The 72,089-nt window shown below is 40.0% G+C and overlaps 1 protein-coding gene across 1 annotated transcript; it reads left to right on the forward strand.

Annotated features, from left to right (window-relative positions):
• Positions 1 to 22,317: 22,317 nt before the first annotated feature.
• TNFSF4 (TNF superfamily member 4) lies at positions 22,318 to 42,267 on the forward strand (the record flags this gene model as incomplete). Its single annotated transcript, XM_084250069.1, has 3 exons — positions 22,318 to 22,470; positions 23,485 to 23,572; positions 41,822 to 42,267. 3 exons carry the CDS (start codon positions 22,318 to 22,320, stop codon positions 42,166 to 42,168), a joined length of 588 nt encoding a protein of 195 aa, XP_084106195.1. The 3' UTR covers positions 42,169 to 42,267.
• Positions 42,268 to 72,089: the final 29,822 nt, after the last annotated feature.

Below are 72,089 nucleotides of genomic sequence, written 5' to 3' on the forward strand. Positions count from 1 at the left end.
ACTAAGAAGACAAGGAATAAGACCTGATGTTGGACTGAGAGGGGGTACTAATAAGGGACCCACACATAAATATGGAACACTAAAGATCTATGACCTCAGTTTTTAAACTCAAAATAAATTTGCCCTATAGAATGGGACAAGGAAATCAATCTGGTTTGACCTTGGTTTGAGTGGAGGGTGAAAAAAATCCTCCCCAGAGGACTTATAACCACAAGTCAGTCTTCTCTGAGGTTTGGGCATGAGTGGAAAATCTGAGTTGCAAAAAGAAATACTGAGTAGATATGTGAACAAACATGTGGTTAAATAAAAACAAACATTGGCTGTATAAAATAATAGTAGTATGAGAATTCCCAATTGGTGATATAAAGCAGATTAAGATAGAACTAACATATGAGCCAGCTATAGCATTTATGTTCAGGAGTAGTGCTGATTAGAGCTAAACCATTCTACATCCTTGTAGTGTGTAAGAGGAAGGCAAAAATATTTATGAAATTTTGAGTTTATTAAATATGTCTATTAAAATATTATATTAACCATGAATAGACCAATAGCTATTGCTTTCCTGAACACCTTTTGAACTTCTCATATATGATGATTTGGCACTTACCTAATCATCCCTACAGTTAGGTCATAAGGAGAAACAAAAGTTTTTATGACATAAAATATTCACGATGAATTGACAGATAATGAAATTAGTCCCCACAAAAATATCCTTCCCCATCTTTTCTAAGTCTAAGATTGTGAACATTTGGAGTGGTGAGTAAAACTGAACATCTTGCAAGAAGAGTTAAGATGTTAAAAAATCTGTGAAAGTATAACTGGAGAACCCCACTTAAAGCTTTTGAAAGGGGGGCTTTGGAAGATTCATACTAGTTAACAACTGAAGAAGTAATCAACAAAGATAATAAGATGACTCAAAAGAGAATGATTTTCATATGTAAACGTTAAGAGAGCTCTTGAAAAATCTGGTGAATTTAAATGTGTTAATTCTGAAAAAAACTATGATACTGAAAAAGGGACCTGAAATACAGTGACTTAAAAAAGATAGAAGTTGGGCCTCCCCTGGTGGCACAGCGGTTGAGCACTGGGCTGCGAAGCTGCCCGCAGCCTCTGCAGCGCTGGTTCAATCCCTGGCCACCGGGGAGGGTCCCAACCTCTCCTGCCACCCGCTGCTCCCCCCAGCAGTGACTGTGCCCAGTGCTTGCATAAATAAATAACAAATAAATAAATAAATAAATCTTTAAAAAAAAATAGAAGTTATGTCACTCTTTAGCTCGAATGAGGTCAATCAGGGGTTCTGGCCCTTCTACCTGTTGCTCTGTCTCTTCCTAGGGAGTCAGATTCATCTGCATACTGAAAGCTAAATCAAGTGGTAGGTCCATGTTTCTGTTAAAGGAAGGGACAGAGGAAGTCTAGGGCAGGGAATTTCCTTCAAGCAAGAGATAGAGCAGATACATGTGCATGTGTGTGTGTGTGTGTGTGTGCATGTGTGTGTGTGTGTGTGTATGTATAATTCCACTGGCAGAAACTAAATCATATGACCACAACTACCTGTAAAACTGGAAAATGTAGTCTCTACTGGGATGATGAAGAGTCTAAAAATAACAGAATAGGTTTTGGGGATCAACTAGCAATCTATCCCACAGATATTTGCGCAAAATTGACTGGAAAAAAAAAAGACAAGCTCTGGAAAAAAAACATGAAGTAAATGGTGATGTATCTGTAGTTAAGTCTGATGAAATTACACTCACCCAAATCAATACTGGATTCATTCTTTAACTTAAAAAAGATCATATACATGTTATTATGCATTTTAAAATTCAGATAAAATATGTTTATTTAAAAATAAATAAATGAGGGTTTAGTAGATATTAGGTGCTTAATAGTCTTTGTTTTATTCTTTTGTTTTCTAGTAAAATGACTAGGAAATTCTAATTTCTCCTATACATCTGTAGTTGCTATGCATTTTCCTCTACAATCTCTGTGTTCAACTACTGTAAACCACCTAATTTCTATTTTTTAATTTTGAACTTCTTTATATTTTGGTCCAGGGATAGTAATTTAATTCCAATTTATGTTTTTTTAAAATATTTATTTATTTATGCATATAAGAACTGGAGTACATGCCAGAGGCTTGGGGGGTGAGAGGATTCACCAGAGACAGAGGGGGTAACAGAACAGGCAGATAGACTGAAGTATACTGCTGAGGGGAGCAGCGGGTGAGGCAGGAGAGGTCTGCTGTACAATGGGGTATCTCCCTGGCTGGCGATCGAACTCATGCTGCAGTGTCTGTGGATAGCTTCATAGGTTGCGTCTTAACCTCTTCCGCCACCCAAGAGGCCTGGTTCTTCTTTTTACCCAGATTTTACCCAGATTTCTTGGGGCTTACATAGGCCCCAGAAATTTTTGAGTACTGTTTAACTTGGAACTTGTTGGAGCAGTTATTTATCTGGGTCTCATTCATCCAAAAAATATATAAAACACTAGCATGTGCCAGGCCCTGAGAAATGCTTCAGTCGCTTCCATAGGAGCATATCACCTAGTGAATTTTGGTGCCTTGCTACAAAATCTGGTTCAAGTGCAAGGCCAAGCATGCACATGTGTTAGAAGTCTATTCAAAGTGCTGGCTGAAGTGAGGAGGAAGAAAGTTAATAACCAGATGGAAATTTGGAGATTATTTATGATTTTTCACTTTCAATGAATTTTTTATGCCACCGAGAACTATGAAAATTGAGAGTTGGTGGTATTTTGAAGTCAGAAAAGACTTAGAGGAGATGTGTAGATATTATAAAGAGTACTTCTGTTTCTCCTGGGGAATTCTTCATTAGGTGTTGGTATTGGGGAAAGAAGACCTCTAAACATCCAACCTAAGGCAGTAGTGTTTAACCCATTTCTTATACATGCCCAGGACTTTCTAGTTGCCTTGGAATAACAAAAGGAGTACAAAGTCAGAGTTCTGAAAGTTGGTAAGTCTGTATGTCAAGAAAAATGACAGCAATGACAGGCTGGACAGAGAACTGTACTAATAAAGCACTGTGGCAGAAATGAAGTATAATCCTGATATTACAGGGCTCCCTCCATTTCACAACAGAATGTCCCTTAGACTAGAAATTTAGAAACAAGAAATTAATCACTGAATTGCACTCCTTGTGATTAACCTTTAACTGGCTCCAACTACATTCCTTGGAACTTGAAAAATTGGTCATATTACATTCTGATTAAATTCTCTGTGCCCTCTAAGGTTGATGGCAGCATCAGAAACAAATGTGCTGACTGCTGAAGAGACCATCCTTCTGGGAAAGCCAAACAGCTTGACTCCAGGATTGCCCTTCTGGATAAGCCAGAGGTGTGAGGATAGAGATGACTAATGTAGTTTTTAAAAATAGCTATGCAAATTTCACAAAGCCAGAAGACTAGTAGTTGGACCAGCTAACCCATCTAGCCCCAAAATGAGACATTCCAACTAAGAATAATATAAAAGGCCACACTGTTCTCTTAAAAATGCAGCCTTCACCTTCTTATGTCTATGCAGGTGTCTTTTTTCTTAATAAACTTGCTATGTGCCAGTTACAGGGACTTTGTTGAATTCATTCTCAAAAGATTCAAGAACTCCCATGTGTCCCACAACTTTGAGAAGAACAGTTTATAGATAGGCAGAGAGAATGAGATGATTATAAAGTGGGAGAAGAGTGTGGTCAATTAATTGCCAAGGGATTGTGGGCAGGAAAGGTAGATTTGGTTGGGGTCAAGGTTTAGGTGGGAGGGTGTTCTACAACCAAACCAGGCAAGATGGGTTCATCATTGGTTCAGGAAGCTTCAAAGAGAAACCTGGAGCCCCTGGCATCATCCCCACAGGTTTTTTAATAGTATGCAGGGGAAACACACCAGCAGGGAGAAAGCAACTTGTGCCACTCTCCCAACTCCCCAAAAATCTCATAAGCTCTTTCCTCTGGGCTTACTCTCCCAGCTTGCCCCCTCCTCACCACTGTCCATCACTCCAGCTCAGGTGTGCCCACCTATGCATGCCCACACCATATGCATCAGGCATGCGTACCCTGAACCCACATTTGCAAGCGCCTCCTGCACTCAGGGCCACAGATGATAGCCACAAAGGCCAATGATGCAAAAGCCTGACCATCACCTATCCTATGGAGAGTTTGCTTCTGTGTGCTCATGCTGCCCAGTGCAGGAGGCCCCTTCTGTGCACTCAGTTTAATGCCATTCTTCTTCTCTACAGCATAGTGAATGAAAATTTAAACTATCAACCCTGGCCTTTCCCTTATGCTCAGAAAGCCAAACTGCACATCATGAGAACTGTCTTGGTATAGGGTAAGGAAAAAGTATCAGGCTTTTCTGCCCTTCCGCTATTAGGATAGATGAGGGAACCCTGTGGTCCTGGATGCATGCCTGATGGCGGGCACCTGAAGTGGGTACACCTGGGCTGAGAGACTGAGTTTATAGGGGCAGTGTCGCAGGGACACCAGGAGAAACCAAGAACGAACAGAAGCCGAGAGAAGAGAAGCAGAGAGAATGCCAGAGAGTCCAGATATAGTGAAGACTTGCTGGGCACTGCGAGGCCTGCCAGCCTCCCGGCCCCCCTGCACCCCTGCCTGCCATGTGCCTGGTAAATCTAAATAAAAGACCTACAAAAGCCACTGAGGACTCTGACTCCTCCTTTACCTGGTCTGCTGGATCAGAAAACCTGCACTGTGTCCAGTCCTGCCCCTACAATTGGCGTAAGTCGGCAAGATGATCCATGCAGATGGGTATGGAGCCCTCCGAAGACCTGGAGGGACTGAGGAGTAACAGACTGTGTTTGCCTGTGACAGCGCTGGAGGCGCCATGATGGCACAGGAGAGGGACAAGGTCCGGGAGCTGCGGGACGAGACCTCGCGTGGAGGAGATGCCCCCGAGAGGACCAGCCAACGACCCCCGAGGCAGCAGAATCGTCGGGGAAGAGAGGATCACTGTAGGGTAAAGAAAAATGTCAGACTTTTCTGCCTCCCACCATCAGGATAGATGAGGGAACCCTGTGATCCTGAATGCATGCCTGATGGCGGGCACCTGGACTGGGTACACCTGGGCTAAGACTAGGCTTTTAAGGGCGGCGTCACAGGGACGCCAGCAGCAGCAGCCAAAAGAGAAGCCGAGCAGAAGTGGAGTGAGAAGCAAAAGAAGCAGAAGCAGAGAACTGCCCAGAGAGAGTGCGGATTTGCTGGGGGCTGGGAGGCTTGCCAGCTTCCCGGCCCCCCAGCACCCCTGCCTGCCGTGTACCTGGTAGTCCCAAAAAAAGCCTGCAAAACCACTGAGGACTCTGACTCCTCCTTTAACGGTCTACGTGGGATCCTAGAAAACCTGCACTGTGTCCATTCCTGCCCTTACAACCACGATCCGGAGCTTGCCAGTGCTGACGCAGGGAGAGGCCAACGAACTTGGACTAATGGACTGATGGACTTGGACTGACAATCCCTCCAGAAGGTGGAGGATCTTTGGCAAGTTAATGTTTTGGGACCCTGGGGGAGGATTGTTTGTACACCCCTGGAGATGGGAATCTGGGGGTGGCCAGTGGGCCTTGGTGGCCAAAAGCAGCCAGTGTATAGCCCAGCAACTAGGCAGGAAAAAAGCCAATTTTGAGAAGGCAAAAGCTGGTGCTAAGTTTGGGATGCCCTGAGTGGCTGTTACGCATGAAGTAAGCTGAGGAAGTCCAGTGAGTCTCGTAAAATCACCTGTGGGTGATGCCCTGCTCGTTGTCGAGTGAGGGTGAGGAGCTGAGGAACCCGTCCTTGGGGGACGGGTGGGGAATATGGCTTGGGGTGGAGCCCAAGCCAAATGTAGAGTTTGTATCCAAGGATCCCCGACCCATGTGCTTGTGCAGGGGTCTGCGAGTCACATTGGTGGCTAGGAAGGCCGGGTGCTGGAGTGACTTCAGACAGAAACCCTGAGGGTTGGCGATTACCCCCAACAGAATAGAATCGCCAATCCCAGAGCAAGTGCATCCTGGGGGTGGATGCTGTGTGTGGCTTGTAGCCGAGACTACAGCCAGAGAAGGCCAGGAAGCCTGACGGCGCCTGGTGTGTTACAGTAGATGCCCTGAGTGGTTTCCCTCCCTCGTATGAGCAGTGTCTTTGGCTGCAGATGTGGTGGCTGGTGCCAGTAATTGTCTTTTGCCACAAGGTTGGGGCCCCGCCTGGACTTATTTGTGTTCTGTTGTATTTTATGTATTTTGTTGTTCTAATGTGATGTATAGTATTTGTTTTTGTGGGCCATGGCTGCAGTGCTCTATTGCCAAGAGAAACGTATGTGACTTGTGCAGATTGTATGGCAGAAAACCCTGAAGGGGTGGACTGTAGGGTAAGGAAAAAGTATCAGGCTTTTCTGCCCTCCCGCCATTAGGATAGATGAGGGAACCCTGTGGTCCTGAATGCATGCCTGATGGCGGGCACCTGAAGTGGATACACCTGGGCTGAGACTGAGTTTATAGGGGCAGCGTCGCGGGGACACCAGGAGAAACCAAGAACGAACAGAAGCCGAGAGAAGAAGAGAAGCAGAGAGAACGCCAGAGAGCCCAGATAGAGTGAAGACTTGCTGGGGGCTGGGAGGCCTCCCGGCCCCCCAGCCTCTCTGCCTGCCATATGCCTGGTAAATCCCAATAAAAGACCTGCAAATGCCACTGAGGACTCTGACTCCTTTACCTCGTCTGCTGGATCAGAAAACCTGCACTATGGCCCAGTCCTGTCCCTACACTTGGTATGAAGTTTTATTTGAGATGGCCATCAAAGGAATTGGCGTGATCGCACACACCCCCACCCCGCCCCCAAACAACCGGCTTCTTGAATGGCAAGAGTGCTGGGACCTCATAATGGAGAAGGAATGTGAGGGAAGTCAGGGCTTCACATCTCCATGTTTGAGGAGGTCCCAGGCAGCTTAGGGGACAGGAGTCAAGGTGTGTGACTTTCTTAGGAGGGGGTTTTCTCAGCAATCAGCAGACATTTGTTTCTGATGCCACTATCAAGTCAGAGAGACTGAGAGAACTTTATTAGGAATGTAACACAACCGGTTTTCCAAGTTCCCAGGAAAGCAGATGAACCAGTTAGTGGTTAATCATAAGGAGGGAATGGGGGTGCAATTCAGTGAGTTAACAGTTAATCCTTGAGTATGAATTCAATTTGGTGAGTTAATCCTGAAGAGGGAGTGGAATTAAGTGGTTAGATTAATTCCACTTATTCTTAAATTTTAGTCTACAGGTGTTTTCTGTTGCAAAATGGAAGGTATCTGGCTATGAAAACACTGACTTTGCAGCCAGACACACTCTTTTTTGTTGTGTGACCTTGGGGGAAGTTACTTAACCTCCCTGAATCTCAGTTATCTCATTGCCCTGCAGGAATTTGATTGTCATAAGCACATAAAAAGTATTCAGCAGAGTTGTCAAAGTACTCAATAAACGTGCCTATGGTCATTACTGCTTACTAATCAGATGGTGAGTGCTGGGAACAGGCAGGAGCCCGGGGCAAAAAAAGATGAAGAGCTTCAGCTGCCAACAGTCCTGGGCTCACATTTCAGCTATATCACTCCCCCTATAATTCACTCTGCAGGAATTACCTTGGAACATGAATATTAAGTACTCCAGGGGCCTCCCTGGTGGCGAAGCAGGTTGAGTGCAGCTCTGTGAAGCTGTCCACAGCCTCTGCAGTGCAGGTTCAATCCTGGCCTGCCAGGGAGATACCCAAATGGTGCAGCAGACCTCTCCTGTCTCGCCTGCTGCTCCCCTCAGCAGTGTATTTTGGTCAGTCTGCCGGTTCTGCTTCCTACTCTGTCTCTGGTGAATCCTCTCACCCTCCCACATATCTGGCCTCTACATACATTTATTTGTACATACATACATACATATTTATAATACATATTTATACATCTTGTATGTATAAACAAATAAAAAGTATTCTGCACGACCTTGGTGTACCAGTAGTGCTTCAAAAAATGTCTCCTTTCCTTTGCTTCCTGACCTTTTCCTCCTTTGACTCCCCAGCATCATCTTCCAGTCTTCTAACTATATTTGTGCATATGTTAGGGGGAAAAGGATGTCCTAAAGCTAATTCCAAACAGGCTTTGTGGACTCCATCCCCCACCCCAGGCCAAAGCCAAAAGACACTGGAAACTCCAAATCCCATCACCACCAAAGGGAAGGTGGCTGGGACCTGAGGGTGGGGTTAAGCAGCCAGGTTGGTATAAAGCCAGACACATGGGCTTTGGAGGGGTTCCTCCATTTTTGGCTCCCCACCAGCTCGCAAGTTCAGCCAGCTCTGAGAGTGCCTTTGGGTTTCCAGGTCGGCGGATCGGGTAGGACGCATTAAAGACTTTATTTCCCTATTTTCTCCCTGAGTTGTACATTTCCTTAATTCCTTTCCCTTGTAAATAAACCTTTTATTAACCTTTTGTGTGTGCCAGTAGTGGAATATTAATAAGTCCCTTTCAAGCGCGTGGGTGAGGACCCACAGCCAGGCAACCTGTTTTATATCGGGGCTTCCCTATAATACATAGAGTAGGACAATGTACAGTGACTGGGGTGGTGTAGAGTAAATGAAAATTGTCAGGCATTTCCGCCCTCCGGCCATTAGTATTCATAATGGACCCCCGAGGTCCTACATGCATGCCTGATGGCGGGCACCTGGAGTGGGGTGGGGGCCTGCATAAGTGGGTGCACCTGGGCTGAGAGACTGGTCTAATAAGGGTGACATCACGGGGACACCAGCAGAAAGAGCAACAGCAGAACGAGAACAGAACTAGCAGAGCAGCAAAGGAGAAGTTGAGACTGTTGTAGAGCAACCCCGATACAAAACGGGGTGCCTGACTGTGGGTCCTCACCCGCGCGCTTAAAAGGACTTATTAATGCTCTACTGCAGGCACACGTGAAAAGTTCATAAAAGGTTTATTTACAAGGGGAAGGGGAAATGAGGAAATGTACAGCTCTGGGAGAAAAGTGGGAGACAAAGTTTTAAATGAGTCCTACCCGATCCGCCGATCAGGAATCCCAAAATGGCGCTCTGAGAGCTGGCCACCAGCCAGGAGCGGTGAAGCCAGGAGGCGAGCGATCGTGAGCCAGAGAGCGAGCAAGTCCCATGTGTTTGGTTTTCATATCCAACCTGGCTGCCCAACTCCACCCTCAGGTCCCAGCCACCCTCCCTTGGTGGTGATGGGATTTGTCTTTCCCAGAGTCTTGATGGCTTTAGTCTGGAGTGGGGGTGGAGTCCACAAAGCCTGTATAGGATTAACTCAGGACATCACTTCCCCCTAACAATTCCCCCCTTTCACTTTTTGCCACCATTTCCATGGTGATGAAGATCAAACATATGGATGTTGGGATACAGTCTCAGATGAAAGTTTTCCAGGGTTTCAGTCTGAAAGAAAACGAATCCCTCCAGGTAGTGTCCATTGTGGAAAGCAAAAGTCCTCCATTCCTGGAAAAACAGTTTATCAGTCCCAGCCGAAAGAAAACATCTGGAGGCATTAGCCAGAACAAGACAGCAGATATGTCAAAAATCACAGGAAAAAAAATTTTAAAGTGGTTTAACTTATGTAAAAACAAATTTTCTCAACCTTGATCCCAATTTTTTTAACAGCATAGCAAAAGTTTGCAAACCAAATTTACTTTTAAACCATATTGCCTATTTTTGCATAAAATCACAGGGCAGAATAACTAAGCAGCAATTTTTAGCTGGCTTCGTTGGAATACTCCATATAGGATTCAGAGCGAACTGTTGACATCTGGTCCGTGTAGGCTTCTGGAAGAAGTTGGTCTCATCAGACTCCACCTGGGCTTTCCTCTTCTCGAGGGTACCAGGGACTTTTCGTTGGCCGGGTTGTCCAGTCCTGCCAATGGAGGTAAGCTTCCTCACCTTCTTTGGAGGTCTCTGGAACCCTACAAACAAGGCAAACAGGTTCTCCTCTTCTTGGTTCGGTTCTGTTTCAACTTTTTGGAAGAGCTCCACACAAAGCCACACAATCAAACTCACGTCCAATTTTTTTTAGTTTAAACAAAATCCCTATGGAAGTTATGCAAAAACAGACTCTGAGATAAGTAGTAAAAGATTACTACCACTATTTTTATGCTGTGTTGGTATCAAGGGGAGAGAAAATGGAAACACAAGTTAGCTTTGTTGGAAAAAAAATTACAACCTTGCTGTAGATCCTGGTCACCAAAACAAGAAAACTGTGGATTTAGAGCAAAATGCAAAAAAATCATCAGTATTATTATGTCAAGGAAAACTTAGTAAATATGAGGTGTATGATGGCCAGAGAGCCCAGGAAGAGTGAAGATTCCCTGGGGGGCTGGGAGACCTGCCAGCCTGCTGCCCCCCTCCCTACCCCTGTTAGGGGGAAAAGGATGTCCTAAAGCTAATTCCATACAGGCTTTGTGGACTCCACACCCACCCCAGGCCAAAGCCAAAGACACTGGGAACTCCAAATCCCATCACCACCAAAGGGAAGGTGGCTGGGACCTGAGGGTGGGGTTAAGCAGCCAGGTTGTAATAAAAGGCAGACACATGGGCTTTGGGGGGTCCCCCATTTTGGCTCTCCACCAGCTAGCAGGGTCTGGCCAGCTCTGAGAGTGCCTTTGGGTTTCCAGGTCGGCGGATCGGATAGGACGCATTAAAGACTTTATTTCCCTATTTTCTTCCTGAGTTGTACATTTTCCTTATTTCCTTTTCCCTTGTAAATAAACCTTTTATTGACCTTTTGTGTGTGCCTGTAGTGTAGTATTAGTAAGTCCCTTTTAAGCGCGTGGGTGAGGACCTACAACCAGACAACCCGTTCAATATCGGGGCTGCCCTATAACACCCCCACCCCCCTGCCTCCTTGTACCTGGGTACCACACTACAAATGGTGTAAAAAGGTCAATAAAAGCTTGAGAAGCCACCGAGGGCTCAAGGACTCTCCTTTACCATCTGCCTGGATCAGAGAACTTGCTCTGTGCTTTGCTGGCATTACAGGTGGTCACAGTTTTGCCCAGTTTTATTTTAAAAATTCTTCCCTTTGACTCACAAAGTATCCGGGGTTTGGCACTAAATTACCCCTAGTACTTTTTATTTTCACTTGAGGTAACACTACAGTGCTATAGGTTTCAGGTGTATATTTTCTTACTGCCTAGGACTTTCTGCTCTCCAGTTTAGCATTCTAGCCAAGATCCCAGGGTGCCTTTTATGAGGAGGAAATCACCTGGGGGCTTTGGGCTCTGGCCCTTCCTTCCAGAGTAGCTGCTGATTGATAGGCATCCCCCCAGGCAACCCCCTTTTTTTGCATCTTCTTCATTGTCTGGAGGTCCCCAGGATTAACTGGTCTGCTCACTGCTTTTGGCCACCCCCTGGGGTTTCTCTCCTCCTGGCGCTCTTGCTGAAACAAGAGACAGCTGCAAGAGTTTTCCCCTTCCTTTTTTCCTGTCAGTTTCTAGACAACTAGGTTGTCTGGGTTCCCATGATTGGGGAAAGAAAAGAAAGAAGGGGGCTCAAAGTAATGCACAAGAGAAAATCAAACTCTGCAATAGATTAAAAATGATCCTGAAAGAAAAAGAAAAATACCAGATGGTCTCACTCACAGCAGGAATTACGAAAACCTAAATAAGGGACCAGGAAAAAGACTAATTGCAATAAAGTAAAAATCAAAATCAACAAGCAACTATAGACCGGAGACACACTACAGTGGGGGGCGGGGGGAGAAGAAGGATTAGGATCAGAAAAAGGGGGTGGGAATTGTATGGGGAATATAACCAAAGTGAAAATGCATACATTGTGCAAAAATGAAAAATGATGTAAGAATTATATAAAATAAAATAATTCATAAAAAAATGATCCTGACCTTCATGGACACGTGAAAATGGGTCCTTGTTGGCCTTCCACACTGACTCATCTCTCCTCCTGACCTTTGGAAGTCCACCTTTGTCTAATCTTCCTCTCTTTTGTCTTGAACTTTATGCAATGGGTTCCCTACTATGTTGTTGAGTAACTTTTTGGTGCTCTTGTTATAGAGCAGCCCCGATATTGAACGGGTTCCTGGCTGTGGGTCCTCACCCGCACGCTTGAAAGGCACTTATTAATACTCCACTACAGGCACACACAAAAGAAGCCTGTATGGAATTAGCTTTAGGACATCCTGTTGAGACAGGGCAAGCTAGGGTTATTAGGCAGTTTTAGGGATAGTGCAGGAGGGGACCTCTGAAAAATTTAGGGAGGCTTCAGAGATAAGGACAAGCAAGGGAAAGTAACCCATTCCATTAGGAAAAACAAACATGCCAGGACCAAGGACAACATTGTTAACGCTGGTCCTGGTTTCCTTCAGGTGGTAAAGGGAGGCGGAGATTGGAGAAATGGAGAGTGGTTTAATTTATGGTCACATTAGAAGGGCAGCTGTTTAACTTCAATGCAGGGATGCCCATCCAGAAGACTGGGCCATAAATTTAAAGATGCAACTAATGGGGAAAGAGAAAGCTGTTAGATAAGGAATGCGAAGATCCCCACTCAGTAGCAAATTAAGTGAGACAGGCGAAAACTAACCAATCACAAAGAGACTGGTGAAGTTTTAGAATAATGAGGGAAAAAAAGGTATATATTCCCTAAGACACGACTCTACTTTGGCTTCCTTGCCCCTCCCAGGCCTGATTCCCTGGCCTGGGAGTCCCACTTTATTTCTGCTCTTTTTCTCCTCAATAAACTTTTTCTTCTAAACGAACCTGCCTCTTCTCGCTTGCTTGCCTGAGCGTCTGCGAAGTTCCTGCTGCGGCTTCGTGAGACACCAACCCGTGGGGGTCTAGCGGCTGGGGCTCAGCGCTGCCCTGCAGCCTGGGATCCGTTCCTGGCTAGGAGACTAGGCCTGACAATTCCGGTATCACTGTTCCCCCTAACACTCTAAGTGCTGATCAATAAATATTCTTTTCTTGTCTAGTGGCAATGAAAATGGACCGAAAAAACAAATTTCTGAGAGTTTTTTTAAAGACTCATTCCCTTAGAGACAGCTTGGTCTAAATAGATTGTACTCCAGATATGACATGCTAAGTGTAAATGTTCGTTAAAAGTTATGTGCTGGGTATTTTTTGTGCATTATCTCACTGTCATCTCACTGCGACCCTCTGAGTTAGGTATGAGATATAATCATTATACTCGCTACCACACTTAGTAATGAGGAAACCAAGGCTTAATGAGTGTTAACCAAGGCTTAGTAATTTACCCAAATATTCCACTAATTCTTCCATGAATTATTACCCAAATATTACTTTCATTTATTACTTCCATGAATATTTACCCAAATGTTGCACTAATTCTTCCTGGAGGCAAATGGGTTCAGACTCAGGCAGCCTGTCCCCTGAGCTCTTGCTCCTATACTCAATGCTAGACCGGCTCACAGGTGCAGGAGCCAGGTGCCCCATCCCAAAACTGTAACTAGGATCAAACCTGGAAAAAGTCTGCCTGGGATGCAGAATTTCGGGGTGCGGTGGGTCCCCCTCTCTGAAGAAAGGCACAACCCCATTCCACTCCTCTCTCTGTTGTCTTGCTCTGGTAGCTTTTCATGCCAGCCCTAATGACTACAGCCTTATTTTACTTTCAAAAGTTATTGAAAAGTCACCATTTAGGCCATAATTTAAAAAAGCCTCATTTTCCCACTTGTTGGTATTCACTTTTCACTGCTGTTCATTCTGGCCAAAGGGCATATTGTGCTGGAGAGTGGCCAAGATCACCAGGGGTATTCTGATGTTAGGGTGGGGTTAGGGTGTGCACTAAGATGATGAAGGGTGCTGCTGTCTCTGAATGTACATAGAGCAGGAATTTTCCAGGCATTTAAGCTAAAACCTCTGAACCTTGCTAATTTTAGACTAGTTCTTCCTGTGAGGTCACCATGGGGAAATGCTCAAGAATATGCTTCACCTTGGCTTCTAGTGTCAAAATCTCAACTGCTTGATTGTATTGTGTGTGGTTATTTTTTTTTTTTTTTTCACCGATGAACTAACTTTCCCTGATTAAGGTTGGGAGTTTTTTTTATTGGTCATTTCAGCCTCTTTCAGTAGAGTTTTCAAATCTTGTCTTTTTCTTCTCATGTTTCCTTTTATTACTCAAGCTTTATTATTTCAGGTTCACTTAGTAGTCTTCTTCCCTCTACCATCCCTCTTCCAATTTTTAGATGTCCAAGTGTATCCATCATAAGCAACCAGGTTCTCACTCTGGTACACAGTCTTAACAGTGATATATAAAATGAGGACCAATGCTGAAGGCCTACTGGAGGGAGAAAATGTACTTTTTAGGTGGGTTCTCTTAGATAGAGTTAAATCTAGTTTCATCATGCTACAATAGTCCTACTTTTGGAGGTAACCGAATTTAATACAAACAGTTATCAAACATTTGTCATATTATTATATGTCATGTACATTTGTCCCTTTTGTCTCATTTAACTCTTACACAAACCCTAAGCAAGAAAATTTCTATTTACAAGAGGAGGAAACTCAAAGCTTAGAGAAATTAAGGGCCTTGCCAAGAGATCACACAGTCTTAAACTCTACACTGTTGTGTAAAGGAAATTCACCTGGAGTGAGTTTGTCAAATGACCTTGGCCAAGTTACTAAAACTCTCTGTGTATTAGTTTCCTCATGAATGAAACAGGGAAAATAAAATGACTCTTGGAATCACTTTAAGCACCTCTGTGGTGCTCAGATATGGAACTGTCCAAAACAGAGCTCTTGGTTTACGAACTATCTTCTCCATCTGCTCCTCCTTAGTCTTCCTCTTAATCTCAGTTAACAACATCACTGCAGCTATGTAGCCAAATGACCCAGAATTGATTCCCTTATCTACCATTTCTAATCTAGCAAGATTTGTTCTCTACCTGCAAAGTACATCTCAAATCTGATCATTTGTCCCCATCTTTGTGCCAGAACCCTAGTAGTCAGACACTTCATGTCTTGCTTGGATTACTTTTTCTTAGGACTTACAGAAGTTGTTAGTATTAATCAATCTCTTCTACAGGTAAAACACCAAATAAACTATTCTCCCTTTTCTTTTTTTCAAAATAGTAAACAATGAAAACTGATGAGATCAATGAAAAACATTATATTCACTGAACTTGCAGTAGTAGAATCCCATATTTAATACATTTTGAAGGAACTTTAATATACTATATGGGTTAGTGGTGGGGACAGCAAAGAAACATCAAAGGTGGTTTTATTGTATGTTAGGGGAATTTTATCCCTCATGTCTGGGCCCAGGACAGAAGACAAGGTGTTAGTAACTCAACAGAGTATAAAAGAAGAGGGGACGTCTGTGTATAGCAGCCTTAGGATGCTTTCTTTGGGGGGCAATGGGTGGCCCTTGCCTTGCCTCCTGGAAACCATGAGGAGGTAGATATGAACCCTTAAAATGGAAATATCAAACTTAGGGCTGTTGTGATGTTTCTAATAGCTATGGCGGGGGACCTAATCCACAGCAAATAGGAACAGGGCAATAGAGACCAGTCTGCAATGTCAAGGTGATTAGACCATGTGTGGGCCTGAGGACTCAAAGAGAACTGCTGACAAATGTGACGGACCTCAGCTTGGACTGCTTTGGAAACATGTGGGCAGGGACTACTGGATCAGTGTGGAACAGGAAGTTGAGATCTAAGTTCCATGTTTAATCAAGGCAAGTTCAAAACTTTGAACCAGGATAGGAAGGAAACGGGTAGGAACTGCAGAAAGCACCAAAGAACACAGAAGAAAACAGGAAGGAAGGCCAAGAGGAATTCCCTGAGTCAATTTGAATAAAGCTTCAGGGGAGTTTTGTGTGTGTGGTTTTTGCAGAAAGGATGTACCTCAAGGATGACTTAGTATGGTTCAGAGGTGGAAATGAGTGAAAAAAACCATCCACTGTGGTCTTGGGGGTAGGGAGATGGGGGAATGCTACCTTCAGAAAGTGAGAAAAAAAATCATGTAGTCATGATTCATTGTTCTGCTTCTCCTCATCCCACCTAATATCTTATTATAGGAACATTTTCATGTGGTTCCTTCTGTGCTAGAGCTATACTTTGGAATTAGTAATCTACTTTTTCCCCTCTGGCTGTTTTCTTTACTCCTTGGCCCCACCTAGTTAGCTTACCTATGTCCGTTATCTTGGGAAAGGAATGGGCCAACACAAAGCAGAGGAAATGTTTCTCTTGACTTGAGTTTTAAACACTCAGGCTCAGAGGGGAGCAGAAAATGTCTTATGAGTTAAGTCAAGACTTTCCTGACCCTGATTCAATTGGGGGAGGAGGGTGTGAATAAAGTTTTTCTGTATGTGCTGGTAGTTTCAAAGCTGTGAAAACTATTGAATTGTTTGAGGAGATAGAGTTTACTGTCTATAATTAGATTTCAGTCAAGTTGATTTTGAAAAAATTTTTTTATATTCTATTCTGAATGAAAGGATCTATTTAGAAATTTTTAAATATTAACACTGCATACATATTTGATATACACAAGTTAAAATGTAGTTTTGTGAGTGCCAAAAAATCTGCCTAGATATTTTCTTTCCTTAATGGTGCAGTGCTTCGTGGGCCTATTTCCATGGAGAGAAAAAAATTTGTGGCTGTTTGTGCCATTAGGTTTTAGAATCTCTCATCATGTCCTAAAATAACTGCCAGTGGTCAATTCATGATAAAGAAACGTAGCAAACATGAAAAATGAAAGGGAAAATCAGCACCGGAACAAAAGGGTAGACAATTGAGGGCTAGTGAGCCTGAAACTCTAACGGAATATCATTCTTTGGCTTCTCATTTGCATTTGAACTAATGGTGTACATCCGGTTTCAATGAAAAGTACACATTTCAGGTTTACTAATCTTTCATATCCAAGATCAAAGTGTAGCTATCAGGAGAACTTGTGTATTTAATCGTGCTATTTTAAGTTTTGTATAGCCTTTCATTCTTTTCTGATCCTTAAAATATTAATAGCATAGCACCTTCAGATCAACTGCAAGCAAATTTAATTTCATTTGGCAGATGAAATTGTGACCCTGTAAGTGAAATACAGGACTGATGAACATACTTGGGATACTGAAAATATCTTAAATGTTGTAAGATTATAAAACAAGACTGAAGATGATTAATGCTCTCAATACAGGAGTGGAAAAAACTATGTTCCTCTGGGAGGTTCAGAGAAGGCTCTTTATTATAAAAATGTAATGATGTAGGAGATCTTATGTGTGACACTTGGAAAGAGTCACAAATCTGATTCCTAAGGAAGATTTTTAGAAATACAGGTTCAGAAGACCTCACTCTAAACCCAATGACTCAGAATTTCTAAAATGAAGGGATCAGGACTCAGAATTTTTTAAAAGCTTGCCGAGTGATTCTGCTGATGAATTATTCCTTTGGGATCCATAGATCCTACAAATATATTCAATACTAAATTCCCTAAACAGTATCCCCTCAGGGTTTTTGTTTTACCTCTTCTGGAATATCACAGGTTCCCTGTCTCACAAGGCAGCCTACTCTTCAGGGGAAGTGTGTAGGGTTTTGATGATCAGAGAGGAAGGGTAAGGTTATTTGAGACAGAGTGAGATCAGAAATAATCAGGAATAGAGGAGACAACTCTGGAGAGGAAACTTGGCCCTCTGTCATGGAGTAACTTGTCTAGTTCTACTTTATCCTTTATGAGATGGGAGCCCTTGATAGAAGATCAAAGAGTATGGAAGTAGGGAGAACAGCTGGAAGTTTAATTCAAGAGTTAAGTGAGGAGAAATAAGAACTTGTATCAAAAACAGCAAGTTGGAAGGGCAAAGAGAAGTGAAGAATGAGCAGGGACAGCCCTACAAAACTTGACTGATTGGGGGCAAGGAAGAGTCAAAGCTGATTCTGGGGTTTGAGATCCTGGAGTGCTGAAAACACTACCCAGAATGGGGACATCAGGCTGGCATCAGATTGAAAAGGCAGGTGGCAAATCGGGATTTAACATTTAAAATGCTCTTATTTCCTTCACCTCCCACCTACTCTGTCTCCTGTTATAGGGCAAAGTTTAGATGTACTCAGAGGTGGGTGAAGAGAGCACCTTCAAAATGTTTGGCAAGTGAACAGCTACTATACATACCTTCTCTTTTTGTTCTCTTGGATAAGTTTAGGACATTATTCTTTTTCCTTAAAAAATTGCAAGTCCGAGGGCAGCCCCAGTTCATAGTACTCCTTTGGGTGAATCAGGATAAGGTTCCTTTGAGCTTATGATTTAGAAAAAGAATTCCCATCTGGGTGGATGTAATTCTTTGTTCACGTCTGGGGATGCAGCTTCTGTGGGAATATAGCATGTGACTTCCTGCTCCAGGATGAAGAGCGTGGAGAACTGAGGGCAGAGAGGAGACTTTTCCAAAACTATAATCATCTCATTTTCTGCTTCAAATCTTTTCATGTTTCTCCAATGTCATTTTATTTTAAAAGATTTATTTATTTTGTGCATACAAGAACTTGGGTGTTGGCCAGGGTGAAAGGATTCACCAGAGACAGAGTAGGGAGCAGAACAGGTGGATCTACTGAGATACACTGCTGAGGGGAGCAGTGGGTGAGACAGGAGAGGTCTGCTGCGCCATGTGGGTCAGCAGCCTGGCAGGGATTGAACTCATGCCGCATTGGCTGGTGACAGTTTGATAGTGCTATGTCTTTAACCCCTGTATTACCAGGGAGGTTCTCCCCAGTGTCTTTAGGACAAAGTTCAAAGTTCTTAGCTTATAAAAAAAAGTCATTCATGACAACTTCCCACTCTCTTCCCTGGGGACTCTTTCTTCACCTGGTCTCCCTGTCTTAGTTGCCCAAACAAGCAAAACACAGCAGACCTTTCTGAGACTGCATTTCCCTCTCTCCCTACTAGCAACCACCACCCCTCCCTTCTCTCCCTAGTGTGCACGTTGCTCTGGTTTCCCCAAGATTTACTTGACTCATCTCAAGGAAGCTGTGTCAGTTGTAACTCCAGAGTGAACAAAAACCTGCCCTTTGCACCCTTCACTTGACAGTCTTCCAGGAGTCAGCACTTTCCAGACGGTGAATGTGCCGCCTCCCTGTCTGTGTGTAAGCCCCTGGCTCAGGCTTGTGAAATCCACAAATGACCACTTGACTTAGAAACAAATGAAAAGTGAAGATTTTATCACCCCAAACCAAGCAAACAAACAAGACCAAACTAAAAACAAAACAAAAACAAAAGAAAAAAGCTTCCCCAAATAAGTAAGTTTTAAAAAAAGGTTTTTGCTGCTTTCTAAGTATGAGTTATTCCGACAGTTGTCAAAATCTTTTTATTTTCCATACTTTAGTTTAGGCTTGACGTGGGTATTCATCTAGACAGTAAGGATTGATGGGAAGATAATTGCTTGGAATAGAGTCTGAGACTTCATTACAAGGCTGGTTAGCTCTGCTGTGTCCATGTATCTGATCTTTAGATACTTAAGACAATTGTATACAGACTCCTGTAATATTCTTGACCTCTGTAAAATCATGTAGATGGGGGGATTTGCTCACCTGTCAGAGTTTGAACTCTCATCAGTGCTATCTCTGATGATGGTTTTATTTGTTCAAAATGCTAGATCAGCAGCGGCTCTCCTGCCCGCCTGTGACTATGCAGGCATCTCTTTACAAACCTGTTCCTTTCAGGAGAAGCTCTTTCTGCCTGCTTGTGTCTGTGCAAGTGTCCTCGACTTCCCTTCCCTTTTTATAATAAACCTGCCCTTTTGAATGTTAAAAAAAAAACCAACAAAACCAAATGCTAGACCAGCCCAATGATGAACTTTTAAATGATGAAATACTTCCATAATCTATCAAAAGTCTTCCCTAGAACTTCCAATCCAATATATATTTGCTTCTCTGTGTGTATTCTCCCCTTTCTACAAAGAATGTGAAGAAGCTCTGTGAATGTGTTCAATAAAAAAAAAAAAATTAAATGTAAAACATCATTTAAATTTCTACGAAGAATTTACAAATAGGAAAGATACGGTAGTAGGAGACCGGGACATGGGAGATGAGGTATGTGTCTTTGACGTGCAGGCCCAATATTTGCGTGTCTGATCCTGTGGCTTCTAGAACCACATAGAAATGAAAGTTCATACACAGTTCTTGTCTATAAGGAAAAGCAGCCATTATCCACTTTTCTTCATAAAACCATGAATTAGAAGAGATGCTACTCAGGCCATAAGTATTCACTCTGTAAATGTTTATTTTTCAATCTTTTTGGCAGTCATTTAAAAAATATTTTCTGAAATTTTTAGCATTTAAAGTAATTCACTATTTATTTTTTAGTTTCCCATAGTATTTTTTTTTTTTTTGCTGTGATTCTTTTAGTCAGTTTTTGAAAATGAAAATGAGTAACTACCAATGTTAATGTCTATGCATGTTATTATTACACAAGAATTGGGTCCTCCCCATTGATTTTTCTCCCATTTTTTTCACCACACCCTGCATGTTACATGTATTTCACTCATAGGAATAACTATTACTAACATTAATATTCAGAACCCTATTTAAATGAGGTTGGAAGACAAGAGAGTGCCACCATGTCTGTTTCAGCAAACTACAGGGTCCAAAATGCCTGGTATCGCCCATGGACAGGGATGCTGTGTCACACTCTGGTAGAACTAATGGGGAGGTCCTCCAGAGGCTGATCAGGGGGTTCTTAGCCGGGGCTATGAAGAAGCATGAGTCTCACCCTGAACACACTCTCAAGTTTACCCTCTTTTGTCTGTTTCTGAATAACGCCTATTAATTGTTGGAATTGCTGTTGCTTTTGTTTGAGGTCAACACTAGTTCTATGTAAGTTTACTTGCAACTTGGTTTCTAGTTTTGCTTGGAGTCTATGATATAGCATCTCAGTTACCTTATTTTTCTACAAAAATTTTTATTACTGAAGACCGAAGTATTTGCTAAATGCAAGGCATAATTATTATAAGGGTATTCATGTTTTTATTGATTAATAGTATAATAAAATATGTGTTTTTCATTTCCCACAGCTGTTTCTTTTTTGACTAAGCCTCATGTACACTTTCTTAAAACCATAGAGTTGAAGATGAAATATTTTTCCTTTCTTTCTTTACATGTTGAGTGGCTAATGGGGAGTTCAAGGAGTTCAGTTCTTTCCCACACAGAAGAGAACCAATTTCATCTTAAACAGACTCTCCCCAGCCAGCACAGCCCTGGGCTTACTAAGTGCTACACTGGGTCATTATTATGATTAATATTACAGTTTCCATCAACTAAAATATGAATTAATGATCTCATTATAACCATTGACTATATTTGTCGACTTGAACTTGACATTATAAATAATTTTATCATTTATTTCATTTTATCATTTATTTCAGTAGTAAAAGGGAAATAGTGTCTGCTAGCAAAATATTCTTACTTTACAAGTTCTGCAGCTATCCTTGATCTCAAATACAGGAACAACATTCAAAGCTTATTTGAATCTATTCATTTGTTCATTCATGACAAAATTATGTATAGGGAAATGTAAAGTGTAGGGGAGGGGAAGAAGTCAAGGTACTCAGCTTCCTTTCTGTAATGCTTAAATTAATCATCTTTAAGTGTTTACTCAATTTGCCTCAAACAGTAAATGAGAAAAAATGAGAAAAATGAGAAAAAATTATAAAGTTGTGTAGCACAGTGTGTAACATGGAGTTGTTGCTCATTAAATACTACTTAATTATAATATAATGGACTAAAAACTACAGGATGTCACTCCTCTACTTCTACATGGTCCACCATCCTATTTTCTTCTTTTTCACTTCAAGAATATTTGGGGTGTGCTTTTATTCTGAAACTGTGGAATTCGATCAAATGCTTAGTTACCCAGTAAAATGCATGCAAGAACTTTAGGTCAACATCTTCCTTAAATCTTTTCTATGATTTCATTTCTTGGAAGGGATAGATAAGCTATCTATCATCAACGGATAATCATCCTCATATCTAAAGAGTGACCTGCCATTTGGTTCCTGGTGCAATGAGAAATTAAAAAAATAGCATACGCTAATGAGTGTCACTTCGCAGTCACTCAAATCAGAACTGGAATGCCACAAAAACAACTCCCTGTTAGCCCAGAGGAAAAAAAAAAAGAAAGAAAGTAAAGGGGAAATTCAGATTAGTCACAAAGAAGTTCCCCCGCCTGCCTGAAGAGCTGCAGCATTAAAACTGAGAGAGTCCGTTCTGCTCTTTCAATTGCTTCTTATCTCTGGCGTTGGGGCTTACTGACTGTTTTCTGATTGATACACTTTGTTTTGCCCTCAGCTTCTCCTTTGCAGAGAAAGGTCAGTCCTTGCTCTTGCTCTCCTTTACCATCCTTTTCATCTTCCTCGCATGCAGCCTGTGAAGATGGAAGGGGGCCAGCCCCTGGATGAGAATCTGGAGAACGCACCCGGGAGGAGATTCCCAAGTAACAAGCTATGGCTGGTGGTCTCCGTGGTTCAGGGGCTGGGGCTGCTCCTGTGTCTCACGTACATCTGCCAGCACTTCCTTTCTTACCAGGTAAGATGTAACACTCAGCGCTTGGTTTTCTTCAACTCATGCTGTTCGCTGCTCCAACAACTGCAAACGGTCACATGGAAACGATCGGATGCCAAAATGGTTGAGTTTTTTTCCTGTTCCCTTCAGCGACTGTTAAGTATCAAGACCCTCCTGTCTCTTCCTTCCCTCTTTTCGGTACATTGTAGTGGTTGGGCTCAGTGGAACTCGACAAGGGCTTCGGGATGACTTTGCAATGTGAAAACGTTGTATGCCTTTAGGAGCTGTCACTTTGAAGCTCCGAGTTACTAATAGACTTGATTTATCTATTCTGCTAATGACCAGAGAATTAATAGAAAAAGGAAACGAGAGAGAGAATGGTTCTACTTTTCCCATCATATTCATAAACCCCATAGACACTCTAGATTTGCTTTGTGAAAAATGCTGAAGCTGTCAATATTATTAAGTTCTTTTAAATGCTAACTTATGCATTTTAAGGGCTAAGGTGTATGTGTGGCTGTCTGTATACACACATGTCTAAACATCTACCCCAACAAGTGAGTCAGGTATCGTTTCACACAATCTTTACCAATCAGAACTTACAGATATCTCTTGGTCTTTATTCACTTTGTCCAGTGCCTTATATAGTGGGTGATCACCTCTCTGGTATTTTCCCCAATTAATAAATACACTCTCTATTTTTTCCTTTTCTTTATTCTGGTCTCTTTGATATTATTTTTTGCTTGTTTACTTATTCATATCTATAAGCATTAACTCCCTAAGGACATTCTTGACTGTAGGAGACACCACTGAAAATAAAATATATAAGTGTTCTCCCTCTGTGACCTGTCCGGGTTAGTCTGATGATTCTTATTTCCCTGGCAGGTTCATTTTGGGTTAGAAAAATCTCTCCTTAGTAAAGAGGAGGCAATAGGAATTTTTATTTCTGATGGACATGTCAGAAAAGGGTCGCCCCAAGTTAAACCAGGATTAGAGGAGCACAGTCCTCATAATGTCTGGGCTTGTCTTTACCTACAGGAAATAGGGGTTTTTGGTGCACAGAGTGTGGTTGTGATCACGGTACCGCAGAGAGGTCTCGTGTCGCCAAATTCCAGAAGCGTAGCGGGTATGATGCTCAAGTCTGCAGACCAGTGGGAAGAACACACCTGTCCTCTCCACATCACAAGTTTCTTTTTGTGTGGAGCCATTTGGGTGACATTAGAACAGGCAATCTGGGGAGAGGAGCTGTGTGTCCATGGCAGGATGCCCAAGATATAGACCGGAATTAGGCTCTTCCGAGAAGAAAACAAAGAGAGTAACCAAAAATAGAACAGCTGAGTGCCTTCACCAGGTCTAGGAGCTCTGAGAGTTCTTTTTCAAAAAAAAAAAAAAAAAAAAAAAACCACAGTGATACATATTTCCTCACACTGTGGGATGATACAAAGACAGGGCAGATGGCTAGAGTCAAGGATAAACAATTGCACTAGGGCGCTCAGCAAGAAAGGGCAAAAGGTAAAACCACTTGGTGGTGGGGCTGCCTGAACTATCAATAACCAAATAACTAGAGGATGCTAAGAAGCGGAGGGGTCCTTTCTGGCAAGGCACCTTGCAATTCTGTGACAAAGCCTGGAAGGCAAGCGGACTGCTGTTTTCCAGAACATTAGAAATCACAATGAACCAATCGTTGGGACCAGCTTTCTCTGGTCCTGGAACAAATGGAAGTAAGACATGGCAGATATGTTAGAGTTGTTTGCTCAAGAAACATATTATCTGTATACTCTGGATACAGGTATTTTTGGACCTGGATACTTGAAATTCTTCACCCGACATTAATGTCTTTTTTAAAATTTTGAACTAGATTGTTTAGCTGTTAAGCTAATATAATTACTTCTATATTACATTCATATAATATAATGAGAGAACACACTAGGTCCTTTATTTAATCTCGTATACTTTATTAGGAAGGAGGACAGCACACACAGGAAGTGTGTGTTTTCCCTGAAAATGTGATAAAATAGTGATGGCAGCAGTGTGTCTGTGTGTGAGTGTGTGTGTGTGTGTGTATGTGTATGCATGTGCGCGCATGTGTGGTGAGGGTGAAAAAGAGAAAATATAAAAGAGAAGGTTGTAGAGTAGCTATTGAAAAAGGCACATAGACACAGTAACAGCTGATCTATAGACTAAACTCATCTATAGGAACTTTTGGAATTTTGGTTGAAAGATGGGTTGGTGGTGATGCAAGTCAAACCTCTACTTTCATTAGACAATATTATAATGAAGTGTACAGGCAGTAAAAATAGAGCTGAAATGTACATTATTTATCCAATTAAATTGGATCTATTCTGTTGTAGGAGAAAGGTATTTGGAGAAGAATCATGATTTTTCCCTTACTTCTTAGATTTAATTTTTTACCTTTAGAAAATAATTGCCTATACAGATGATCCTATAAAAATGAATATTTAAGTCTTAAACTCTATTTGGCGATCAGCTTTCCCACCTATCAAGTTAATTTAGTAATCTCAGCTTTATCACCATTGTGTTTAATTTTATTAACTTTATGAGAGGATGAAGTTTTCATTTTTGAAATATGCCAGAACAAGAGAGCCCTTATCCACTCTCCGTATAATTCACTTTTCTGTTTGGGCCTTGCTTTTTCTCATTTGTAACATGAGTCAGTTGGACCAATGATCAGAAAGAATTCTTACAATTCAGTGTCCTGTGTGGTTTTTTTGTATATATTCATAGGAAAGGACAGGAGGATTTGAGTGACACAAAACAAAAGTAAGTAAGATAAGTAAGATAAGAAGAATTTTAAAACTTGTGGATTTCCTAGTTCTTAAGAAGGGACAGGAAGAAGAAAAGTTTGCCCATATATTAGTTTTCTGTACTTATTTATGTATTATGTACATATCTAACCTATTTGGGGTTAGCAAAATATCTTATTTGGAAAGGGGGAAGAAGTGAATATACTATAACAATGGATATGAAACAAAGTTATGAAGCTGAGAGCTTCTGACACCAATACACACTGTTTGGAAATTAGTTGAAATTGCTGGTTAAAGGATCAGGCTTCTAGACTTAGCTGTGACTTCAGGAAAAACCTACAAGGTGAGAAGATTTTGTAAATTTATATTACATAGTATTTTATAGATATGTGGTCTTGAAGTCATCATTCTTGTCACTTTTGGTTATAGGGGGAAAACAGAAGTGAAGGGTTGTTGGAAAGTGAGCTGACCAGTTCCATGTTAATGATGGTTACAATTAGAATCAATTAAGGAAAATGCAAAGAATCACTGCATTTTTTTAGTGGGTATCAAAGACAGACTATTTAACACATGAGCAATAGAAGGTAGAACCTGGGGAAGGAGGTAATATTTCAGCTGTTATTAGAAGGAGGATTAGAAGTTCTTTAGATAGACAAGAGGGATGGGGTACTTGATTAGGGATAGGTTTTCCAGGCAGAATAGCAAGTTGTCCAGAATGGTTCAATTTTGGGTGTTTATGGGGAACATGGTGGAAGATGAGGATGAAAATCTAGGTGGAGGCAGATCACAAAGGGAATTGTAACTCATCTGAAGGGAACACACTTCATTCTATTTTAGGCAAAAGAAGACACAGGAAAAATAACCAGAACTGTTGCTTCTCCAAATTTCGCTTCTCCTATGTGGTCTACATATTGGCAAATATGGAAAGTGAATCTGAACTCACACAGCACTAGGGGGCACCATAGTAAAACTAACCATGATGTTATCTTTCAGAAGTGAACCTGCCCTCTTTTCCTGAGGATTAGAAAACTTTTCTCAGGAAGCCAAGTATTTATCCACTTAGAAGAGAATGAACCAAAAAAAAAAAAAAAAGAGAGAGAATGAACACTATCAGGCAACAATAATGGTTCACTGTTGATAGTAATGTACTTTCTAAATGAAAAAATCTAGATGTAAGTTCTCACCTCAAGTACTCAAATAAGACAGGGCAATAACTTGGATGGGGATCGTTCTGGAAAATGTCATAATAGGGCCTCCCTGGTGGCACAAGGGGTTAAGACACAGCACTATGAGGCTATTCGCAGCCACTGCAGCGTGAGTTTGATCCTGCGGCCCGCCAGAGAGCTACATTGTGCTCCAGACCTCTTCTGTCTTATCCTCTGCTCCCCTCAGCAGTGAATTTCAGTACATCTGCCTGTTCTGCTGCCTTCTCTGTCTCTGGTGAATCCTCTCACCTCCCACGCTTCTGGCCTGACCCCAATTCTTGTATGCATAAATAAATAAATCTTTAAAAAAAAGAAAATGTCATATTGTACACATGTATAGGAGCAAATAAGCCCATGCAGAGGAGACCTGAGAAGCACACAGGAAGGCTCTTGGCACAGACCTAGCAATATAACCTCCCTCTTCTTTTTTTCTGATTTCAGGCCCTCCTACTAGACCTCAGCAGAACTAGTCTTGCCTAGGGGTTCACCACTCTGGCCCCCTTTGGGTTATGTTTCTTTTAAGAGCAGTTACTCCTGTGCCCTTCATTCTCAGAGAACCTGCATCTCTCCCACCCATTCAATCATGAAAACTAATTTTAAAGTTCTGGAGTCATTTATGCTGGAGGAGCCAGACAACATGTTGTTATTATTTAGCTTGTGAAAAGAAACAAGTGAATTACATGGAGAAAGGCCTTCTCCTGTTCTCCAAACTGATGAAATATAGAGTGTCAGGATGAAATAGGATTCTGGGAAATCCTATGCTTTATTTATTGTTTGTAGCCATTCATACTTTTGATACTGTATTTTTTTTAAAGATTTATTTATTTATGCATACAAGAACCAGGGTACAGGCCAGAGGTGCAGGGGGTGAGAGGATTCACCAGAGACAGAATGGGGAGCAGAACAGGCAGATTGCCCGAAATGCACTACTGAGGGGAGCAGCAGGTAAGTCAGGAGTGTTCTGCTGCTGCCATGTGGGTCACCTCCGTGGCCGTTGATTGAACTTGTGTTGCAGTGGCTGCGGATTGCTTCATAGTGCTGCGTCTTAATCCCTTGGGCCACCAGGGAGGCCCTGATATATTTTTTCAAATGAAGGAATTAAAACACTTCTTTGTACATGAGTACAAAACCAAAAAATGGTTGGGGAAGTACCAAATAGGGTGCTCTGGGCCAGAAACTAGAATACTCTGGTGTAGTCCAATTATTAAGCATTATGATCCTGTATTAATTCCTTCAGGATTGTTTTAATCATTTCCAAGATTGGAATTTGGTGCTGTGAGGAGCAAGTGTTGTCCTATAGAACTTTATAAATGCTGAGATGATGATGATCAATGAAAGTGTTCCCATAAATGTACTACCAATAAAACATTTACCTTGGAGTATGTGCACACATGTATGCACACATACCCCATAACTCAGACAGCATACCCCAGTTAACCTTGACCTTAACTTCATTAACCTTGACTTCCCTACTGTAATTTTTAGGAATAAAAAAAGATCTTGAAATAAAAATAAATCTTATCCTTTTTGAACATTGATTTCTAAATAACAGTTCATGTCTACATTAGAGAACATAGGAAGAAAAAGGGGAGAATTTATGAGTATAGAAAGTTTTATTTGGTTTATGTCTGGAAGTAATTTGGAGTGCTAAAATTCTAGACTTTGAACACATGAGTCACTGGTTCCTTTCCCCTCCCTTTGATGTATTCCATCCAGTTTTCCAATGACTTGGCTGCTAAATGGGACAGAAAATTTTACAGTAGTCCCCACTTATCTGTTGTTTCACTTTCTCCATTTCAGTTAGCTGCACACAACTAAGGCCAGAAAATATCACATACAATGAGATATTTTGAGAGAAATTCCATATTCACATAACTTTAATGGAAGTCTGTTGTTATAATTGTTCTATTATTATTTTTTTCATCTCAATATGCCTAATTTATAAGTTAAATTCTATCATAGGTATGTATTTATAGGCAAACACAATGTATACACACACACGCACGCACACACACACATAGGGTTTGGTACTATCCATGATTTTGACACCAGAAAGGGAGAAGATCAGGGGGTCCCCTCAACCTGATCTCACCTTCCAGCATCACAGATGGATTAGAAGGGAGCAAACCAGCTGCTGCCCACTGTTCCACCTGCTGGGTGGGCCGAGGGGCCCTATTCCTGAGCCTGGGAAAGGGCTCTTGAGACACTCTGGTCAAGACAGAAGAGGACTCTATAGATACCAGTGAGGGCAGGCGAGGAGGCAGTGTTTATTGCTTAGAGTGGAAAAAGGAAAGAGAGCTGTGAGGAGACCTCTCTGGGCATGAGAGACTGAGGTGCCAGGGCTAGATGTCTATATTGGCATAAGGGCCAGGGCGTTGAGAACAAAGGAATGAAACTTTATTTGCTGAGGAGGCAAGGAGCATGGACTTGGCTAATGTCCATTTGTCTGTCTGACTGTGGTCTGTTTACTGTTGTTAACTGTGAGCACCAACCAGCTGCAGCTCAGAGCTCACAATAACAATCTCACAGGAGGCCATCTCATGGTGGCTGTGTGCCCACAGCTCCAATGAACTGGTCTGCTCTAAGGGTCTGTAACTCCTTTCTTTGGCAACAGGTAACTTGATAAGTTGTAAAGAGATACCTCATGAATGCACACGTTGGGGAAAAATAAATAATTAGAACAATTCACCAAGGAAATATATGACAGTAGGTATTGGGGCCTGGGGTCATTAAGTTTGGTACACATTATGTTTACCAACCTACGAGAACTGCGATATTCTGTCCTTAAATGCTGTCCTGTCCTTGTCCTGGGACCCTTCCTGTCTCACTTTTAGGCTTCCACTGGGGGTCTTGGAAGGCAGTATCCCCTATAGATGAGGGGGAACTATAATATTTTGTAGAGACATATGCTCTAGTTCATAATACTAGAAATATTGGGGCTATGACTGGCACAATTTTTTTCCCTGTTCATCAGCACTTTCATTCTGAAATATACCTTAAGTGGATTATTATCTTATATACGTTTGTTGTCTAACTTTGATAAAATATAAATGCTACTTAATGTACTCTGGCTGGTAGAAAAATAGACAAATAAATCCAAACCTTAGTTCTTCCAATACTAATTTAATAAGAGTATGTGGTTAGAAAACCTTCATCCCCCAAACAATGAATTGTGTAAGTGGGGGGGAGGGGAATGAGGGGTCCGGCAAGTTTAAATGATACACACACACACACACACACACACACACACTCAGGTGGAAGCCATAGCATGAAACTAAGAACGAGTTAAGCAGCATCAAAGATCAGGATGAATTGATAATTATTATTACAAAAATTATAAATGAGACTCAAAATAGCCCTCAAAGTGAAAAACCTTGTTGGGTTATGATATAAATTGTAAAACATACATTTTATAGTTTAATAATATCAGAATTACTTGAATTATTTATTGGGTGATTAATGTTTTTAGCTTCCAAGGTCCCTGGAAATCTTAACCTGGGCCTGCATAAGGCATGATGAAGACTGAAACGCCAAACTGTTTTGAGGGGGTTGGGGAAGGAGACAGACTGAAGGGTGTCACTCCTGGTGCTACTTGCAATAACAATCTCTTGCTTTTGCAGATCTTTTCACTACGTTTGTCCTCAATTCTTCACTATGATCTTGGGGGAAGATAGATTCCCATACACAGTTTGACAGTGAGGAAATCTGAGGCATTAGACTTAGGTTGACATAGAAAGGTTAAGTTTAGAAATGACTAGATTTGAATTCTTGTCTCAATTTCTTTCCATCATATTTGGCCCCGATTCCATGACTCTATACTGTTGAATTTTGACTGGATATTTTAAAAGTTTTCTTTTCTAATATTGGTAGCTTTTGAAGAAAATTTGTGGGAAAGATTTACAATCTGACAGAAAGAAAAAAAGTTTTTAAGAAAAGGTCTTTAAATCAATTTACACAAATGTCGAAAACATGGCCAGTGAAACTTTAAGGATCACACAACATTTTCTAGATTATGTTTATAAAAGAGAGCATTGCATGTGTGATATATTCATGGAACTAAAAATGGGACCTTGATTTGGGAACTTGCTTATCCTCATTCTCTCTGAATTTTCCTTTTTCCTCCTCCTCCTCCTCTCTCTCCCTCTGTGGCTGCATCACTCTAAGCTCTGCTTCTATCTTCACCTAAGTCCATCTTTGCTGTGTGTATCTCTGTATCTTCCCTTCTTCTAATGACACCAGCCATACTGGATTTAGGCCTCACCTTAATCTAGTTGACCTCAAGTCAACTAGATTAAGTACATCTGTAAAGACCAAAAAGATCACATACTAAAGTTCCAGGTGGACATAAACTTTGGAAGGACACTATTTAACTCACTATAAACCATTTATTATTTTACTTATACAAATATATGTAGAAAGCTTTAATTACCTGCCAGAAACTGAGGAATCAATGGTGAGCAAGACAAGAGTGCAGCCCTGTGGAGAAAGAAGACGGTTGAAGCAATAACATAGTCATTGATAAATATTGGATAAGCAAGCAGGGTACTGTTCTTTAGTAAGAAATTTCACAGAAAGCTATTTACAAATTCAATACTAGTTTCTTTTTTTTAAGGATATATTTATTTATGCATAAAAGAGCTGGGGTACAGGCCAGAGGTGTGGGGGGGGGAGAGGATTCACGAGACAGAGTGGGGAACAGAACAGGTGGATTGACTGAAATACACTGCTGAAGGAAGCAGCAGGTGAGTCAGGAGAGGTCTGCTGCACCATGTGGGTAGCTCCATGACTGGGGATCAAACCCATGCTGCAGTGGCTGTGGATTGCTTCATCTTAACCCCTTGCGCCACCAGGGAGTTTCTTTATTGGGATTATAAAGTAAGAATCCTTTTCTTCTGAGCTAGGTGCTTTGTTGCCCTTCCATTAACAGAAAGGCTTTAGTTTTGAATGAGCAATGTTTATTCCACCATCTTAATTGAGGTTGAACAGCAAGATGGGGGAATTAGAAACTGGGGAAGGGAAAAAGACTTGTTCTTGTCCAAGATCAGAATCTAGATTTTTCTATTCTCAATCCACGCCTTGTCCACACTACTAGATGACCTTCTTAAGGCAATAGTTCCTTTTTTATAGCAAATGAGATGGGGAATGAGTGACTTCAAATAGACACTGAATATAATAATTCTGTTACTTCCTTTGTACTCAAGAGTGAATGAGGCAATCTCAAAAATCTGAATAGTGTGTAGTGTTGGCTAGAGCTAGTGTGAGACGGGTGACCACACAGCCACTAACTAAGGATGAGGCATAGCAGAAGGGGTAAGTTTCAGCTTAGCTCAGCAAACATTCATTTACTGAATGTCAGTATGTTTGAGACATTGCAGACTTCATGGCAATGTGAGTACATTGTAAAGCTATCTTTCTGGCCTAATTCTGGCCTAAGTTGCTCTAAGGATATTATGGTGGAAATGTCTCCATAGTGGTGAGAAAGAGAGTTCTTTTTTTTTTTTTTTTAAGATTTATTTAAAAGAACCAGGGTACAGGCCAAATGCGCAGGAGGGCGAGAGGATTCACCAGAGGCAGAGGGTGAATAGAACAGGCAGACTGAAGAAATACACTGCTGAGGGGAGCAGTGGGCGAGACAGGAGAGGTCTGCTTTGCCATGTGGGACTCTCGCTGGCTGGCCAAGATCGAACCTGCACTGCAGAGGCTGCAGACAACTTCACAGTGCAGCGCTCAACTGCCTGCACCACCAGGGAGGCCAGTGAGAGTTCTTAGAAATGTTCTGGAGATGCTGTCAGTGGCTTTGAGAACCTTCCCAGTTAATGTGGAAAGGGAAACTCAGATATGCAAAAATCTTCTCCTTGAGGCTATCATAATTGGTTGCACTAGATCAATCACAAAATTTTGAAGGTCTTTTATGTCTCATGAATCCTTGGGGTACACTTTCTAAGACTGAGGAATCTATCAATTCTGATTTGAGAAAAGGACACTGCAATTCTTGTTCTCTGAGATAGAGAGGAGAGAGTAAGAAAATAGGGGGTCTGTCTGAGAAGTAGTCATTGCTAGATAAATATGACAAAAAAATTGGAGGTAGTTAGAGAAAGAAAGCTATATTTGGATATCACATGGGCTGCATAGAAGAGAATGAATGTTAAGGGAGAGATAGCAGAACAAACGTGTTGGTACGATGGTGAAGGGTGGAGATGGAGAAAGAGAAGGTTTGGGATGATAATTAAAACAGCCTTGCTTTATGTTGATTAAATCCCAATAGACTATTCAACAAGATTTACAAATCCACACACATTTATCTCAAAGAAATGTAACTTCTAGGCTAAGATTTTCTGAGTTAGGAAGATTTCTTGGCTAAAGAAACTTCTCCATTCTTCCTACTCCTTACTCTGAGTGGAGTTCTGAACTTCGCTGATCACAAGTGGGGACTATCTCTTTGTAAGGAAGTTCTCTACACTGAGGGCACATTAAATTCATTAGACTGGGAGTCTTCCTTTCCAGCCTGTTGTACTGGGTAAGTATGGAAATTTCCATTTTCCTCTTTGGAGGTTCCTTGAAACACAGCTGAGGAGCTTGTGAGATTATGCTTTCATGATCTCTCTGCTCTCCTTTGACTGACATGAGCCCCAAGGAGGGGAGAGGAGAGCTTCACATCTCAGTGAAGGTGGCATGGTGAGCCAGGGAGCCCCCATCACAGATCTCTTTCCCCACCATGGCTCACAGACTTAAACTCTACCCCACTTATACCCAGATCATGACATTGTGGCCTAGTAGCAAGTGAGGAAGGGCAAGGCCCACAAAGAGATGCAGAGATCACTTCCTGCTTTTATACTTGGTAAGTATATTTATCTGTTGCCAGATACTCCTTTTCAGGACAAATACTAAATGAGTATAAGGTTGCCACATTCCAGTGAGTCAGAATTAGAAACTCATACTTCCCAAAGCAAAGCATCACTTTGTTGGGAATATGATACAGGCTGCTGGTAAATGCTAGATACCAGACATCTCTCTTTTTTACTTTATTCCTTTTTTTAAGACTTAATTTTTTTAAAGATTTATTTATTTATGTGTAGAAGAACTCAGGTGTACGTGTGAGGAGGAGGGTGCATATGAGAGGATTCACCAGAGACAGAGTGGGGAGCAGTACCGGCAGAAAGATTGAAATACACTCTAAGGGGAGCAGTGGGTGAGACAGGAGAGGTCTGCTGTGCCCTATGTGGGTAGCTCCTTGGCTGGGGATCGAACTCAGGCTGCGGTGGTGAAACACTGAGACTAACCCCTAAGCCACCAGGGAGGCCCCCTTTATTCTTTTTTTTTTTTAATTAGTTTTCTTGCAACTTTGTTCATTTTTATACAGTAATTGGCTTCTCCCCTCAGGTATAGTTCTCTGCTACCATATCACCTATGAACCATCACCATATTCCCTTGTGTACTTCCCTTCTGTTTTGACCCCCCTCTCTTCTTTCTCTCTTCTTTTGACCCCCCTCTCTTCTTTGCCTCAGATCTATTGTCAGCTTTCTAATTTTCTACTTTTCTTGACCTTTTGTTTGGTTTCTCTGTATTCTTCAAATAAGTGAAACCAACTGACATTTATCTTTTTTACTCCTGACTTATTTTAGCTAGCATAATACCTTATAACTCCATCCATGTTGCTGCAATGGCATGAGTTTGTCTTTTTTGCTCACCAAGTAGTATTTCATTTCTTATCTATGTTCTTTGTCAGCTCAGCATTCAAGGTGCTGAGAGAGGCCTGTAAAGAATTTACTTCTGATTCTTCTTTGTAGCACCTGCTTGCTGCCTACTTTGTGTTTGTCCATGGACCTGCTGCCCCTTGCCAGTACAGTTGTACCTAATCAGACCCCAACTAAAGATTGTGCCAACCTGTTCTATGCAGACAATCATTGGGGTTGGTTAATGCACTTATTCCTGGAGAAGAATTATTTTGAGATATGTATGAATATTTTGACAATAATCTAAAGACTATATTTTAATCTTGTTTAGTATCATTAATGAAAATAATCCAAATTAATCTTAGACCCTCAGAGAGAGGGGTTCTTTACTCTTACGATAGGATTGGATAAAGGGAAGGTATATTATCATGATCCTGGAGTTCAATCAAACTCAAATTAGAACCTGTTTATTCCTAAGCAAATTTTTAATGGCATTGATTCTTATTTCCTATCTGTAAAACATGCCTAATTATTACCCCTATTTATAGGATTATTTTAAGCAACAAATAAGGTAATGCATTTGAAAAAGAGTAACAGTGCCTGACGTAAGTTCTCAATGTGTTTTTATTCTTTTCCAAGAACACATCAAGAATGTTCTCATTTCTAGACTTTTCCTGAATTGAATGTCTTTTGCTTATCTGGGTCCTCTCTCTTTTCAAGATCTAAGTGTAGATCTTTCCTCCTTGAACTGCCACAGCCTGCAAAAAATTTTCATTTCTCTCGTCTCTTATGGCACACATTTTTAATTGGTTTTTAACAAAGTTTTAATATACTAGGATTCCTCCTCAACTTTTGTCAAAAGTAAGGATTTTGTCTTCTATCCTTTTATGCTCCCAGAGTTGAATGTAATGCCTGCCACATATCAAGTACTTAATAATTGTTGATGCTGTTCCAAACCAGCAAATAATATGACAATCATATTAATGAACTGCTGGATGATATTTATGGTAGAACAAACATTTCTCAAGAACCAGTTTTGGACCAGACATGCATTTTGCCAAAGGCAAGGCTGAATATATGTTCTCTGGATTTAGACCTTCAGAGGTTCACACTTTAGTGCAGTAATTCTCAAATCCTGAAACTTGGATGCTTGTGAAAATTCAGATTCCTGTGACTATCTAGACCTTTTGAAACAGTCTTTGTTTTATTTTATTATTATTTAAAAATTTTTTTGCATAGAACTGGGGTGTAGGCCAGAGGTGAGGGGGTGAGAAGATTCACCAGAGACAGAGTGGGAAGCAGAACAGGCAGATTGCCCGAAATGCACTACTGAGGGGACCAGGGGATGAGGCAGGAGCAGTCTGCTGTGCCCTATGTGTGTTAGCTCACCAGCTGAGGATCAAACTCAGGCCATAGAGGTGATAGCACTAAGACTTAACACCTACCCACCAGGGAGGTCCAAATCAGAGTCTTTGAATAAGCCAGTTGTCTGTCCTTTCTTACAATATTTCTAGGTATGACTAATGCATATTAGAGTTTGGAAACCAGAACCATAGTTTGGGCTGGCAGGCTTCCTGTTGCATCTTTAGCTATTCCTAGATGTGGTGCACATGTATTATGGATCAGTTGGTTAAATAACCCATATATCCATTGCCTTTTGAATCCTGTGTTGATTTAGTTTTCTTGATTTCACTTACAACAACCCTCAAAGCCTGAACTCTGGGCTCTCCCTCCCTGTGTGCTCTCTTGACAAGGTCATTGTGAGACCATCTCCCTGCCTGTCTGCTGTATGTGGCAGTTTCTTTTATCCTTGAAACTTGAAATGGACTATTAATGAAATCTTCATAGCAGTTTCTCTTCACCTCAAATTTGTATTAGGAGAAAAATCTACTTGTGTGGTAGAGGAAAAATTGTACTGGATTGGAGGGGAGTGTTGAATCCCTTAACCTCCATGGGCCTCAGTTTCTTCATCTGTAAAAATAGGATTCAACTAGAAGATGATTTCTTTTAAATTACTGGCTCCCAAGGCCATTTCATTCAAAATATAGTTTCTGAGCTATACTTTGATCCTGGGGTGTAGACTTCCAGGGGTTTGTATTTCACTTTTGAGGATGCTTTGGGTTCCTCACATGTTCCAGATTGAAAAAGTTTTATTCTGCAACTTTCCTTACACGGAAGTCCTCCCACGCCTTTGATATTTTCCATTTACTTTTATTATCTGAGCAGATCAGGGAATTTTGTCTCTTGACATAGAAAAATCATGTTTTCTGATGTACCTTTTGATTGTTTTCTGGTAAACCCATAAAACTGAATCCTTTTATAATATTTTTCTGGGTTACAGAGACAAAGAGAGCTGATATGTTAGGGACTGTGGTTATTTTTATTGTTTCATTTATTCATTCCTTCATTCTGTAGTGATCTAAAGCTTAAAAAGTATTATGTAGAATAAATAAGGCAATGACATGGATCTTATTTGCTATGTGCAGTCAAGAGAAATAGCTGACATTTATATACCCCTTGCAATGTTCAAGCCAGGTGCTGAATATTCACACACATCACCTGATTCAGTATTCACAACAACCCCCTGAAATACAGATTTTCCTATCTCCAAGATACTGAGAAATCAGCTAGGTAAAAACGAAGAAACTGAAAATCAGCAAGGCAATGCATTATATACTTGCTATTGGAACACAGAACCCAACAATCAGAGATTTGATGTAAGCCTTGATGGTGGTAGTATTTTGACGGGCCAAGTCTCCATTCGTAGCAGAGAGAACAAAGGAACAAAGGATGCAAGCATTTTTCCATGAGTCAGGAAAAATACAGGTCGCTTTCATATATCTTATCTTACTTAAACTTCACAGTCATCTCCTAGAACATTCCGATAACAATAGTAAGTCATAGTTTTATAGATATGATAGTTAAATCTCAGAAATGGTGTATAATGTTTCCAAATTCACCAAACTGGAGAAGTCACAGTCTGAATGATATTGAACTTCTAAGCTTATGCCCTCAGTACTATTCTACCTGACTCTGTAAAAGGGAAAAGGAATTAGAGCCACTGGTTAGCTAGAGCATAAGACAGAGAAAGGATATGTGTGACGATAAAGCTTAACAAGATTATTAGAATCAGGTTATGGAGGGCCTTGAGTTGGGTATTGTGGAGGTATATTTGAATTGTAGGCTAGTTACAATGAGGTAATCAAGTAGGGTGAAGGGAAATATGTGGAAGGGCAGGGAACAAGAAGAAAGGCCATCTTATTTCATTTCACAGTATTGCCTAGACTTGATTGTATTGGTGGTAGTAAGAGATTTCTGAGAACATGAAATTTCCACCACTGGTGACTTCAGAAGGAACAGGAAGCCTGAGTCTGGAGTTTCAGTAGATGATTTCATGAGAGGAAGTCACGGATGCTTTCCTTGCTGTGTCTCAGTATCGTGGCCTCAGAGAATGTCCTCTTGGTCACCCCTACTTCATCAGGGCACTTGGAAACATTGGGGAACTTCTTTGATTTGCAGGAACCTTTTGGAGATTTTTGCATTGTCAGTCAAATAATCAAATCACGAGGGATTTTAGATCAGAGAGTTTGATGGAAATTTGGGGATGAAGTAGCTTCATGATTTTTTTCTTTATTAAAATTGATGTAAAGTTGCCTCTTAAATTTAAATTGTAAAGAGATACTTGTGATCTTTGAGTAGTCTTCAAAAATGAGAAAACTAGTGTCTAGAGAAATTATGGAACTTGCCTAAGACACACCGTATCTGCTGTCAGGTTGGTGCACACTCCTTGTGGTGCCCCACAGGCTGCTTCTGACTTTAATAAGTTGGCGATTCATACTCAGACCAACTGAGTCAGAGAGCACTGGGGGAATTTATTAACCCAGGGGGTTATGGTGGTTGGGCAGTATGTCTTTTCAGATGCTTTCTTCCAGAACACTGCTTAAATACAATTAAGGGCACCAATTCAGCTGTGCAAACAATTTACAAATGGGAAAGGTCAAAGACTCAAGTGAACTTAAATAAAGACTTCTCTCCATGAGCTCACCCCTGACCTAATATTGCTCCTGAGGCCCAGACATTTGGCAGAGCTCAGAAAGGATTTCCCTTAATCTCTGCTGCCTATTTCAGCATGATAAGGTTTGTGATTATACTTATGAGGGAAGTAGGGGATTCCTCATCTGTGTGGGCAGTTCCCCAGTGGAATGCGCTTCACTGTGTTTGCCAGTGTGCCTGGAGCCTGGAAAGAGGGGATTCCACTCTCCAGGGTTGAAAACAATCCTTCCCGCAACTTTGATGAGGACATCTTGCCAAAAATAATCTTGTGGGAAGAGCTGTGATTCTTGGCAGGCACAATAGGTCTTGGTACCTTCGATTTACACATTTAGGAGGCTTTTTAAGCAGATGGTCCAAAATTTGAAAAATAATAAAAAAGATTATTACAAGTAAGAATATCTCCCACTCCTGACCTCAGGTTTCCAATGCTTTTCTCCAGAAGCCGCATTTATAATCACTTTCTTGTGTATGTATTCTTGCCCATGCAAGCATTATTATTTTCAGAGACAAATGGTAATATACTTTATAGATGATTCTGATTTTTGTTTTTTTCATTACGTATAGTACTCTGTTCCACATTGAACATTGTTCTTTTTTTTTTTTTTTTTAAAGATTTATTTATTTATTTATACAATCACTGGGTACAGTCAGAAGTGTGGGAGGGTGAAGAGAATTCACCAGGCCCAGAGCGGGGAACAGAACAGGCAGACTGACGAAGTACACTGCTGAGGGGACCAGTGGGTGGCAGGAGAGGTCTGCGCACCATGTGGGACCCTTGCCAGTGGCCGGGGATCTAACCGGTGCTGCAGAGGCTGTGGGCAGCTTCGCAGCCCAGAGCTCAATTGCTGAACATTGTTCTTTTAACCACCAAATTACTCCAAACATTTTATCTACCAGTCTTCCTTTCTTCATTGTTTTACTTTGTTCCTGTTACTAAAAGCTCACTTGGTTCAAGCTAGATTTTTCCAGCTATTAAAGAGAAGGGAAAGACCCAACATTTTAAAAAGCTACCCTCAAATCTACTAGAAATTAGATCAGTTTTTATTTCTTGTATGGACTGAAAATAGGACTCTCTTTCTTCTGTTACAGTGAAAGAGCAGCAGCCAGAAAGTTTCCAGAATTCATTTTCAGTGCATTCAAGGCCCTTGATTTGATGGATTGACCGATCACAGTCTTTTCCATGAGGGGCTCTCTATGGCTGTGGGTTTCTTAAAAAGATGACTATTAAGTGCTTTGTTGTCCAACATGAGAAATTGGGACTTAGGGAGCCAAAAACAGTTTATCAAAGAAGAGTTTACAGAGATGAAAAAAGATCTCAAATGTTAACATGAAAGAACAGAATACTCCTAACTTATCTTAAGAGATGTTATAGAACATGCCTCAATATAATAAAGATCATATATGCCAAACCCATAACTAGCATTGTAACCAATGGCAAGAAACTGAGTGCTTTCCCTCTAAGATCAGATACTCAACAAGGATTCAGTCTCACTACCACCACTCAAATTAGTATTGAAAGCCCTTGCTAGAGCTCTCATGCAAGAGAAAGATACAAAAAGAATCCAAATTGGAAAAGAAGAGGTAAAATTTCTTCTATATACTCAGAAAACCTTAAAAACACCACTCAAAACTATTAGATGTTTCTAATAGTTTCTAATGTTTCTAATAGTTTCTTTACATTGGTAAAGTGGCAGGCTGTGCAATCAATCTAGAAAAATCTGCTGTTTTCCTATATGCAAATAATAAACTACAAGAAAAAGAAACCAAGAAAACAACCCCATTTATAGTAGCATAGAAAGTATAAATACCTTGGAACAAACTTAATAAAGGAGGTGAAAGACCTATTCAATGAAAATGTTAAGACACAACTAGAACAAATAGAGGAAGACAGAAGGAAATGGAAAGTTATTCCACGCTCATGGATTGGAAGAATTGACATAGTTAAAATATCCATCTTATCCAAAGCAATTATATAGATTGCTTGCAATCTATATAGATTCAATGCGATCCCTATCAAAATTTCAATGCTTTTCTATTTCACGGGAAAAGACTAGTCAATTCCACTTGCTCACTTTGTTTCTAAAAATACATCATTTTTATTCCTTCAGGTGTCACCTCAGAATCCTCCAGTTGAAAGTATACAAGCACAATTTACCAGTAAGTATGGTCAAAAAATAGATTCATGTTTTTAAAAGAATCTTCTTAGTTTTTTAATTTCTTCCAGAGCACACAATCTCTCCCTTTCCTCAGGAAAGCATTAAATTCGGGATACTTAGAGTCAGTAGGGACAATGAAGTCATATAAAGAAGAAAAGGGGAGTAATTAATTACTAAATATATGCTTATCACTGTATTAATTACTTTATATGCCTCAATAATTCTCCCAAAAGTCTTTTGAATAAGAATTATTCTCATTTTTTAGATAAGGGAACCAAAGGTTTAAAGTGTGTCTAACTGTAAGTAAGACACATCTTCTTCCACTAGTTTTATTAGAGTACAGGATTTTATACCTTCATGAGATTTGGGAAAGTCACCAGATATGAAGGCAAGGGGCTAACTTTACCTACTAGGAAAGCATTATTTAGATCCACAATTAATACTTGGGACAACTTTGATTCTATAAACATATTTATTTATTAAGTAATCCTGAGCCTGAGGGGAAGTATATCTTGCCTTCCATAAATGGTTTTCATTTTCCATTTTCCATAAATGGCTTTCATTTTTCATTTTCCATTCAAGTATGCCCTCTGGGCTGGGTACAAAGCAAGGATTAGTGAACTGAGCCCAGCAGTGGGGATCTATTCTTTCTTATCACCTGGACTTTGGCCAGAGGGAGAGTCTGCAATGTAGTTACTTAGTTATTCAGGATGACATTGGGCTAATGTGGAAATGAAAGAAATTTAGGCATTTTGGCTTACCCTTAAGATGGCCCCACACAAAGCTAATGAAACCATCACTCTGCATCCGCCTCCTCCTTTCCTTCCTCCTGTGGTAGCCACTCTTCCCAAGGCATTCCAAAAAAAAAAACCCTAGCAGTAAATAGGTAGAAAGGGAGAAGGAGGGTGTGTTACTGAGCTCTTTCACCGGCATTTACTAAAAGATGCATCTTACTGAAGATGCTTACTAAAAGCAGGGACATTTTCTGCATGGTGACATTACTAAGCTTGAGTGCTGGCAGAGGTCAGCAGAGAATGCTGTGGCTAAAGCAGGTGAGGTGACAAACTGGCTCTTCTAGGTGGGATGGAGAGGTCGGGAAGAAGTAAACGTGGTTTCTTTGAGTGGAAGTGGTGTGTAGGACCAAGACAAGGGACACTCCTGCTACCTTATGTCCAGTTTGTCCATTGGTCAAGAAGGGAAGCACATGCCAACATTTCTTGCCATACATCTGTTGTGACAACTGTCAATTGTTCTAATTTCTCAGGCCTTGAATTCTAGCCCCATTTGACACTGTCTTGGACACTACATATTAGCTTTGCCTCTTCTTCCATGCCACAGATAAAGCACATTCCAAACCTTACAGAAACACAGTGCTTGCCTCCTTTCAATTCTTAAAATCTCTATCGCTTTATCTTCATCTGTTTCTATACATTGTTGTCCAAAGCTGTGCTAAGAAATCACTATTTATTTATTTATTTATTTACTTACTTACTTATTTGTTCCTTCTCTCTCAAACTACCTAGAGTGTGAAAACAAGAAAGGCTGTATTATCACATCTACAAATGGTAAAACCATGAAGGTGCAAAATAACTCAGTCATCATCAACTGTGATGGGTTTTATCTCATCTCCCTCAAAGGTTTCTTTTCCCAGAATATCACTGTCAAGCTCCATTACCGGGAAGGTGCGGACCCCCTCTTTTCTTACGAAAATGTCAAGTCTGTCAACTCTGCCACAGTGGCCTACCTAGCATACAAGGACAAAGTCTACTTTAATGTGACCACTGACAATGCCACCTGCGAAGACATCCTAGTGAATGGTGGGGAACTGATTCTCATTCATCAAAGTCCTGGGGAATTCTGTGTCAACTGAGGACATCATGGCCACACCTAAGCCAGGCCAAAGCACAAAGGCCGAGCTGGGGGTGGGCCATATACTGAGTCTTCCTTGTGAGTGGAGGAGTCTTCTCAGCTCAGCCTCCATAAGTGGTGACACAGGATGTGACCAGACACAGATCCTTCCAAACACTCAGGGATATTTAAAACTTATTTCACATGCCAATTAACTTTATTTATCCTCCTATCTTCTAAGTGACCTAGCCCTCATCCCTCACAATTGCCTCAAGCTCATTAGGCACCTTTGTGAGAAAAAGAAAATCAGTGCCTCTTCCTCAAGACACATTGCTTCTATTAGTCAGGAAATTGTCATAATAAACCGACTTACTGAAAAAGACATGTGACAACTATTGCTAGAAATTTGACATCTGGCTTGTCAAAATGAAGTGGAGCAGGAGCAGGAGTTAGAAACCTGTCAAGATGGTGAGGACTGATCCTTGGGAACTAAAGCTGCATCTCCAAGATGAACTTGGTTGCAGTTTGCATGTTGCCGAAATACCTCTCTCATTTGGTGAACTCACAAGAAGAAAACTTGTGAACCGTTGTCAGGATTTGATGAAGAGAGCTGGCTAAGGAATTGTCTGTGTTCTGAGCATTTTTCTTTACCACTATATGCTTTCGCAGCCTCCACATGTTCTTAATAGAAGTTTCCCTTCAAAGAATCCTTTGAGGGGCTGTGATGCAATGAAAAATTGACTCAGTGTTTTAAGGGAAACTATGAGGAATTTTTGCAAGTTGGGAGAGTAAGTTAATTTATTCTGGAGGTTATCGCTATTGTGTAGGAAAACAGTTAAACTGAACCGCTCAGGGTAAAAATCAATAGGAATTCAGTCTTGGGAGGAAAACACATTCTTTGCCATAGGTAGGCAAGCAACACCTGTGCACCCTAGTGCACCCACTCTGTCTCATACCTTGTGTACGTCTGCCCACACTGCTAGTTTCAAAACATGAAGCAATTCTATTATCAAATGCAACTTTATTTCAAAAGAAGCTATTATATCTGATGAAAAATAATGATCTATCTAGAAAACCATAATATCACATGTGACTTCATATTAATAATTGAGACTAGAAGGTCCAATAAACATCTGAAACTTTCAAAGGAGTAAGATCCATTGTGTTTAATTTAAATGTTCCACTTAATGTACGAAGTTTAAGACATTGTGGAGAAATGTGATTCTTCCTAAGTCAAATTTCCAGGTGGTTTGTAAGTTTTCTGTGTTGAAACCCTTACAAATTAAGATTTTTGATCAAATTTCTTTCATGGTAACAAATGCTTCCCAGTAATTCAAATTAGAGTACATGACACATCGTAGAATCTTTCTGGGTGCTTCTGTCACCGAAGTAATTCTACTGCGCTCAGCACATTGTATCTTCAGGATCTCCAGAAAGTTGAAAGGCAGTTTGCTCCTACACTAAATGGTCTCAATTACACTTAGATTTTTGTGTTCTGTTTGTTTTCTAGCTCCTCTTAAGTGTCTATCTCCAACAATATCCCCCCCCCTTCTATTTTAATATGTTATGGAGAGAAGCTAAATAAACTTGTTAAATACAAGAAAGCTAAGTAAAATAAACTGTGTGTAAGTAAGAATAATAAAGCTCTAAGTGACTGCCAACACACACACATAATCATACTTTGAGTTAAACATTCATGAAGTATCTATTGTGGAACAGGCTTTGGGAGAAGTGCTTTGCATAAATTGCTCTGAGCAAGATATTCTATCATATTTGTTTTGACGACTTAGAGGATTTAAATATGTGTGTGTATGCTTCTTTGTTATTGACTATGTTCATCAAAGTTCCAATTACTGGATGATGGGTAACTATTATATAAATGTTTAAAATGATTATAGATAATATTTAAGAAAGTATGTTTACTTTTTCAAGTTTGGAATTTCTAATTTTATTCCTCCCGGACATGCTCTTCCAGACCTAAATGTAATTATTCTTCAGGTTTGTTTTAGTGTCACTGCCCCTCCTCATGTGTGCCACCTTCCTTGGGTATACCTGGTCCTGTTCCCAGCCAGTCCTTTCTTAGCTGTACAGGAATGTTTCTGCCATGCACCAACCTCATTCCCTCACTCTCCACCCATTAAAATATGCTTGTCTCCGTCATCCCTTCAAAGTGGTAACTAACCCTTCTCTGGACACAGCAGAGTTTTGTGGAAAGAGAAATGAATGAGAAGTCAGGAGATTGGACTGATTTTGGCTCAGTCATTAACTAGCCAAGTCCCTTGGACAAGTCATTTCCCATTTGTGGATCCTACTTTCCTCCTTTGTTCAATGATCATTTTAGACTCTTACACTTACAGTGATAACTGTGAATGTACGTACTAAGTAGCAGTGTACTGGTTGCTCTGAGTCAAAAATGTGTAAAGTTCTCTTTTTTTATGGATATATATTAATATATTTTTCTTTGAACAACTAACATCTTCCCTCTGCCTACTTGGTGACTCCTTGAAGAGCAGCTACCACTTTACTTAGTGACTTTCTATTTAGGGAATATCTTAAGGGATTCCAATCTTGGTTCAAATCATAATTTGTTCTTAAGCCAACTGGGCAGGTCCCTAATTTTAAGCAATCATTTCATATTTAGTTATTTCCTGGCTCCCAGAGAGTCTTAATATTGATATTAATAATATAGCTAATAATAATATTCATATTTACATGGAAACAAATAAAAGACCTCAGAATTTGCTAAAAAAGCATTGGCGTTTTTATTTATCCTTCTCTTTCTTTCATGTTCCGATCAGCTAATTCCCTCATGAGGGGAGCATGGGGCAAGCATCCTATCTGCTTCCAATTTTAGCCATTAAAACTCCTTCCAGGGAATGGATGCTGCCAAACCCCATCCTTGCCTTTAAAAAGACATTCAGTAGGGGCTCGTCTTTGGGTGCAAGAGACTGATTCAAGTAGAATTCTACTATCTACTGTTCTTTTCCCCCCTCAGGATTTTTTGCCTTATTTTTAACCCTGGGATAATCTCTTTGAGTAATTGCATCTGTAATCTTAAGAAGAGGTCCGGGCCTCCCTGGTGGTGCAGAGGGTTAAGTCTCAGCACTATGAAGCCATTGGCAGCCACTGCAGCACGATTTCAACACCCGCCCCCCCCCCCCCATTAGGGAGCTGACCCACATGGCACAGATCTCTCCTGTCTAGCCCGCTGCTCCCCTCAGCATATATTTCAGTCAATTCGCCTGCCCTGTTCCCCTCTCTGTCTCTGGTGAATCCTCTCACTTCCCTGCATTTCTGGCCTATACCCCATTTCTTGTATGCATAAATAAATAAAATAAATCTTTTTTTTTTTTTTTTAAAAGAGGTCCCATAGGTGAGCAGATAAAGAAGATATGGTATATGTACACAAAGGAATACTACTCAGCTATAAAAAGAGATAAAATCATGCCATTTGTGACAACGTAGATGGAATTGATTACGCTAAAGTGTAATAAGTCAGGAGAAAGACAAATACTGTATGCTATCACTTACGTGCAGAATATAAAGAAGCTAAAGAAAGGAACAGACAAATCTAAAGAAAAGCAAACCCTAGAAATCTGACTGCAGAATTAAGGAAATCCAGAAGGGGTGGATGGGGGTTGGGGAGCAAATAGGGGAAGGAGTCCATTTTGGTGATGGGCATGGTATGGTGACACACATCTGAAAGGTGTGAACCTATACCCCTAAATCATATACAGTGTTGTCAATCAGTGTTAGCACAAAACAGGGAAGAGGAGAAGGAGCAGGAGGGAGAGGAGAAGGAGCAGAAGGGTCTCAACCAGCATTTTGGTTGATGAAATTGGATGACTTTGTTCTTTGTCCTATGGCCTGTCCACGGAAGGAAACAGAGGGTGGTCAGAGCTGAAACACATATTCTTAGCATTTAGGTTTCTTTGGAGATCTTTCAAGGCTGAGGGAAAACTTTTATTTTTATATATTGTCTTTCTTACTGACTAATATAATGGAGCTTTCATTTTTCTCCTGATAGGTGATCTTGAACTCTTTTGGTTTTTGAGATTTGAAATAAAAAGAACAATAACAAAATGAAAGCGTAGTCAACAGAAGACTTGAAGTTATCATAAATGTCATTTCAGTCCAGCTCTTTTCACTTTTCATTAATAAGGAAATACATCATCTTAATTATTTTTAGGGTATGACACTTTATATCCTCCCCTTATAATCACTGTCAAGAGGTGACTTTCTACAATCCTGTGGCCATTCCATAAGGCAACTAGAACCTTTTGTTTTTCTAAATCTCATTCACTATTACAAATTAAGCAGTAGTCAGGCAGTCAGTCAACATAAATTTGTTTTTTCCCTACTAGACACCAGGCACTGTATTAGGCATTTAGTGATACTTCTTTTCTCATAAGAAATGAAAATGAACTCTTACTTTTCAAGTCCCAGATACTTATTTCTATTTTTTTTAAGATTTATTTGTTTATTTATATAAGCACTAGTTATAGTCAGAAGCGCGGGAGGGTGAGAGAATTCACCAGAGCCAGAGCGGGGAGTAGAACAGGCAGATGGACGAAGTACACTGCTGAGGGGAGCAGCGGGCGGCAGGAGAGGTCTGCGCGCCATGTGGGACCCTCCTCTGGTGGCCGGGGAGCAGCCAGGGATCGAACCAGCGCTGCAGAGGTTGCGGGGAGCTTTGCAACCCAGCGCTCAACAGCTGCGCCACCGGGGAGGCCCTACTTATTTCTATTTTGTCTATTATCCACTCCATGCCCAACACACATGCATTACCAATGAACACTTAAAAGTACTATGAAATCAACAAGAAACAATGATAAAATATACCACACTATTTACATATTTTATTTTTTTATTATAAATTTTATTTTTATATTCCCCATACAATTGTGACCTCCTTATTTTGACCCCAATCCCTCCCCTCCCTGCCCCCATCCCCATAGAGTGTCTCTGGTTCATAGCTGTTTGTTCATTTTGATTTTTACTTTCTTAGAGTTATTCTTTTTCCTGGTCCCTTATTTAAGTTTTCTAGATTCCTGCTATGAGTGAGACCATCTGGTATTTTTCTTTCTGGCTTATTTCACTGAGCATGATCCCTTCCAGCGCCATCCATGTTGCTGCAAATTGCATGTGTTTATCGTTTTTGAATGCTGAGTAATATTCCATGGTGTATATGGACTACATCTTCTTGATTCAGTCATCTATTTTTGGGCATTTGGGTTTTTCCAAACCTTAGCTATTGTAAACAGTGCTGTTATAAACATAGGGGTGCAGGTGCTCTTTGGAATTGATGTTTCTGTGTCCTTTGGGTAAATACCTAGGAGTGGAATTGCTGGATCATATGGAAGCTCTATGTTTAGTAGGTCCAGAAATCTCCACACAGCTCTCCATAGTGGCTGGACCAGTTTGCACTCCCACCAACAGTGCAGGAGAGTTCCTTTTTCTCCACAACCTAGCCAACATTTGTTGTTGCTAGTTTTTTTAATATGTGCCATTCTCACTGGTGTAAGATGGTATCTCATGGTAGTTTAAGCTACTTTAAGCTCTTTAAAATTGATAAAAATTTCTTTTAAATGAATAATAAACAATTCTTATTCAATTTACTGTCAAATTTCATTTTATTAGAAGTCAAATACACAACATATTTTTTTGAAAAGCAGACATTTGAAAGTCCAAAATAATTTCAACTATGAATTTTCATACTCTGAGTATTTAATGGATGAGATATAGAGACTAGAGACAGATTGGGAGATTTATTAAAAATTCCTTATATAAATAGTGATATTTATCCATTCATCCACAGAGAATTACTGGAATACTTATTGTGTGCAATCATGTACCCACCGTGCTAGGCACTGGAAATATAAAGACAAATATGAAATAGTTTATTTCCAGTAAGTACTGACAACAATGTGTGGGTGTTTTTTTTTAATATAGATTTTAAATCTGCCATAAGCAGAGGATAAAAGGTAGGCCCAAGGGGGAAGGTAGTCAAGAGGTACAAACTTCTGGTTATAAGGTAAATAAGTTATGGGGGTATAGTGTGCAGCATTATAACCACAGATAATAATATTGTGTTGTATATTTGAAAGTTGAGATAATTTTTGATGAATAGATTTTAAATGTTCTGATCATACCCAAAAAATTTTGTTAAGTAGTGAATGTTAACTTGATTTTATGAGCACTTCACAATATCAAATCATGTTGTACACCTGAAATTAATATCACTTTATATGTCAACTACATCTAAATTAAAAAAACTTAAGATTTAGAACACATTCAAAAAGCATAGTGCATGCCTAGAAATACTGACACTGAATGACCAATAGCAAGATGTACTGTAGTAAAATTACTCAAGAGAAAAGGACTAAACTCAAAAGGCAAAACTAAGATAACATCTGCAGGGCTCCGTATAGAGACATGGGTATCTTGGCAAAACTATTATCATCAGACTCTTGGGGCAAACACTATATGTTTCCTATTTCTGCTGTAACAAATTACCACAAACAAATTAGCTTAAAACAACATAAATATTGCCCTAGAGGCCAGATGTCTGAAATGAATCTTACAGGGCTAAAAATCAAGGTCTCAGCAGAGCTGGCTCCTTCTGGAGTCTCTCAAGGGAAATCTATTACTGTATCTTTTCCAGCTTCTAGATGCTGTTTGTTTTCCTTGATTAAAAGCTCCACACCACCTCCCATTTTCTTCCCTTGCTTCAACCATTCATTTTCTTTTTTTCTTGTAGTTGACTCAGCCTCTGTAGTTGAACATCCCTCTTAAAGGGCACTGTGATTACATTTATGGCCTGTCTAGTTAATTCAGGATAACCCCTATAACTCAAGATCCTAAGGTTAATCATACCCACAAAGTCCCTTTTTCTAAGTAAGGTAACATCTGCAGGGCTCTGTATAGAGACATGGGTATCTTTGAAAATAGAAAGCATATTTGAAATGCATAAGGAAAGAAAGATGATACAAGGATTTTACATTTAGCACAACTGACATGCAAGGATAATGGGTAAAGATAATTGTTTTCAAGTTTTAAGAACTCAGGATATATTCTTCCCATGAGGCCTTCCTGAAGAATGTTTTAGAAAATGAGTTTGAGACAAATAAAATAATAAGATATTGACCTTGGAACTGTGGTGATCATGAAATACCCAGTTTTGTAAAAAGCAAGTCTTAAAAGGGAGAGATCATAGGATATAAGAGTTACATCCTCTGGCAACATAGGTATATTATAACTTTAAAATGGGCAAAGGAGAATGGGGAGTGTATGTTAAAGATGTTTTAAACTATTCTTACCAATTGTATTGATGATGGGTTTATTATTGCTATTCTGTCCTATGTATAATGCAGAATGAAGTTAATATAAAATCATTGAAGTTTTAACTCAACAAAAACTCTTCCATGAGGTCTTCTTTCATTTCAGCAGGAAGAGGAAATCTTTTCCTTATTTTGAATTTCCATCATACATATATAATTCTTTTGTGACACATTAGTTTGATGCAATTTTTTTTCTCAAGTACCATGAGGACAGTTTCTATACTTGGCATAGTAATAAGCATATGCAGTTGGCTAAGACATATTTTTGTATGAATAAATGATTTATGTTGAAGAAACTTAGCAGATACATAGACATAATGTTGATAATGGTAATAAAACTCTCATACAGGTCCATTAATAATGTCTTACTAAATAGGGAACTGTTCCTTCTGTAAGTCCTGGTCCTGCCCCATGGTGATATTTTTGTTGTTGTTTAGACTGATAATATGGAAAGAGCTCCCTACGGACCGATGCTTTCTGAATGTAGCTCCTAAGGCTATAATTTGTTAGATGAACCTCATAAACGATAATAAGCTGCTCACATAAAAGCAATTGCACCATTACTAATTACCTACCCACAACTTCTTTGTACATAGAACAAGGAACCTGGTAGAGAACATGGATATAAAGAAAGCATAATTTGTAATGTGGATTACAAATGGATTTGTAATGTGGCCATGTGCTTATAAACAGAAGACATTTGTGAGAGGTTTCAGCCAGCTGGTTTTAGACCAGCAAAAAACCATAACTTCCTTCTGGTTTGGCAGATTGCCCTGTCAATTTAGTGTCAATTGAAAATGCAACTCATATCATCCAACTCAAGTATTGCTGGAAGAGGAATAAAACTTAGCTAAGGAGCTAAGAGAAAAATTAGTGTTCCAAGCTAAGTCTAGACAAGCAGACTGTTGGATCTAGATCTACATTCCACAAGAAGAATTGGACTGAATTCTTTCTTCCAAAAAAAGTAGTTTCAGAGAAACTGCTCTGAAAAATTATAGTAGATTCCTGTTCTTCATAATGCTTTGGCCAAAAATTTTCAAATGATCAGGCTAGGGGGTAAGGTCTGGGATTGGGGGTTGAGACAACTCTTTGGAGCATCAAGAAAAGAAAAGGGGGAATGAAAGAAGGAGAAGCAAAAATCAAGCAGTCAAGGAGAAGACAGAAAAATCAAGGAAGGGACAGTATATGTGTCCTTCAAAATGGAGATTTACACTAAAGATTTATTGAATGTGAGAGTATATAAAATTCAATCCAATTTATTTGTACACATATTTGTTTAATTTCTTTCACCAGGTACCTGACACTGTGCTGGGGCATCTGACACAAGTAGAAAGTAGAAAAGCATTAAAATGATATGACAGGTATAAAGCAAAGATTTGGAAATAATGGAATCTTGATTTCAAATTGGAACTTATTAGCTATGTCTTTTAGTTCATTACTTAATCATAGGCCCTCTGCTCATTGCCTTCCCTGTCCTTAATCAGCCATAATGCAAACAGAGATAAAAACCCTATCTCATTAGATTGTTATGAGGATTAAATGAAGCACTAAGCACAGTTCACAGTTTGTGATATTTTCAAGATGTTGGATAATCTTTAGATCTACCTGTAGAAACCATAGTCCCTGATGCCTAATATCCACGCCCCCCCCCCTTTTTTTAACAGAAACCAAAGACATAAAAGTCTCTAAAGGAGGTATAGAAAGATGGAAATTTATGGGTATGCAAGAAATGATGAAGATAAGTAGAACATCTTGGATTAGTAGCAAATAGGGAGGACTGTGATCTGTAACAAGTGGCAGACCTGTAACTGTTTGTTTTATCATTGGAAACTCTTCAGATTTTTTTTTTTGGAAACTCTTCAGATTTAATAAAATTTAAAGAAAAAGGCAGATTTACCATTTTACAGGTGAGAAAAGTAAGATATATAAAGTAGAGATTACTAGTTAATCACTAAAACTTGCTCCTCCTCTGGAACTCCCAGCCTTCCTTGCAGTTAGAAGTGGCCATGTTGGCTGAGATCTAATGAATGGAATGTGAGTCATACCCCAGACCATTTGCAATCCTCTATGTCCTATCTACTGACTGACTATTGACCACCAAGACAAAATTGAAGCCTTCTTCAGCCTGGGACTATAACCAACTGCAATCAGTAGAACCTCATCCCCATCTCTTGTCAACAACAGAAATGTCTGTTTGGTTTTCATAGTAAGAAATTTCCAGTATTTAAGTGAGAGGGATTCTGAGATTTTTTTTTTGCAGTAGCTTACATTGCTCAACTAAAACACTTGGCGAGTATAACAAATTGACCATATATATACAGAACCACTCAAACTTAAAATCTTAGAGTATCAAATAATCAGACTGTATATCTAACTTTCACTTTTTTATTGAGGTAACTTAGTTCATAATATTATAGCCTAAGTTTCAGGTATACAATGCTATAATTCAACATTTTTATATACTATAGTATTATCATCACTAAAAGACTAGTTTCTATCCCTCATCCTAAAACTGACTACCTTAATTCATTTCACTTTACCCCACCCCCTCCTCTCTGGGAATCACCAGTCTCTTCTCTGTACCTATGAGGTTGTTTTGTTTGTTCATTTTTAAAAATATTTCCGTATATGAGTGAAATGATATGGAATTTGTCTCGATATGACTTATTTCACTTAGCATAATGTCCTCAAGTTTCATTCGTCTTGTCACAAATAGCAAGATTTCATCATTTTTATGATTGAGTAGTATTCCACTGTGTAAGTATACCACATTTTTCTTTATCTGTTCATCTGTTGATGGACACTTAGGTTATTTCCATATCGTGATTATTGAGAATAATGGTATAATAAACATAGGGGTGCATATATCTTTTCAAACTAGAGTTTTCGTATTCTTTGGATAAATATTCTTTGGATATTCTTTGGATAAATATGTAAGGCATTTAGAAGTGAGCCTGACATGTAATAAACACTAATGATGTATTAGCTTTGGGTTTAGGTTAAGTTATGGCACTGGGGAAGGTATGAGACTATTATGATCTGATACTGCTCCCACCTTTCCTTATCTGTGTGTATTTACAGGGCCTGATTAGTAATAGGTAACTGAGAGGTATGGGTATTTGAACTCTATGTGAGTGATAGTTTTTAAACACGAAGAGTATTGCTACTATTCTGATTCTTAAATTGATTAGTGCATAATGGCTGTTTTATTATTACATTTCATAATACACATATACATATCTATTATTTTGCATGCATCAAATATTTCATCTAGAACAATAGGATTTGTGAGATCCTATTCATGAATTTTTATACAATTACACAAATGGCTATGCCTATGTAATAAGAATTAATTTTTACATTAAAGAAATCATAGAATGAAGATCCTGATTACCACTAGTCATGGACTGACATCCAAAGAATTCAATTAAATGCAATATTGGCTTGCTATGCTCAAAAGAATGAACTGAGATGGGGGATTGAACTCATGCTGCAATGGCTGCAGATAGCTTCATAGGTTGTGTCTCAACTTTTTGCGCCACCAGGGAGGCACCCACAATGACCTAAATCTTAAGCAGAGTAAATTACTCTCAGTTCCCTAAACTGTTTCTCTATTCTCTCTGCCTGGAATATTTTCTTCCCTTCCTTTAACTAGTTTATGGCTACTCTTTTTTTCTAGTCTTAATTATCACTCCAGGAATGTTTACTTCTTTATTCCAAGTAAAGATATTTGCTTAATTATTACTCTAGGAATGCTTAGTTCTTTATTCCAAGTAAAGATAGTTATCCTGCCTATACACTCTCATTGAATCCTGTACTTGCTATCTTGACTGGTATCATTTGTGATTAATAAGTTGCTTGTCTGTTTCCTTTACTAGTATTTAGGTTCAGTGAAGGTAGGAGCTGTGTTATGTCTACAGCTTTATCCCTAATGTCTATCAGTGATTCTAGCCCCTAAGAGCCTGGCAGTAAGTGGATGGTGACTAGTAAATGGATAATAGGTGAATAAATTCATACCAAAGTAAAAATTATGGGTTGATTCTATTTTTGAAAGAGATGGATCTCCTGATATGCAGACAAGGATCTTATTGGCACCAAAGACAAATTTTTCCCATTATTTATTATATTTTGTAAAAAACAATAGCAACAAGTAACAGTCCCCCTGAACCAGTTCACTTTTTTTTTTTTATAAAGTTTTTTTTTTAGAGGCATGTTTTATTTATTTATTTGTTTGTTTGTTTTTTGTGTGTTTATACATGCACTGGGTACAGTCAGAAGCGCGGGAGGGTGAGAGGATTCACCAGAGCCAGAGCGGGGAGCAGAGCAGGCAGAAGGACCGAAGTACACTGCTGAGGGGAGCAGCGGGCGGCAGGAGAGGTCTGCGCACCATGTGGGACCCTCCTCCGGTGGCCGGGGAGCAGCCGGGGATCGAACCGGCGCCGCAGAGGCTGCGGGCAGCTTCGCAACCCAGCGCTCAACCGCTGCGCCACCGGGGAGGCCCTGAACCAGTTCACTTTTAATGGAACTTTTCTAAAAGAAAAATACCTGATGGTCTCACTCATAACAGGAATCTAGAAAACTTAAATAAGGGATCAGGATAAAGAATAACTATAAGAAAGTGAAAATCAAAATCAACAAAAAACTATGAACCAGAGACACTTTTTGGGGGGTGGGGACCGGGAGGGGAGGGATTGGGATCAGAATGGGGCATGTGCAGTTGTACGGGGGAATATAAAAATAAAATTTATTATTTAATAAAAAAAAATTTGAATTCTATATATGAATCCAGTGATTTTCCTGAATAAATCATTCTGTTTTCATGAATGAAAAAAAAAAAATGGAACTTTTCTAGATGCTTCATTTGAAACTGTAGCTTATATCTCATTGTTGAAAACATAGTTGTACAACCAGCTAGGAAATACAGCTTCTTAACCAGGTGCAATTGCTCCCCCTAACAAAATTAGAGTTTTGTTAGTAAGGCAGGAGAGTGAGAAGTTAAGGGCAACTAGTAGTCTTTGCTATGCTATTTGCTCCCTTTTTTTCTCCTGATATTACGTGACAGCTCCTCTTCCATAGAAGAAGGAGAAGATGGAAGTTTTCCACTTTTGTCTATGATACGCCTTAATCAATTTGCACTTCTCACTCTTCCTCCTCTTCCCTTCCCATACACTTCACTTTTGGGAAAATGTAATGAATGATTTGTATTTCTTCAGACAAAACATCAGCTGTAATTTAAATCAGACAAAACCCTAAGAGTCAGCCTGGCAATTTGAGTTGAGTAATGGGCTTGAAGGAGTCTGTTGCCATATGCCAGCTGCTGTGCTGATGCTATCATCTCTTGGCATAAGTGTGACTTTCCCCCCCAACTGTTCATTGTTACTCATGCTCTCATGTTCTTTGTTTCTTTTTTGAAGGGAGAATTTGCCAAAAGTTGGCTTGTCTTGGAATCTGTAGTATCTGTTGGGAGACTGAAACCTGGCTGGAAATATTTGTTGGCCAACAGTGAATTCCACTGCTTATTATTTACTGGGGTATATTTGTGAGTCTAAGATAACTAATGTAAAATTATTTAAAATAGAGAGCTGACTTGAGATTTCCAACAATTCTTATTATTTGGCAAGGAATGATATATCTACTCTCAAAGACTGAATAAATAAGAGAATTGAGTCTCAAGAGTTTGAAAAGTTAGTTATTTCTCTGCCTTTATGTTCTCTCATGAATAAAGGAATGTCTTATAAACCTTATCCTTTTGAGACACTCAAATGAAATTCTGAAATTCTAAAAGGAAGGTTTGACTCGGAAGAACAGGGAAGCTACATTTCTCAGATTTATATATTGTATTTTTGTTTGTGGTTCTTTAAAAATTACTTAAGATACACATATTGGAATTTTTTTAAATAAACACCACTCTAACCTCTTGGGAGATGTCAGAATAGACTGAAATGTAAATAAAATTCATGGTGTATGTGAATTCCTTTGGAACTTTAGTAAATTTGGTCAAAATCAGCGAAATCTTTTAAAAGTTGTTGTGGAACAAATAGGTAGATACTCTTGAAACATCAAGTTGAAAGTGAAGCTTTACTTCCTTTAAAAATAAGAAGTAACTGGAAGTTCGCCCAAGCCAGGCCCCTTCTGACCAGCAGTCCGAGCCCAAAGGGGGAACGGGCACCCACGGCCAGGGCAGACTGGGCACGCAGAAGAATGTGCCTGAGACTGGGCATGCCATTTTAGAACAGGGACATTTCTTCAGTAAAGACTGCCTGAAACCAGCAGAAAGCTCCCTGAGGAGCCAGAGGTGAGCTGGGAAGTTCGCCCACCCCAGGCCCCTTCTGGCCTGCAGTCCCAGCCTAGAGGGGGAGCGGGACCCCACCGCGGGGGCAGACCAGGCATGCAGGGAGTGCATCCTGCATCACCAGTTTAGAACAGGGACATTTCTTCAGTAAAGACTGCCTGAAATCAACAGAAGTCTCCCTGAGGAGCCAGAGGTGAGCTTGGAATTTCACCCACGCCAGACCCCTTCAGGCCTGCAGTCCCAGCCCAGAGGGGGAGCGGGAACCCACCGCCGGGGCAGACCAGGCACGCAGGGGAGCGTGTCCCAGCATCAACATTTTAGAACAGGGACCTTTCTTCAGTAAAGACTTCTTGAAACTGACAGATGGCTCCTGGAGGAGGCAGAGGGAGCAGAGAAGTTCACCCAAGATGCTGGCCAGTCCCAGCAATACAGTGTCCCAATGCATACGGCAAATTAGAAAACAGACAGTAGGGAGCAGAAGAACCACATGCAACCTAGCAAGTCCTCAGGAAAAAAGCACACCACAAAAAGAAAACCACCCCCTACATTGCAACGACAGTAACTTGGAAGAACTTCTGAGCCTACCAGAAAGAGAATTTAAAATTGCCATGATTAAAAAAATGACAGAAGTCATAAAGGAAAACAATGATAAGGGGAAAATAATCAACGATCAGAAGAATGAAATTGAGTCCCTAAAGAGGGAGGTAAAAGAAATGCAGGAGATCAAAGAATTAATGGAGGCACTAAAGAACTCTGGGAAAAGCAATGAAAGCAGAATAGATGAAATGGAAGAACGAATAAGTACTCTTGAAGACACAGAAATAAAAAGAACCAAAACAGAAAAGGAAAGAGAAGTATGAAGGAAAAAGACCAAAGAAAGACTTGGGGAACTATCTGACTCCATGAGGAAAGGAAATATGAGTTATAGGAATACCAGAAGGAGAGGACAGAGATGTAGGAACAGAGAAAATATTCAAGGAGATAATTGAAAAGAACTTCCCAAACGTGAAGAAGGAGCTGAAAATTGATATAAAAGAAGCAAGAGGAACACCAAACTTCCACGACGAAAGGAAAAATACAGCAAGACACATAATAGTAAAGCTCCCAAGAATCCAGGACAAGGAAAAAATAATGAAGCTGACAAGAGGGAAGAAACAGATAACATTCAAAGGAAAACCAATCAGGCTGACATCAGACTTCTCTGAAGAAACACTACAGGCAAGGAGAGAGTGGAAGGACATAGTCAACAGACTCCAAGAAAACAGATGCCAACCAAGAATACTCTATCCCGCAAAGCTCTCCTTCCTCTATGAAGAAAGAATATGGACCTTCCCAGACAAACAGAAACTCTGGAATTTCATTACGACTAAACCCCCACTCCAAAAAATACTACAAGGAATCCTAAAGCCACAACCTCAGAGGGACGAATAATAATGAAAGAAGGCAAAAAAAAAAGTTATTAAAAGAATAAATAAATAAAATCAAAGGAAAGACAAACACAATGGCAAATACAGATGTTAACATATCAATATTAACTCTAAATGTAAATGGACTAAACTCTTCAATAAAAAGACACAGAGTCGCAGGCTGGATTAAGAAACAAAACCCAACCTTTTGCTGTCTCCAGGAAACACATTTAGCCACAAAAGATAAAAATAGACTCAAAGTTAAAGGATGGAAAACAATCCTACAAGCAAATGGACCAAAAAAGAAAGCAGGAACAGCTATATTTATATCAGATAAAACAGATTTCAAACTCAAAAAGATAAAAAGAGACCCCAATGGTCACTACATTATGATCAAGGGGACAATACTTCAAGAAGAAATAACACTCATTAACATATACTCACCAAATGAAGGAGCACCAAAATATATCAGACAACTATTGTCATCTCTGAAAATAGACATCAGAGAAAACACATACGTAGTGGGAGAATTCAACACACCACTATCAACAATGGATAGATCAACGAGACAAAAAATAAGTAAAGACACTAAAGCTCTAAATAAGGACCTAGAGCGCTTGGGCTTAACAGACATCTATAGAACACTAAACCCAAACAAAACAGAGTACACATTTTTCTCAAGCGCACATGGATCATTCTCCAGGATCGATCACATACTGGGGCACAAGACAAACATCAACAGATACACCAAGATTGAAATCATACCAACCATCTTTTCTGACCATGAAGGCATCAAACTAGAAATAAACCATAAAAAGAAGGCAAGGAACTCTCCTATCTCATGGAGTTGAAAACCACACTACTGGAAGACCACTGGACTAATGAGGAGATCAAAGAAGAAATTAAAAAAATTTTTGAATTGAATGACAATGAGGACACCAATTTCCTAAATGTATGGGATGCAGCAAAAGCAGTAATAAGAGGAAAATATATAGCAATAGAGGCTCACATCAAGAAACAAGAAAGAACTCAAAGAAACAACCTAATCTCAAAGCTCAAAGATCTAGAAAAAGAACAACAAAAAAACCCCCCAAAACCAGTAGAAGAAAAGAAATAATAAAAACCAAAGCAGAAATAAATGAGATTGAAACTAAAAAAAAATCCAAAAGATCAATGAAACCAGAGCTGGTTCTTCAAAAAAATCAATAAAATAGACAAACCCCTAGCCAGGCTCACAAAAGAAAAAATGGAGAAAGCACAAATAAACAGGATCATAAATGAAAGAGGAGAAATCACAACGGACACAGCAGAAATCAAAAGAATAATCAGTAACTACTATGAACAGTTATATGGAAACAAGTTCAACAATCTAGAGGAGATGGACAAATTCCTACAACTCTACAATCACCCAAAGCTAGATAAAGAAGAAATAGAACACCTAAACAGACCAATTACAAGCAGCGAAATTGAAATGATAATCAAAAACCTCCCCAAAAACAAAAGCCCAGGACCTGATGGATTTACAAATGAATTCTACCAAACATTCAGAGACGAATTAATGCCTGTCCTTCACAAACTCTTCCAAAAAATTTAGAAGGAAGGGACACTACCAAACACATTCTGTGAAGCCAGCATTACTCTAATACCAAAACAGAACAAGGACAACACAAAAAAGGAAAACTACAGGCCAATATCCCTTATGAACACTGATGCAAAAATCCTCAATAAAATTTTAGCTATCAGAATCCAACAATGTATCCATAAGATAATTCACTACGACCAAGTAGGATTCATGGCAGGGACACAAGGATGGTTCAACATCCGAAAATCAATCAACGTTATCCAGCACATCAACAAAAAGAATAAAAACCATATGATAATATCAATAGATGCTGAGAAAGCTTTTGACAAAGTGCAACACCCATTCATGATAAAAGCCCTTGAAATTCTTGGGATACAAGTAACATACCTCAACATCATAAAGGCCATATATGACAAGCCAACAGCCAGAATCATTCTCAATGGTGAAAAGCTGAAAGCATTTCCATTAAGATGTGGAACAAGACAAGGATGTCCACTCTCACCACTGCTTTTCAATATAATACTGGAAGTCCTAGCCAGAGCAATAAGACAAGAGAAAGACATACAAGGAATCCAAATAGGAAAGGAAGACGTCAAACTATCACTGTTTGCAGATGATATGATAATATACATAGAGAACCCCAAAAACTCCACAGAAAAACTAATTCAACTTATCAATCAGTTCAGTAAAGTGGCAGGATACAAAATCAACATGCAAAAGTCAGTAGCCTTCCTATACACAAACAATAAATCTGAAGAAGAAGAAATCAAAAAAACCATCCCTTTTATTATAGAAACAAAAAAAATCAAATACTTGGGAATAAATCTAACAAAAGAGGTAAAGGACCCATACAAAGAAAACTATAAAACACTGTTAAAAGAAATAGAAGAAGACACAAAGAAATGGAAAGACATCCCCTGCTCATGGATTGGAAGAATAAACATTATTAAAATGGCCATCCTACCAAAAGCAATATACAGATTCAATGCTATTCCAATAAAAATCTCAATGTCATTCTTCAAAGATAGAACAATTATTGATGAAATTCATATGGAATCACCAAAAACCCCAAATAGCCAAAGCTCTCCTGAAAAAAAAAAAAGAAGGGAATGGAGGCATCACACGCCCAGACTTCAAAATATACTACAAAGCCATAATCATCAAAACTGCATGGTATTGGGACAAGAACAGACCCACAGACCAATGGAATCGAATGGAAAATCCAGAAATAAACCCACAGATCTATGGTCAACTAATCTTTGACAAAGGAGCAAAGACTATGCATTGGAGCAAAGAAAGTTTGTTCAATAAATGGTGCTGGGAAAACTGGGTCGCTACATGCAAAAGAATGAAGCTTGACCACTACCTCACACCATACACAAAAATCAACTCAAAATGGATTAAAGAACTAGACATAAGACCTGAAACCAAAAAATACATAGAAGGAAATATAGACAAAACACTATGTGATATGCACATCAAAGACATCTTTACAGACACGTCAACCAAACCAGTGATAGTGAAGGCAAAGATAAACAGCTGGGACTACATCAAATTAAAGAGCTTCTGCACAGCAAAAGAGACAATAACAAAAACAAAGAGAAACCCCACCGATTGGGAGAACACTTTTGTACACAACACTACTGATAAAGGACTGATCACAAAAATCTGCAAAGAGCTGATGAGACTCAACAACAACAAAGAAAATAATCCAGTCAAAAAATGGGCAGAAGAGCTAAAAAGATACTTCTCTGAAGAGGAAATGCAAATGGCCAACAGGCATATGAAAAAATGTTCAACATCACTTGTAATCAGGGAAATGCAAATCAAAACTACCATGAGCTACCATCTCACACCAGTGAGAATGGCACATATTAAAAAAACTAGCAACAACAAATGTTGGCGAGGATGTGGAGAGAAAGGAACTCTTCTGCACTGTTGGTGGGAGTGCAAACTGGTCCAACCACTATGGAGAGCTGTGTGGAGATTTCTGGATCTACTAAACATAGAGCTTCCATATGATCCAGCAATTGCACTCCTAGGTATTTACACAAAGGACACAGAAACATCAATTCCAAAGAGCACCTGCACCCCTATGTTTATAGCAGCACTGTTTACAATAGTTAAGCTTTGGAAACAACCCAAATGCCCAAAAATAGATGACTGGATCAAGAAGATATGGTACAGGGCCTCCCCGGTGGTGCAGCGGTTGAGCGCTGGGTTGCGAAGCTGCCCGCAGCCTCTGCAGTGCCGGTTCAATGCCCGGTTGCTCCCCGGCCACTGGAGGAGGGTCCCACAAGGCGCAGACCTCTCCTGCCGCCCGCTGCTCCCGTCAGCAGTGTACTTTGGTCCTTCTGCTTGCTATGCTCCCTGCTCTGGTGAATTTTCTCACCCTCCCGTGCTTCTGACTGTACCCAGTGCTTGTACAAATAAATAAATAAATCTATTTAAAAAAAAAAAAGAATTAGAAGATTCCTTAGTGTTAAAAGGTAAATTCTTAAAAAAAAAATGTGGTACATATACACCATGGAATATTACTCAGCATTCAAAAAAGATAAACACACGCAATTTGCAGCAACATGGATGGTGCTAGAAGGGATCATGCTCAGCGAAATAAGCCAGAAAGAAAAAGAAAAATACCGGATGTCTCACTCATTGCAGGAATCTAGAAAACTTAAATAAGGAACCAGGAAAATGAATTACTATAAGAAAGTGAAAATCAAAATCAACAAAAAACTATGAACCAGAGGCACTCTATGGGGGATGAAGGGGCAGGGAGGGGAGGGATTGGGGTCAAAATAAGGGGGTTGCAATTGTATGGGGAATATAAAAATAAAATTTATTTAAAAAAATAAGAATTAACTGATACACTTGACTCATGGACCTACTTGGTCAAGGGACAATTGATTTGTAATGAGCACTAGCCTGAATGACCTAGATAGTTACTACATTGGTGGATGTGAAATTTGAGAAATCTTAGAAGATTAAAAAGTATACTAGAGTCAATCTACAGAGTAATCAGTCCTCCAAAATTATAAACCAAGCCTCAAGCTGGAGGAAATATTGGTGGAGGTAGGAATGGTTGGGGGCATCCAAGCTTAAAATCCACAGATACAAAGGGCCCATGGTACCTTCATCAGAGTGATGAATTTAGGTGCTGTATATGGAATAATTAGGTTGCTGGGCTAAGCAGTGGTATAGTGTGGTCATGCTGGAGGCAGAGAGGAAAGGCTGGGTTTAGCTGCATGACCTGCTTCCCTCCCCTGATGACCAGAGGTAGGTGAGGGTCCCCAGAATGGGCAGGCCTAAATCAGGTATAAAGATGTGCAACCACTTAGGGAAAAAATAATTTCCATAAAAAAGAAACAAACTCACCAAACAAAGTTATTCTGTCTGGATAGGAAATACTATGTTAGAGGAAATTGAGATAAGGGAAAAGGAGCTGGTCTTCAAAAGAAGGGGTCATTTGATGCTAACCCAGTCCCAGTTGTTGGTGAGGGCTCACATAGGCCCCAGAAGCTCTATAGGAACCATCAACTTTCAGCCTATGCAACAAATTACACAGATTACTTATGACAGTGTACTCATTATGTACACATTGGTGTTACAGACTCATCAGAGAATATGAAAAGGCTTGGGAAGCCAATAGGGCTTCTGGAATTGACACTGGACAGGAAGCAGCAAGCATGCACAGGTTTGGGTCTCCCAATAAGCCTCTAGGAAGGGATGGATGCACAATGAGAAAGTGGCAAAACTTTGATCATTTTGGATTGTTTTGTAGAAACTTACCAGTGTCCTAACTTTTAAAAGTGATGATCTTACAAAAATTTGCCGAACATATTTTGTACGTCTATGAGAAAGAAATTCGATAGAGTTGCTTTCACTCTGGAAAGCTTCCTTTCCAAACAAGATAACAGTTAACAGCACCACAGTGAATAGTGTTGTGGGACAGTGTTAGAAAAGGTGTCATTGTGATTTGGAAGCCCTTGAGAAGCTTTCATCAATGTGGTGAGTTATAGCTGAACTTTAAGATTCCCAATGAGGAGATGAAGCAAAAATGTTAGACAGATAATTCTGAAACTTGTAGTCTTGTGGATCCAAAGAGACATGCAATTCCTGTTGCCAACAAGAGCTACAAAACCTAGACATTACTCATCAGGTTTTTGGAAAAAAGGTCAATGAAAAGAATGAGAAACCCATGAAAATGGTATACTAAATATTTGCATTCTGTGAGTCAAGGGCATCTATTATTTGCAGCTGTTCAACAACTTTTCAATAGACTATATTTTGATTGCTTCCTTATAATGATTCAGATTGAATTTACTGTCAAATGATTTGGGAATAACCGCACCCTGTTCTGGCAGACAAGAGAGCAAAACCATCTGAATAAATTTGAAGTCTGTGAAACTGCTATGCCAAACTGCTATCTGTTGGCAAACCATCCTTTCAACAACCCCCACCAATGACCAACGACCAATGACCAAGTGTAACTGGTGGCTGAGCCAGACTGTTATAGGGGGTTGCTGGTGAGGATAGCCCCAGGGAAAATGCTAAAAAGTATCACATTTTGTGGTGGAGACTGATAAGAAAGATAAGAGACAAGCAGTCCCCAGGATTCGGTGTTCAGGGTTCAGCATTTGAGCATTCCGTGTTCAGGATTCAACTTGTGAGCATTCAGCATTTGGGATTCAGTGTTTTTGAATCTTCAGCAATTCCAGGGTCAATGAGTTTGACCATCACAGTGCCAATCTTCCAGAAGGCTGGTGTGGGCCTCTGAAGGATGTGGAAAAGCCTCCAGCAGCCAACCTCAGAGAAGAAACATTCAGAGGCTTTGCAGATAGTTGAGCGACTGAAACTGATCCTGGTTTTACTTTGTTACAGCCTAGCAGAGAAGGCAAAGACCCGGAGCGGGCTCCTCACTGAGTTGTGTGAGTGGCTGTTTGTCAGGTTGTTCAGTCACTGCAGCTGCTATTTTGAGTGTCGCTTGTCTGGTGATGTGCTGGGGCATCTTGGCAGCTCTGAGAGCATCTCCTGTTGTGTCTTCTGTTGTGTTCATGAGCTAGAACCTGGCCTATAATCTGGCTGCCACATGCTCCAAGCCTCAGTGGCAGGAAGATGCCATCTTAGACGCTTTTTTGTTTAGGACTTAAAAACATCGGACACTGCTTCTGGTGAGGTAAACTGCCATTTTTGGCCTCGGTAACTTTTTGTTTTAACTTGGTTTGTTAAATAAATCCCATTGTTGTTCTCTGACCCTGAGTAGTCTTGCAATTATGCACATGGGTGAAGAACTCAGACAGTGACCGGTAAACTATTTGGGAAGTGTCCTTGGCTGGTCCCCACTAATGTAGACAATGAGGACCCAGCCTTTGCATGTCCACAGTACATTCCTGAGAAAGGAAGAGATTAAATCCAACATTGCCTTCCTCTGTATATAGACAACATCAACATATCTGTAGGTCAAAACAACTTGGAGCCAGAAGCCCTTATGAAGAACAATCACATTTTTAATGTCAGGACTCACTTAATACCTAAGACAATAGAACCTTGATATTGTCTCAAAACCTCTCCTCCTCCTTTACCAAAATCAAATTGCAATAAAAGGACTTTTCTTTATTGAACCTTGAGACTTTGTTTTAAAAATCTTGTGTGAGGGCCAACCCTGGTGGCGCAGGTGGTTGAGCGCCGCACTGTGAAGCTGTCCGCAGCCTCCGCAGCGCTGGTTTGATCCCGGTCGGCTGGCAAGGGTCCCACATGGCGTGGTAGACCTCTCCTGTCTGGCCCGCTGCTCCCCTCAGCAGTGTATTTCATCAGTCTGCCTGTTCTGTTCCGCGCTGTCTCTGGTGAATCCTCTCACCCTCCCGCGAATCCGGCCTGTACCCCGGTTCTTGTGTAAATAAATAAATAAAAATCTTTACAAAAAAATTCTTGTGTGCCATGCTTTGTTCATATCACATGCTATGCACTGTTTCATGATAAATTGTTAACGCCTTCCTGAGGTTAGCTAGAGGATTTCTGCTTTGAGGTGTTTTTTTTCTCTTCTATTCCATGGAAGGAAACCTGTGTTCCAGGTTCTTGCCATTTCCACCCATGCCTCTAGACTCTGAATCTATGTTATTGCTATAAGAAAGTAGGATTTTAACATGTATTGAGATAGAGACTAAGGAAATAGTGGAACTAAGAGTTACAAATTTGATGGACATAGGTTATTGAGTCATAGGGCAAGCAGATAGCTTCTAGGGTCAGAATAGAATAGGAAAAAGCCTCTGAGGAATAAGGAAGGCTCCAGAGATAAGGGCAATAAAGTCCGAAGAAGAATAGGGGCAGCAGGACATTCCCAGGCAAGGGCAATAAAAAAAAGGACTCTAAGATAAGGCCTATGAAACAAGATGTACTACTGGGCATTGAGACATTAAAGACAGACTGAGTGAGACCACCAAGAACTAACCAGTCACAAAGAGACTGACGACTGACAGGGCTTTAGAATAACTAGGGAAGAAGTCATATATAGTCCCTGAGGCAAGACTGCACAGCAGCTTCCCTGCTTCTCCCTGGCCTGGTTCCATGGACTTGGGAGTCCTACTTTGTTTCTGTTTCTTTTCTCCTTAATAAACTTTTCCTTATATCCATTTCTCTAAAATTTGCCTCCTTTTTGCTTGTTTGCCTGAGAGTCAGAGAAGTTCATGTTGTGACTTCATTAGACATCAACCCTTGGGAGTCTAGTGGCTAAAGACTCAGCACTGCCCCCACAGCCTGGGATCAATTCTTGGCTGGGGAACTAGACTGAAAGCCTGAAATTCCAGTAACATTGTAATTTTGGTTTCAAAGCTTGGCTAGAAGTGTTAATGTGTATAGAGGTTTTACCCCTTGTTTCATGTTGGGAATGAACTTCTGGATTTCTGGGTACAATTAAAGACACTTACTGGTAAGTTGAGTCAATATTGAATTAGAAAACTTCTGAATTGCTTGTTGGACCAATGGAAAATTTAGAGGCCTTAAATCTGAATTTCTTGTCAGAAAGGACTGAACTGGTATTAAAAAAAGGAACTACACAGAGGTGACTTGATGCAACAGATTTTATAATTGTTTACTCTCTAGAAACTGGGAAATTAAGGTTTTAAGGGTTCAAATTTCTAATTAAAGTATGAAATTAAAACTAGTGGAAGTATTAAGAGAAACAATTTTATATGTAAAGTATGTGCTATTAAAAATTGAAGAGATTAAATCCTGTCATTGCCTTCTTCTTCACACAGCATTAATATATCTTTAGGTCAAAATGCTATGGGGCAAGCCATGGGGAATAGAGGATGACCTGCTTTGTAGGTCAACACCTGCATACTTAATACAGACAAGACCCAAAAGCAGATTTGCATAGGAAGTGAGGGAAAGGAGAGCTAAGCAAGAGAAGGAGAAAATAATTTATTGGCTGGCAGGTAGCAGGATGCCATCTGTCCTATCAACAGGTACCATCCACTGAACAGAGACCAGGACTTCAGTGGAAGCTAAAAAAATAAAATAAAATAAAGATCCCAGCCCACCTGTGTTCAGATCTTTAAATGTCAATCTGGCAGCTCTGTTCCACTCCTGGTTCCCAATAGTTACTGTTCAGGGAGCCAGAGCGTGGAATTTCAAAGGCTCCACCCTTTATCATTGAATTGGCCTGAGCACCACCCACTGGCTCAGAGGTTGCTCCTCATTATCCTTCCTACAAAAATAACTTAAAGCCAAAATCCCCCCATCCAGAATAATTATATCTTAATGTCAATGACACCCTGTTCCTACCTATATGAACTAAATTCAAACTTGTGTTTGTTGGAATAGTACTCATAGTGTGAAATCTAATGAACTACTTCTTAGGTTCGAATCCTTACTTTGTGTATTTAATAAACTCTTTGTCTACCTATCACTGAGACTTTTATTCCAAATCACACTACTTTTCTTGGGTAGAATTTGCAGTTTAGAGCCCTTGTTGACTTGCTACTGACTTGAAATAACCTTTTAAAGTCTTGGCTTTACCAGTGCCCCCATCCCTCACTGTTGTTAAGTGGATTACATGTAGTCTAGAAGTAACCATGTGCAACTAATGATATAAGCAGAGAACAACTATTGTCTCCTTTCATCCCTTTAATATTTATTCAGAGGAGATAATTTTTCTCTACTCCTGGATAAAAAGGTTTTTTATTCAGTTTTAACTAAGGAACAAAATCTGAAATTAGTAATTATTATATTCAGGAGAAGATATTACACAGATCTTAAAACATTGTTTAATGACTTACCTCCTCCACTCCTACTTCCCAATCAGCATGAAAGCTTCTAGTAGGAGAGGGTGGAGTAAAAGTCCTGACAGTTGGTTTTTCCTTTTGTAATACAGTGATTTGATTGCAGAGGCATTCATTTCAAAGACAGCTATCTCAAAGAAGCACAATGCCAGTCAGTCACATAATTAGATAAATAACCAGCCCTCTTATCCCTTTTTTAAAAGAGATGCTTGGTTAATTTAGATAAATGGCCCATATGCCCACTTTTTTCTTTTCTTCCTGCACTTAAATTCACAAATAAAGAATGAACCTTGAAACTCTAGGCATCACCCTCAACCAAAATAAAAGCAAAACCCCAGGTGCCAGTTGGTCTATCTATCTATCTATCTATCTATCTATCTATCTATCTATCTATCTATCTATCTATCTATCATCTATCTATCATCTATCTGATTATCTATCATTTGCCTACCTAGCTATCTACCTGTCTCCCTGTGTGAGCTCCCTGTGTGACCCCAGGCATGCTCTGTACAATATAGTAATAAACCTCTCTCTTTCAAAGTTTCCTAATGTGTACTGCAGAGGGCTTCTTGCAATCATAATAAAACCCACAAAGACCAGTCCAGCCTGAGCCTGGGTGAATGCTGCCGGGAATTTCTAGTCAATAGCACTGGTGGAAGAGTCTTAGAGTAGAAAAATTTCAAACGGAAGTTTTCATGAGGTTAAAAAACATAGGTGGGCATAGGGATGATTAACAGGCTTTCCATTGGCTAAGAAAGTTTCCAGGAATCTGAGGTGGGGCAGGGAGGATTATGAGTTAGAGAAAATCAACCCAATTGATTCCCAAGTCAATATATTCCACAGTAATTTCATCAAAGTGTTATAGGGCAGCCCCAATACAAAACGGGGTGCCTGACTGTGGGTCCTCACCAGCGCGCTTAAAAGGACTTATCAATGCTCTACTGCAGGCACACGCGAAAGGTTAATAAAAGGTTTATTTACAAGGGAAGGGGAAATGAGAAAATGTACAGCTCAGGGAGAAAAGTGGGAGACAAAGTTTTAAATGTGTCCTACCTGATCCGCCAATCTGGAATCCCAAAATGGCGCTCTGAGAGCTGGCCGCGAGCCAGGAGCCGTGAAGTCAGGAGGCGAGCGAGAGAGGGAGAGAGCCTAAGGCCCACGTGTTTGGTTTTTATACCAACTCTAGCTGCTTAACTCCACCCTCAGGTCCCAGCTACCTTCCCTTTGGTGGTGACGGGATTTGTCTTTCCCAATGTCCTGATGGCTTTGGTCTGGAGTGGGGGTGGAGTCCACAAAGCCTGTATGGGATTAGCGCAGGACATCCTTTCCCCCTAACAAAAGGACATTGTGTACGATACCCCTAACTCTGACAAAATGCAGATGTTTTCCTTTATGACTGCCTGCCTTTGTCTACACAGGTGTCTTTTTTCTTTCTTTCTCTTTTCCTTAATAAACTTGCCATGTACTGCTGATCCAGGACAGTCTGCTGACTCTTTCAGAGGAACCCAAAAATCCTAACAGCATCACTATAGGTAAGCTGAGAATAGCATGAAACAAAAGAGGACATGCTACTTTTCATTTCCCTATCTTCACATTCTTTCCCCAGAACTTGTTAGTCAGGGACTATAGTATCAACAGGATTGACAGACCTGGCCAGATATAGTCAGCTTAGACATGGCAGATGTTTAGAGCAGCATCTTTCATGAAGCACTTTAACAACTCTTTGGACACATAATCAGGCCTCTCAGACTTTATTTAGTTCCCTTGTCCTAAGCAGATGATTCAGATGTTTAATTTTGCCTCCTGTTGTTACAGGGCAATTCCAGGAGAAAATAAAGTTATCTGGGTGTGAGTCCTTACCAGCATGCTTAAGAACCTGGGATAAGATCCACAGCAAAGAAAAATTTAAAAAAGGTTTATTTACAGGGAGAATGAGAAGAGGACCCTTTTCAGGAGGTCAGGTTCATGGAATGCTGGGAATTGCAATCCTTCACTCCTCAGATCTCATCAGCAAGGAGGTAGAGGTGGTGGAGGGGGTAGAGTAGAGTCTGTAAAGTCATCAGGGTGGATTTCATTCAAGACATCATTCACTGACTCAGAGTTTGCTCCTTACTGTTCTTCTAACACTGTGTTTCTAGTTATCTGGCATTCATGCCTCACTTTTTGCTGCTGTAATTCTGATGCCTATGTAGGTGGCAATATATGACAAGCACCGATGGTGTCTCTCACACTTGGTTTCCATCAACATATTTTGTCCTAACAAAGTCTAGGACTGTCAGCTTATCTCAAAACAGCAGCACTTGCCCTGTCCTTGCCACCAAAGCTGCTGGCCCACATTTTAAGTTGAGATTGTCTAGGTGAACACTAGACCTCAAACTCCTATGGTCTGCCATGGTCACATATTCGTTCTGTAGCCTTATGGAAACCCATAACTCTCCTATGTGTGAGATGAGGGGCAAGCATTTCTGTCTAACATCTTTTTATGGAAATAAAGGACAGCTATGTGTTTTGTTAAAAATAAAACCCTTTGCAATTTCAACAAATTGAATTTAGCAAATAAAGCTGCAAGGGTAGTGACATAGGTACCGGGGGACACAGAAATCAATGAAACATGGAGCTGGCTCCCCATATCATGCATGAATAGTTATAGACTGGGGCATGTTGGGGAGAAGTGGTAATATAAATCATTGCTGGGCTAATTTGGTCAGAGTTATAAATACTTAAAGAATGAGTAATGAAATTTTTAACTCAAAGTAACCTACATTAATTCAATGGAAAATTCTGTATAGATGGCATTCATGGGAAAACATGGGAAATTTTGAAACCTACAGAGAAAATTATGCTAGGAATTTGGCTCACTGATGGGGGGAGTTTCCCTTCAATTTGCTGAGCAGTTTGAGATATCTTGTCTTGAGGATACACTTCAAGTGACACCTAGGATGACATTTAGGAGTCTCATTGCTTCAGATATCTGTGCACCTGTTTGGCTCCAGGAATCTACATGTGTTGTTTGAGCATGTTGGTGAATATTAGCAAGATGTTTGCTGCCTTAAAATTCTTTCAGAGAAAATAAAAAATAAGCACTAGGAATATTTCTCATGGGTAGAATTCTTTCCCTTGTACCAGAATCTCAGGATTCCGGGGTCAGGAAATAGGAGACTTAAAAGTTATCTTACTCCTAGAGATTTTCATAGTGAACTCTAAAGAAGCTTCACTATAAACTTCTGTGGCAGAGGGAATGTGGTGGAGAAATCAGAGAGGGGATCGTGGGGACATGTGAAGAAATAATGCTATGTTTAATTTATATAGGTATTCAAAATAATCAAAATAAAACTTTTAATTTCATTTTTTCCCATAAAATGTGCCTGCAAGATAGGTAGAGGCCAGGATTACTTTTTGAAAAAATAATAATCACTCACTGAGACAAGAAATCTCATGCCTATTGGCCTCAAGTCCAGAGTATCTGCAAAGACCTTAAAATAAATGACACCACATGCACGAATTATGTAGGATTATTTATGCTAATTCTTTCCTTTCCTTTTTATTCTCTCCAACTGTAGTCATACCATATCAATACTAAAATTTCAAAGCAAAATTCAATAAGTAGAATAACAAGAACAATTTTACACTGGTAAGAGGAATAATTGGCAGTGAAGAAAAATACTCTTGGCACAGATTAACATATACACAAAATATGTCAGAAAATTTTTTTCAGAAATTCATTATAAAATGAGTATTTTTATATTTCAAAAGCAGTCATCAACACAGGAAAATAAAAAATATGAGACTTAGTTTCCACATTTATAAAATGGGTTGATATTAAATAACTTCCGGAGGGTTGTGGTCATGGTAAATTTATGCAAGACACCAAGCACAACCGATGTCATGGTGTGCATTCAATGCAAGGAGCTTAAAAAAGGTAGAAAGGGTAGCAGCACAAGGAGTATGTACACTAAAAATATATAATTCCCTTTTTTTAGATAGTTATAAAACATACACTAAAATTAGACATAAAAGAAAATATCAATAGGGCCTCCCGGGTGGCGCAGGGGTTGAGCGCTGGGTTGCGAAGCTGCCCGCAGCCTCTGCAGCACTGGTTCAATCCCCGGCTGCTGGGCGAGGGTCCCACATGGCACACAGACCCCTCCTGCCGCCCACTGCTCCCCTCGGCAGTGTACTTCGGTCCTTCTGCCTGCTCTGCTCTCCCCTCTGGCTCTGGTGAATTCTCTCACCCTCCCGCGCTTCTGACTGTACCCAGTGCTTGTACAAATAAATAAATAAACAAATAAATCTTGAAAAAAAAAAAAAAAGAAAATATCAATGAACAAACCATGGGAGAAATTCTCTAGGCTACCTTCTCTGCTGTGAAAAACAGTCATTAGCAATTCTTTATTGCTATCATTATATTCATGCAAGAATTCTAATAAGTGACAAAATCACATAGAAAATACTTAAAACTTAAAATAAACCACTAAAATAAGATGTGAGGTAGCTACCTAATAACAAACTTTGGAGAAAGTGAAAATTAGAACTCTTCCTAATATAGTGAAGCTTCAGGGTGAGGTCTCAGAAGTACTAAGGGTCAATTCATAGTCCTCAGTGCTTTTACTATTAAAAATAATGAGAAAATAAATACATGAAGTATTTAACTTGACTATGTAAAATACATGAAAAGTCCTATGGAAGTAGATGGACTCAATATATTGAGGTTGGTAGACTCAGGGCATAACATATCTATCTATCTATCTATCTATCTATCTATCTATCTATCTATCTATCTATCTATCTATCCATCCATCCATGCATCCACACACCCATCCTTCCATCTCTAAGATTAGAGGTTAATAAATCCATCTCTGGTGGTAGATATTGCAAAAGGTCAAATTCAAGAACTGGCTGCTGACCATGTTTCACCCAAATGTGTAGAAAACCAGGTAGCTCTAAGAGGGGATGAGTACATGTGCAGAAAAATGAGTGAATGAAGGAGCGTCTTGGCTGCCCCGCGTCCCAAGTGGCAACTGAGTTTATTACACTTTTACTTGCC

This window comes from Talpa europaea, assembly GCF_964194135.1.
Source record: "Talpa europaea genome assembly, chromosome: 12".
NCBI classification, from domain to species: Eukaryota; Metazoa; Chordata; class Mammalia; order Eulipotyphla; family Talpidae; genus Talpa; species Talpa europaea.